Source organism: Pinus tabuliformis, chromosome 6 (assembly GCF_031772625.1).
Source record: "Pinus tabuliformis cultivar Carrire ecotype Pingquan chromosome 6, CPIR1, whole genome shotgun sequence".
NCBI classification, from domain to species: domain Eukaryota; kingdom Viridiplantae; phylum Streptophyta; class Pinopsida; order Pinales; family Pinaceae; genus Pinus; species Pinus tabuliformis.
Window position 1 is genome coordinate 576,383,222 of NC_142292.1, and position 72,089 is coordinate 576,455,310.

General features: G+C 34.9%; 4 protein-coding genes across 4 annotated transcripts; 1 reads left to right on the forward strand and 3 right to left on the reverse strand.

Annotated features, from left to right (window-relative positions):
• Positions 1-21,127: 21,127 nt before the first annotated feature.
• LOC149259828 (uncharacterized) lies at positions 21,128-22,266 on the reverse strand. The gene is made up of 3 exons (XM_089455339.1): positions 22,124-22,266; positions 21,748-22,007; positions 21,128-21,594 (listed from the first exon to the last, which is right to left on the reverse strand). Exons 1-3 carry the CDS (start codon positions 22,264-22,266, stop codon positions 21,128-21,130), a joined length of 870 nt encoding a protein of 289 aa, XP_089311465.1.
• Positions 22,267-40,826: 18,560 nt separating this feature from the next.
• Positions 40,827-41,795, forward strand: LOC149259829 (phenylcoumaran benzylic ether reductase IRL1-like). The gene is made up of 4 exons (XM_089455346.1): positions 40,827-41,006; positions 41,129-41,220; positions 41,373-41,529; positions 41,652-41,795. Exons 1-4 carry the CDS (start codon positions 40,827-40,829, stop codon positions 41,793-41,795), a joined length of 573 nt encoding a protein of 190 aa, XP_089311472.1.
• Positions 41,796-41,871: 76 nt separating this feature from the next.
• Positions 41,872-44,734, reverse strand: LOC149259830 (uncharacterized). Its single transcript, XM_089455350.1, has 5 exons — positions 44,592-44,734; positions 44,216-44,475; positions 43,513-44,062; positions 43,290-43,377; positions 41,872-42,021 (listed from the first exon to the last, which is right to left on the reverse strand). Exons 1-5 carry the CDS (start codon positions 44,732-44,734, stop codon positions 41,872-41,874), a joined length of 1,191 nt encoding a protein of 396 aa, XP_089311476.1.
• A 19,540-nt stretch (positions 44,735-64,274) lies between these two features.
• LOC149259831 (uncharacterized) lies at positions 64,275-66,997 on the reverse strand. The gene is made up of 4 exons (XM_089455353.1): positions 66,621-66,997; positions 65,918-66,467; positions 65,695-65,782; positions 64,275-64,424 (listed from the first exon to the last, which is right to left on the reverse strand). Exons 1-4 carry the CDS (start codon positions 66,784-66,786, stop codon positions 64,275-64,277), a joined length of 954 nt encoding a protein of 317 aa, XP_089311479.1. The 5' UTR covers positions 66,787-66,997.
• Positions 66,998-72,089: the final 5,092 nt, after the last annotated feature.

Below are 72,089 nucleotides of genomic sequence, written 5' to 3' on the forward strand. Positions count from 1 at the left end.
ACTTCCAACACTTCTCCTCTATATGGCCATGAATATTATAGTGGTTGCAGGGATATTTATACTATTGTGTTGTTTCTTTCATCCTTTTATCTTCCGCGCCCCAGCCCCCCCCCTCCCTCCCCCTTATGCTTCTTCTTCCCCTCATTAAAATCATGTTTTTTTCCCTTTACTTTGATCCAGTTGATTTCACTTTCTTCAAGCCTATGTTCTCCAAGTATTGTGCTTGTACAAAATCTCCGTCCACTGATCTTGGCTTGAAAAAAATCACTTGCTTCTGAAGATGGCTATATAGACCCCACAAATACTTGAGTACTAGTATAGTTGGGTTCTTTAGGGAGATACACAACATTATGGCCACCTTTCTCAACACTTTTGTATACTCCTACATGCTTTTCCCCTGCTTTTAGTGAAGTAGTGCCACCAGAGCCAATAGTCCTCTATATACCTGATAGGGTAAAATTGTGACTTTTTTAAGGTTTTAAATTCCTCTCACTTAGTCACTATAGGCTCTTCTATCAACCTCAATGTCTCCTTATGGATTTCCCACCAAGTTAGGGCATGACCCTTTAATTTCAGCTACACAAAAGAAATATTTTGTTCTTCCTCAATTTTATAAACACTAAAATAAAATTATAGATGCTGCAACAAGTGATTTAGCTTCAGAGTGTTGACTCACCTTCGTATGGCTTAATATCAACCTTCACTTCCATTTTGAACATATATCATGAATGGTTCATAACACTCGAATTGTGTTGATCTTTTCGGGTCCTTTCTTTGGTTACTTCTCTATTTATTTCCAATCTCTTGATATTCCCTTTTATCTATCCTCTGAATTACAACCCCCATCTTCTTCGAATAACCTAATCATATTACTTAAGTTCATCATGAGGATATTTACAATATGCATTATGTTTGTGACTTTTTCTTCTAACAATGTAAACCTCTCCTTGACAAAATCATAAAGTTTATTCACATATTTGTTGGCAATGATTAGGGTTTACAAATTTTAGCCCATCCAATCCAGATCCCCTACAAATCTCCACAATATACCTAAAGAAACCTACTCTAGTACTAATATGATTTGTAAATTTCCATGGGTATTCCACTTGAGAGTTTGTCACTGCAAACTTGATGAAAATATATTTAAAATTTTGAAATCTACACTATTACAATTTTATTTCCCTTTATAATCATGGATCTGTAGATTGTTATTAATAGGTATGCATGAAAATTAAAATTATGCAGAAAATAGAGAATATTTAAATAAAATCTTACAAGCACATTTGAAACAAGATATGACCTAGGAAACCCTTTCAGGAGAAAAACCTAGCTGGAAGGTGAGGCTGCTTTTCTCCCTTTCTTTCAATAGAAAATGGTTGTCAGTACAAAGAAGTATGGCATGTGGCATGTGGGTTACTACAGTACAAAATTCACTTTGTATGCTTTATCTGCTATGCTTTTCAGCTTTTTTTCTCATCTATGGAATAAATTCACTTGAAATAATGGAACCCCTTTTCCTCCCAGTGGCCTGGTTATAACATAGCCCGATAGCCTATTAGTGGTTAGGTTTGATAATGTCAACTCTTAACTAGAGTTACAATATAGATTCTTATAAACTATTTCCATCCTAATCATGTAGCCAACCCCTTTTTCAAGAATTATGGGGCCTGACATGGCATCCTCTCGAATTATGGTGGTGAATATAGGAAAATAACCTTCTAAGTGGCATAACTTTCGCATATAGACTCTAATTGATGTGATTCTTATGTCGTTGGAAACGTCCCTATATGTAGAGTAAGAAAAACAAATTGGCATTAAGGTGGCAAATTTTTACTCTCAAAAAACATTGTTTGATACCTCAAAGTGATCCCAAAAGGTTTTAGACCCCAATTTTCCAAGCTCGATCCTACTAGTAAAAATGGTCTTGCGAGATGATTCCTCCACTTTTTCCACTCTTAAAGCATCGAGATGGATAAAAAAAAAATAATGATCCTATATAGATCATTTGTAGTGAATATTATTGGACCTAATATTTCAATATCCAAGTTCATGGTTCAATTCTTTCATGGTTTTGCCTCAATCTCATTGTTTGCGATATCATCCCTTTATCTAGTTTTAGGAAATGGTCGATATCTCGATACCCATTAGGACTCAACATCCCATTTATTAGAATTTTTCATCTTCCTGTCATGGAAAAGGGAAGCATTAAATGTTTAAAATGTTTGATGGGACAAAATTATTGGACGGAGTTTCATTTGTGGTTAAAGTGAAATACAAAGAGTTGTCCAGTAATAAAACACTTGATGAGACCTAAAACTATTTGTAAAGTGCTCATGGTCATGGCCTTGGTCACATGCACAACAAAACAAGGTAATATTTGAGTGCATTGAATATTAGGGTTTGATCATTTTAGTTATAATGGAGAAATTCCACCTAACTGAGCTCTGATAGTCATTAGTACCTTTTGGGTTAAGCTAAGGTTTTATTGTAGTTATATGTTTTAATATTGTTAAGCCCTTGTACTAAGGGCTAATGAATTTTTGGATTGTGCATAGTTATGCATAGTTTACTATGGTATCATAGGAGAGTTGGGAAAGCACCAATCGTGATGCATAAAATTAAACATCAATCCATAGTCATAATTAAAGTGGGGTTCAATGGATCCTCCAAAAGCATATAAAAGTACAATTTGGGAAAGGGATCAATTTTTTTGTTTGGTCCACCATGTAAAGAAAGTGGGGTGTGTTGGCATGAAATTAGTATTCAAGAATATTAAAATTTCTCATTTGACTATTGTATATATTTGAAATCATTACAACAATCAAAGCTAATGGTAGAACTATGAAGAAGACACAAAGGCAAGAGATCAGAATTGGAGAAGTTGTCAGGTTCAACAAAAAGACATTAACAGATTATTAAAACTATTTAAGGAACTATGCAAGCATAGAGACTTTAGATATGAGGTAATGGATTTATTTTGTTTGATAATAAATATGAGTATATGCTAAAAAATGATGAGAAATAAGTTTATTTTTGTAAGATTGGAGATTTGGGAAAGGAAACTGAAAACATAGGATCTAGTGTAAAAGAGAGGACAATTCGACCCAATAAGTTAGTTAGGGAGAATTGTTAATGAAAATTTTGAAGAAAATTAAAGAAGACTGGTAGTAGAAGGAATCTTTCAGGAGTTGAAGTAAATAACTAGAAGTTCTTGGAACTATAGATATCATGAGATCTAATAGGTAACATGGTATTTAATTTGGGAAAATAATTTATTGATTATAGGTAGCAGCAAGTAAAAGGAAAATGTGGTGTATATTGTGTAAGAGAGAGAAAATATAATAATTTCCAACTGAGGTTGGGTAGAAATTGTTGAGATCACTCCATAATTGAAAATGTTGGTAGAGTTGTCCAAACAAATGAACATGTGAAACTCTTGAGAGAAAGAGTGTAGAGTGTCGAAGCCCAGAGGAGGAAAGAAATATTAAAAGGTTCAAAAGGGAGAAACATGATGTTACTAAAAGGCCAAGTTCATGGGACAAAATCTTGGTGAGGTATTTGTAGCAAGGTGAGACAGGCTTGCTATTGCAGAGACTTAGTGAAACTCGTAAGTGGAAAAGGAATGTTCACAAAGGAAGCATAAATATTACTATTGGTGGTCATGAAAAGGGCTCAAATAAAATCCATAACAAAGTAAAAGAAGATGCAAAAACAACTGGCAAAATAAAGAAGAAGATGAGTCAAGAAGAACTTAACAAAGAAATTGTTGAGTTAATTGAAAGGCTTAAGATAATCATGATGTTTCTACAACAGACTGAGGATGAAGACTGAGAATGAAGAAGAAGGTTGCATCACCTATCTAGAAATTATTTGCAAGAAACCTAAGGAATAAAATGAGGTACATGGCGAGTGCTTAGTTGAAGGAGGAGGAATTTAAAGAAACTCAGTGTGAAATGAGAATTCACAATTATGAACTAGAGAAAGGATCATTTCTTGGAGAGGATGATGGTGAAATGATCTATTAGGTTCTAATACCAATAGGAGTCATAATTTTGAATGACTAAGGTTAAGCCTTGTAATATTGTACATATCTTTGCTTTCTGCAAATGTTTTCCATATTAAAAATTAAAAAATGTAAAGAGGGTGTGTCCTAAAAGAAATATCAAAGGACAAAAAGAATAAGAGAAGGTCAAAAAATGAAACTATATGTACCCCAAAAACAAAAACTGACCATGAAAGTGTGCAACTCTAAATGCCACTACTATTTACTTTTATGCATAATAATGATTGTGTGTAGCTTTTTGTTCATGCCACAATCCATGGTAATGAAACCATTCATTCTTGGTTATTTCATGCTTTGAATTTTATGTTTATAGTTAGAGAATAAAATCTGACCAAACAATTTAATCTTGGCAGATCATTAGATAGGTAGAGAAATAGAAGGAGCTCATAAGTTTAATCTGAGCCCTTGGATGATATAAGGTTAGAATTAGATAGATTACTTTTCAAAAGACAAATGGATGGTAAGGGTTTGCTAGTCTAAATGCACCCAAATAAAATGAAGAAAAAATGGTAGAGTAAGTAATGGGTAAGTAGAAGAAAGCTTGCTGAAGTATAAAGTTGATTGGATCAAAACAGATGCATCATGCTTAGACACATATTTCAATACGTATGATCTATTACGGAAGCAAAAACAAAGGTTTGCAAGTTAATGTGATTAACTCCCCCTCATTCATTTTTCCCCTTACTTACTAATTTCCTATCCACAAGTATATTCTAGCACTTTAAATCCTTCAAGTCAAAGAGGCTCGAAGCATTTCTCTGACTTTTTGTGGGGCCGGACCTTATGGACATCAAGTGTTAGAATCCCCTTCATAAAAATCATCACCCCTAATTACCCTAATAAAACCGATTTTCCTAAGGATCAACATCATTTGCCTAGGAAAAGTAAAAACCCCCATCTAAATTCCATTTCACTCAAAAAACCCACAAAAGTATTTTATCCTAAGTATGAAATGTATGTGAACAAAATGCGAAAATTTTACATTATGCTAAAGGTATGCTCACTTCGCTCATTTCATATTAATTTTTAACTTAATTATATAAATCCCCCCATATACCTTTTCCCGTATATTAAATAAATCCCCTGAATAAATATCCCAACCCTTAGTTTAATTATAAACTATACCATTTACCCCATATCCCAACGAATAGATAAATCCCGTCATTAAACCCTGCCCAATTGATTAAATTCATCATTAAGTCTTAATTGATCCCAAAACGCCGAAGATTAAAGTCCTGCCCCCCCCCCCCCCCCCCCCCCCTTCTCTTATTACACGTGCACTTCCCTTGCCTGAATGCAGTCCGATCACCATCGCCCTCATCCGACGGTCCACAATCATATCAGTTGCACCTAACGACCGACCTTTACCCGCCTGATAAGGTGGTTTTCCCTAGCCCCCCAACTGCTACATGTCGATCGATGGAGTAGAACAAGTGACCCCTCCTCAATTCCGCCTAACCCTTTTAAGCGGTATGATGGCTTGGGAAACTGCCTCCCCGCTCAACCCGATAAACCGCCCATTGTTCATTAATAAATTACCCGCCAAAAAATGACTGCTTCTCCATAAAAAGGCCAAGAAGCCCTTTTTCACCTTTTTTTCTCATTTTCTTTGAGAACCTCTGCAAACCAGTGTGATTCCTGCAAATGCTAAATTCACAAATTGAACTCCAAATTCACTCCTAAAGAAGCTTCAACATTCAACCTTATGTCGCTGCCGTGAACTCCAAATTTGAAGATAATTCACCCAATTCCAGGTATTTCACCACGAATTACCACTCACCCTTTCAAATTTGAAAATTTTTAGCTTGTAAAGTGGTTTAATTAAGTAAAATTAATTAAAATTACTTCAAATTTGAAAGTTTGTTGCCCAAACCCTTCTCAAAACTGCCAGTTTCTGTCAAAACCTCTGAATACACCTGTGAAAGTCAAATTCAAATCCACAAGAATAGAATTATGGCTGCCCCTATTACCATGGATGTCAAACCTATCACAACTCCCCATATGGACCTAGACCACCTTCCCCTAGCAGACAAGGATTTTCAAATCAGAGATACAAGTGCATATAAGGTCCTACTCAGACTTCATTGTTTGAGTAGGGATAGATATTTGAACCATTCTGATGACATTGGTCCTTGGGAATCCAATTTGCCAAAATACTAGTTTCCCCAAGTACATGTTTTTTCAGAAATTGTCTATATTTACCATACCTATTACATTCCCAGCCAGAGAGCTATAATGTCCCCTGACCAGAAAGTTCTATTTACCATCACAGTTGAATCAGTCAATGAGATGTTACAAGTCCAACCAGGTCCAAACCTAACCCCACTCTCAATTGGAGATTTATTAGACCAATACTCCAAGTTGAGTCCATCAAAACGGGTCCAATTGTTCCAAAATTTCATTGTAGAAGAGAATCACATTCCCAAAGATGCCCGTCCATATGTTTCTGCCATTTCCTCTAAAAGGGGAAAGCATATTATCAGTATGATATCATGTGTTTTGGGTTGTACCACTGATGAATTTGTTGATGAGCTTATCCTGGCCTTCATGTATATTTTCACCCTAGGAAAGCCTCCTGCTACTATATACAATTATGCCCAGTTCATAGCTGAAAGGATGCATGAACAGTTTACTAGAATGCATAATGAGAGAGTGTTCAAGTACTCATCTATACTTTACCATATGTTTCTATATTACCAATCAAATAGATTTCCCTTTACCCTCCATAAGCTTGATACCAGAGGCCAACCCAAGTTTGTCATATTTTGGACTCCATTATTCCACAAGTATTCATCACCATAAACTTATACAGACTTCATTGATTCGTTTGTCCATCCAGTCATGACCATGCTGACAGGAAGTCCTCCACCCAGAATAAGCCAAGATATCAAAAGAGTCCTCTAGTTGTCCAAGCAAAGTAAAGTGGGAGATTGGTACCTTTACCAAAACCACACAGAAATAAGAATCTATGGGTGCCAGCTTGCCCCATACAAACTCCCCAAATACCTCCCCATGAGGTTATTTTCTATAGAGTATTATAGGAAAATAATGAACTCTGATGACGTAAACTTTGTGTCATCCAAGAAAAGAACATAGTTCAGAGTCAAAAACCAGTTAGGCCCTTTCATTTACAACTCTAGAGAAGCAGGGCATGGAGCAGATCTGATTCAACAACAGATGAAGTTTCAAAACAGTTTCATGTGGAGATATAACCCTCAAGGGTTCATGACCAGACTTAGACAAAAGGTCAAATTAGGGCCTTACATTAATCATCCCATACCAGAGATTGAAATCTATGCAAATAATTTTGAGTGGTTGGAAAACACTCTTGTAGACAAAGATAATACAAAGGTAGATGTTGAAAATACCTTGACTGATCGAGAGAGAGAGCTTGATGAAAACTCATTCCTGCAAGTACCACAACAATAAGAAACCATGAGTAACCCTGCTATTTTACAGGCCCCTTAGAATGAGGAAATGAATCCCAAGAGAAGTAGGGAGGGAGCCTCCACTTCAGGCTTGGACACATCCAATGTGCAGTATGAAAGCAGCTAGAGCAAAAGGCCAAGGCTCAATCCTGTTTCAGAACAGGAAGACATAAAAGGTTCAGTAGAGGTAACTAATATTGATTTTAGCATGAGCAGGAGCATAGTTCCATCTAGGGAAACATGGGAGCTAGCTACCTCACACACTCAAATGTTAGAAATGCAGCTAAGTGTAGAAGTCTCCTCATTCAGTAGGCCTGCTGATAAAGACAAAAACATTAAAGACAAGTATAAAGAAATCAAAATGAGAAATGAGAAACTGAAGGCACAGTCTTATGCTCAGTATCTCAAACTTACACCTACAAACCAAACTAGATTGATGTCAGCTTTTGACATCAAGGAGGGAGAGATGCAAATATCCTTTGTAAAACCAACTGTGCAACCACCAAGGACATCAACAGACTATAAAAAGATTGATTTTGAGGTATTGGCAATGGATATTCATCCCTTAGACCATATTGAATTCCAAAAATAGGCTGGAGAAATTATTTACTCCACCCTTACAGGTAAAGCCATAGCTGCCCATCTGTTGCAGAACTCATTGAACAATATCTCAGCCCAATATCAATTGGAGAAGGCCTCCTCACACGCCAAGGATACTAGAATTAGGTCTTTGGAAGACTTAATGATTGAATTGGGACATGATCCCAAAAACATCAAAGCCACTGAGCAACTAATTAAGAAAAAGAATTATGAAATTGCAGCACTTAAAAAGAAATTGAAGATACTTCAGCTGTAGCATCCCAAAACACAAGAAGTCTTGGAGAACCAATCCAGGCATGAAGAGTTGATGGACTTAGTCCTCAAACTCCATGATCAGTTAAGGGAAACAGAGAAGGAATTGGACACTTTAATTCAATCGAAGCAAAGTGATATTTTCACTACATTTGTAAATTCCATCCCAATAGTCTCAACTGTTATTTCTTCTACATTGGCAGCCTCATTTTCTCCCACAGCTCCTATGGCCACAACAGAACAAATTTCAACACAATCTACATCAGCAGCAGGTACATCAAGGGAAGAGGCAGCAAAAATTGGTTAGAGCTATGGAAGAAATGTCCATACATGCTACAGAAATGAATAAGTTGAAAGAAAAGGTGACAAGCTTGGAAATTGATTGCAAGCTTGCCAAAATCATGCACAAGGAAGAAGTGCAAAAGGCTACCAGAATGACTGAAAGAATAAAAGCCATGGAAAATGACCCAACACTCAAAGAACCTATTGGACAAGCTAAGGAACTGCTATGGGCCAATATAATTGAATCTGTCAATGATATTTGTCCATCTATTCAGGTAATTTTTTAGCAAATAGATATAATAAAGATGGATACAGATGCCATCCAAAATATAAAAGAGGAATTAGGAGAGATGCCCAAAGATGCCACCAGAATCATCTGATTCCTTAACAGTAAAAATAGATATGAGCTTTAGGAATTAGTAATTGAGGATAGAACTGAAACAATTTTGGAAGTAAGGAAGGTCCTTTCCAAGAAAAGCTTGATGTTAAACTTGGAGGACAAATGCCAGAATATGCAGGTAGCCATTGATATATTTACGACTAAGTTTTAATTTGAGAGAGAAAGGGTTACTGAGTCCCCTAGTCATAAATGACAAGCTCATGACACAACAGGATTGCAACAAAAAACTCAAAGAGCTAGCAAAAGACCAAGTGAGCACATCTTCAATGAGGGCATTACCAACAAGCAAAGTACTTTATCAGACATTTGAAAACTTGTTTTACCTCCAGCATGAGGTAAAACACTTGTTTGTCAATAAGCCTACTTTTTCCAAGTACACTGAGGCAGATGAAATATACAGAAGGATGTTGAAGATCCAATTACCTGATGTTGAGACATGGGAGAAATTGACTGATTTACTGTGAGAAATATGTAGTAAAAAGGTTAGTGTACAGTAAAAGTAAAACAACCAGGTGAAAAGATGAAGACAGGTCAACAGAGTCAAAGAGTATCAGATGAAAGCCAAAAGTAAATGAAGATTCCAACATGAAAGATCAAATAGCAAAGCAGCACAAAGGGCTAAAATCAAACCATAAAGGCCAGCAGTACCAAAATAAATGGGACAGCATGAAAGCAGTTCAATAGTTGTCCCTATCTTCTTGCAAGAAGATATTTTTATTTCCTAGATTAAATCTCAAATCAGTTTGAGATATTTTGTAATAATTTTTGTATAAATACTTCACCATTCGAAGTATGTAGGGTGGATTCTTAGACATATCTATAGAATTTTGATCAAAAGACTGTAAAGATATGGTATCATTGACTGAGCCAACAAGTTGGATTGATGAATAAATACAAGATATTTCACAGGATTCATGTGTTGAGCGAAGTGCAGACAAGTATTTTCATGTGTTATCGTTATCCTTCTTAAAGTTTTTCCACAATCTTTAATGTAGTTCTGAATCTAAATGCTATAACTGGAACAATATCTTAGAATTTGTTTAATTACACTCTGTTTTAACAGCTATGCATATGAATGTTTTCAACTGATATCTAAGTTAAGGAATTCTTAATTGCTCCTTAGTTTAGGTTGTTTCTTGCTGATCCAGATCAAAGGATTCTTAATTGCCCTTTGCTTTTGATTACCCTTTATTCCTCATTTATATCCCAGTATGATAACCCTTAATTACTCTCTCACTGTGATTAAAACCATTCCACCCCACTGTCCCAAAGACCTGCACTTTACTTTGCTAGCTTTCCCTTTGAACATTCCCTTTAGTGAGTTGATCCAGTTCTATTACCCTTCTGTTGACTCCATAGCACAATGGCCTAAATACATCATTCTATCCATCTGTTTCAAGGATCCCAGCACCCAAACTTGAATATAAATAAAAAAACCCCAGAACATTCATAACAAGCCTAAAATCCCAGCAAACAAAGCTAAATCATATAGAGAGATCCCTCTCTGAGCCTAGGTTGGCTAGAGCCTATGCTCCAAAGTTGGTTTGTGGTTACCTCGGTCAATTTCTTTCTTCTAATAACTTCTAGAGAAATTTCTGAGTGATAACATGCTCAAAAGATACTTAATGAGAGACTCATGGACTATTTAGAAATTAGTATTAGCATATGAAGATGATTTTAAAAACGTCCAAAGAGGCCATAGGGTCTTATGTTTTTGAAAGTAATTATTTTATTATGATTGTAGGTTATGAAGGTAATAAATATGGACATTCACTAGATTTCCCTAAAGGTTGAATAATATGGAAGTATGCTTGAAAAAGGTGTAGATGAAGAACATAATCAAAGTTATGTTATAAAAGAAGATGAAGAAAAACTATTAAAATATGTTACAAAAAAAAATGAAGATGAAGGACTGGCTCATGAAAACAACAATCTGAATGATGTAAGACAATATTGAGATGCAATGCCATCAAAATTTTAGGAAGAATTGGAATTGTTGGAAGAAATACTAAGAGAATCTAAGTTAGAACAAGTGATTACAACCAATGTTGAATAATGTTTAGTAGTATTTAACAAGAAAGAGATGTTCAAAAACATCTAAGGAGATAGAAGAGTCTTCTAGTTTTCAAATTAATTATATGATTATAGGTCCAAATGAGGATGATGAGAATGAAGTTCTAATTAGGGTGATAGAGCCTAAACTATATCTAAAATATGAAATTAGATTTCAAGGAAAACATCGCGGTGTAGAAAAGAGAATTTTCTTGAGGAAAAATGAAAGATTGAATATTAAAGAGATTAATGAAATGAGAGGAAAAAATTTAGAGTTAATGTTGGAAAATTTTGATGAAGAGAAGAAACTACTAGAAGAGTGGTTGGTAAATCCAAATAATAATGAGTGTTTCACAAAGATTGAAGATGGTAGGAATATAAGAGAAAATATTATTACAGAATCTAATGAAATGAATCTTTTGAAAAATATTCATGTGTAGGTACGAAGGAAGATGAAATATCTCATAGGAATAAAATTGTATTTAATTTAGAGTAAGAGGTTACATGAAAAGAACTAGAGGTTAAATGGAATACTAATGCACACGAAGACTCGATGGAAGACTCATGCATAGGAAGAAGTAGAAAAATATATGTCTTCATCGTTTTATGCATATGTAACATAAATAAATGGAAACAAGAGAGATATGTTAGTTTTCATCTTTTATTGATGATCGTTTTCAGAAGTCGAATAGGAAAAATATTTGTTGTAATGAAATTATTTAGTCTATAGATGCAAATAAAATAAAGAAATTGGAACATGGAAGTCAATCTTTCATAGAATAACCATAGAGGAGGTAGATAAATTCCTAAACATTTTTTTATAAGTGTCTGATGTAGAATGGAATATGGATTTTCAAACTCTTGTACATGAAGAAATGAAGCAATAAAATTGTAGCAACCCTATGCAAGGTAACTACTTGCAGTGACCAAAGACACATTTGGATTCTGAAATTCATAAATTATGGGAATTTATGAGAAGTATTCCCAAGTGGAGATATAATGGGAAGATGAAGACAATCCTTGGTAGAGTGTAGATGACTGAAAATAAATATGAAGACGAGGAAAATGGATAGCAATAAAGTAAAATATGGGATCCTAGAAAACTTAACATAGTAAAGTTGCAAAGCATAAAAATAAATGCACAACAACAATAACATAAAGTTTGGGATCCTAGAAGCTTCCAAGTAACAAAATTAAAAAAATAAAGCATACACGCAAGTGGAAAACAACAAAATCGTATTTGGGATCCATAAGGACCTTAATGGACATACACAATCAGGAGGTCATGCAATTTTTTATACCTTGGGAGTCTGATGTAGGAATGTAGTCTCTCAAAATCAACATTGTTGATTACAACTAAGGGGATCTTAGAATTTACCAAAGAGAATTTTTTTCCTTAATAAAAACTAGGATAAGTTAGGAAAATTATATTTCTCATGTCCTTATAAAAGAATATATATTTGTTATGGAGGTTTTACTAAGATAGCATTTTCTTTCCATATAATATTTCTATTTATAAATATTATTAAAGAGGTTACCTGATTATTTTGGTTTAAGTGTGATTTCCCCAAAAATGGAGGATTTGATTCAATCCATTGGGAAGAAAATTAGTTCTCTTTGAAATTGTATAGATGATTATGTAAAGACATACTTAGAGATAGAGAATAGACCACAAAAGATAAGAAAGTAAAAAAAATACCCAAGAGAGGTCTAAGAGATGGGGAAGAGCCAATTATTTGTCTAATCATGCAAAATTTGTACAAATTTTACTAATGAAGATAGTGTGAATATTTTGCATGATCTATTCACATATTTTTGTGGTTTTGAGTTAATATGTGGTCATGTTAATTGTTTGAACTAGGTTTGGGAAGCATTAATTGTGCAAACAAGTGATGCACAACTTTGAAGTTAGAGTTCCAACTTCATAACCTGACCTTTGGCTTTATTCATCTATCAGAGTTCATGCTAAGTCTATTTAAAAATATAATGAGTATTTAGCTAATCTATGAACTAGTCATGGTTCCATGAAACATTCTAATTTGGGGTTCACATGTTTCAAATTAAGGATACAGTCGATATAAAAAAAGGGAATCCATATTTGGATAATCCCATATAGGATACAAACTCATATAATGCATTTCTCACACAAACATCATCTTTTTGGATTGTCATTAGTTGATGGAAATAAGAATTATACATCAAATGTTGTCACCTATCAGATTGTTGAAACTCGGATTATGTGTTCCATTGTTTCCAAGTTGATGTCATTATGATTTGATAATGTATAAAATCCAACAAAAAGTTTTTAATTATCAAAGCGCTTAACGAAATCATTATCGTCATTTGTACTTAATATTATGAGGTTAGATATTCTGATACCTAGTGTCATTGTCCCATCCATTCATGGTTGCACCTTAGTATTGTTGTGTATGACCTAATCCTTTGTATCGAGTTTCAACCAATAGCCAATATCTCGATATTGATTAAGACCTCACATCTTGTTTGTTGAAATCTATCACTTTCCTGTGATAAAAAATGGGATGCATTAAATGTTATAAACATTTTTTATGGGAAAGTCATCAAATTAGGTTTTGTTTGTGTTTAAAGTGAAATACACATATTTTTTGAGTGATATGACACCTGATGTTACCCAACACCGTTTTCAAATTACTCTCAGTCATGACCTTTGTTACATGCACTACAAAATAACAGAATAACCTAGTGTGTTAGGTATTAGGTTTGATCATTTTTGTTATAATAGGGCAGCACTGATCGACCAAGGTTTGTTAGGCCTTATTTCATTTTGGGTTAAGCTGGGATTCATGTTTTAATATGGTTAAGCCCAGTGTTAAGCGTTGATGAATTTGGGGATTTTTCGTAGTTTTGCATTGTCGATTGTGCTTGCATACAAGAATTGGGAAAGCACTAATAACACCATATAAATTTGAACATCAATCCATATTCATGATTAAACAGGGATTAAAGGGATCCTCCAAAAGGATATAAAAGCACAATCTAGAGAAAGTGATCAAATTTTTTATTTGGGACACCATGTAATGAAAGTGGGATATGTTGACATCAATCCTCCTATTCAAAGGTTTAAAACTGAAGTATGCAAGCTTCTTATATAAGATGGAGTTACTATCATTGAATTTCCATTTATTATTTTGCATCTCATTGATGCATTGTAGGATCTGTAAATGTTTAAGTAAAACTTTACCCTTGATGGTATTTAGTTGCTAGTAAATATCTAGTTTCCACATATATATAGTTCTATAGTACATAAAGTTTCTTGTGTCAAGGACCGAACCTCCAATCTCCTCCTCCACCTTAGCATCTATGATTAATCTTATTTTTATCTTGGTCTTCCTTTAGCATCATGTATCTCTTACCTAATTTAAGGCAGGGTATAATGCACATATACAATTGTTGAGCATTTTATAGAGAGTTTATCCTAAGAGACAAAGGGAGGATGATGCACTCTTCTCCCTACAACCCATGAATCAAGTTGGGAAAACCATATTAGTAGGGGATAAGAATGAAAAGCACTAGGCCTGAAACCTAGTATGATGTAAGGATTACAATGTTTGCTAGGTGACTATGCATGAGATAAGGAAGAGTCAAGTTCGCTTAGGAAATCTAAGAAGTAAAAATAAAAAATAAAAAATCAAGACCACATGGATCCTAGGAAATGAAGGCCAAAAACCCCGCACACACCCAAGGCCCCTCCCCCCCCCCTCTCCCAATACCTAAACTCAATCATACTTCTATCCAATCTAGTCACCATGTAGATAGAAAAATATAGTAACCAAGGAGAAATTTTAAGCCAAGATTTTAAAGGGAAGGTATATTCGCTAAAAGAAAAAAGTCCATATATAACCAGAACTGCTTTTAAAATATAAATTAGACAACATAAATTCAAGGAGACAACTATAACACATAGACCCACTTTTTATGGAATATATAGAAAGAACAAACATACGACTTGGAGATTGATGGAGATTTTGTTGTCACCAAATATCACGAAACAAAATTAGTGCCACCGAGAACCACTATTGAATCTTCCACTGACCCTACTAGATAATCTTCCCATTTGTAGAAATGAGGTACCAAACTTAGTTCTAGCCAACGCCCAGACCTATTAAAGCTTAAAAAATAATCAACCAAGGAAAACCAAGATAGATTGAAAATGAAATAGAAATAAAAAATGAATAGTTCCTAATTCCAAATTTCCTTAAAAAATAAATATAGATATAGCCAACAGTCAAATTCATCAGGTGATGTTACCACTTCCTTGTAGTAAATTCCATTTCCTTTTATTTTCACCTCTTCTTTTACCATCAAAACACTTTTAACATATTTTCTCATGTCAATATTAGGGTGCATTGATGGATACGTCATTGTCTTAACCCACTACCATGTTCCTACTATCTCCCTTTTCCTTCCCTCAAATTCATGGGAACAACTTACTTACCATTTCCAACTAGGAGGTGGCATAGATCTCCACCACCTCTAATCTTCTGGTCACATCAATACCCCATGTAGTTACTCCATGATTGCTTGCCATGGGTAATATGCTCTGTTGGCTTGTTAGGGCCTGATCTAGGTTCAAAGTTTAATTAACCAAAAAAATCCCTATACTACTAGCCCTTTCGGCAACAGTCTGTGGGGCATGGACTGCGGTCTCACTCGAAGTAGTATGGGAGGGTGCTAGAACCGGGTTACTGCACCCTTGAGATGTTTGAGAGGTTCTACTGGTCCCACTGTTTGTCCCTACGTGCAAGTCACTTCACGCACTTCTCTTTACCTCATGTTGTCATACATTGCCTTCACACAGCCCTAACCAGGGGTTGTTGAGCTCTACACTGCTAGAGCCGTTCTCTGCACTATTGCCCGAGATCTTACTTATCTTCCTATACCAATTAACTACCTTCGTGTACTTGGATGTCTTACGTTATAATTAGTTATAAAAAACATTCACATAAGTTCGCACGGGAAATAAACAGTATACTTGCAAATTATACCATATCATATATTAAAATAGGAAAATATGCACAGAATTATGGTAAAATTCTCTTTATTGACTCTTCCAATGGTTACAGACTCAACCTGCCCTGCGCACTTAGTTGCAGGGGTCCGCGCACTCAGCTGCAGACTACTAGGCCTTTGCGCCCTCAGCTGTAGAGCCTTTCCCTATTCTACGACCCAAATACACACTTTACTGTTTTACTCAATCACTTTGACTTCTCATGCTCTTCTCCTATTCTCCATTAGTTATCTTATAAACTTAGAGCCTCACTCTATTTATACAATCCCATGGTCCGTGGACCATGGGTAGGTCTATTTGACCGACATCACATTACAAAAAATAGGGCATACAACCCTGTGACTATTATGATTTTGCGTTCCATGCCCGCAATTCGCAGAGCTTTTACAAAAGGATTTGGTCAAAACATTGTCTTTAATCACCAAAACATGCCTTGGGGGGATTCCATGCCCAACATGGTCCTACATTACAATGTATATTGAGAGGCTCTCCGATTCTATCATTCCACCAGTAATCTCAAGGGAGATTGCTAAATTTATTTTCATCATTCACCATCTTGTTAGCTAGCTTTTCACGTGTATGTCTTACATGCTCCATTATAGGTAGTTATACCATTAAAAGTTGGACTAGCACAACTGGCTTCTTCTAAAAAACCCTTTACCTCATTGGTATATGTGCCACAAAGTGTAGGAGATAAGGGACAACCTTTCTCTCCTTTTATCTAAAGGAGTCAATAATTTGGTCAGGCTCATTTACATGTCACATAAGGTCGACTAGAATTGCTACCACTATAATCTCTAGGTGAACCCATACATGCATGACACATGGACTACATGGTATAATCAAGGGGTATTTTAACCTAAAACCACATACTTCACAGAAAATTCATATCACACCCATAAACAATCAAGTTGTCCACTGAGGATAAGGGAAAACCTTAATTAAATCCTATATTACAATTAATTCCTTTCAACCAACCTTTACTGTAATTAAACTTGGAAATATTGATTTGTATAAACTTCTTTGATATCCTTATCTTTCCGTTTTTCAAGCAAGTGAACCCTAAATAGTTTGAATTTTTTCTACTCCATGAGTGAATTAATAATGAATTTTAAGGTAGGAATTCTAATCCCTTGGGAAAATGATATTGTTTTTCTTTACTTTTAAGAGTTGGAATTTTCTTCCAACTTTTCTTAAGATTTAATTTACATAGCCCAACCACTAATGAATTTTTTAGCAATCTTACACCCTTTATGTTATAAATTATATTTTAACATATTAATAGGTTAACGTACTCAATTATTTCATTTATAATAAATAATATATCATAATCAATATCAATATCAAACTTTATATTGTTTACATTTAATAATTACATAATAGTAATATCATTTATAGTTTATTATAATAATTGTAGGAAACAAATGCTTTTAACCATTAGGCCCACTTATTAATAAAATATAATAGAATATTGAAGTTTGAAAATTGATTTAGCTTGCATTTAGTATAACTTCAATTAAAGTTTAAATGTGAATGTTAATTTAATCTTCACTTGGTAATAAAGTAATTCATATAACTTTGATTCTTGCATTTAGTATGACTTCAACTGATTGTTTCCTATTTGGTAACCAATGATCTTTTCTATGGTGTTTGAAGTGATGAAGAAAAAAATGAACTTAGGTTACTTAAGAATACAAAATCACATTATTTAAAAATATGTAGAATCAAAGACTATCTATTTTATGGTCAATGATGAATAGAATGTTATTTTCCCATTTCCAACATCTAAAAATAGAAACGTCTAATAATATATTTTATAAAATTAATTTAAACATTATAAAAAATAAAATATTTCATTTTCCATATATATATAACATTTAATAGAAAAATATTTGAAATCAAAGACTAACCAATTGATAGCCATTGATGAATTGAATGTTATATACACTACTTTGTAGCAAGGATAAAGGGAACAGAGTAATAATACCCATCATAATGAAGTTTAGAAATTGATTTGGTTTGCATATTTGAACTAGGTGATACTCATTTAATCTTAACTCACTAACAAATTATTTAATATAATTTCTATTTTTTTATTGACGAGTTTAGCATTGTTAATTTAAGATTTGTAGACCCATTATATTAGTTATCCCGTGATATTGGATATGATAAAGTCAAATCTTATCCATAAAAATTCAAACTTATTAACTAACTTTATTAAATAAAGTTTGTTTATATATATATATATATATCATATTGAAAACCAATTTTTATTATCTAGTTTTATTATATAAATATTATTTATTATTAGAAATTGCATCAAATGTTGCAAAGGAAACGCCATAAATTCATAGCATATGAAAAAAGGTATAGATCAAGAGTGATGTGATATGTTATAGACCCTTATAAGCACATGCAACATAACACATTGTAATACACTTAAGCTGTAAGTCATAGCATATGAAAAAGGAGCATAGATGAAGAGTGATGTGATATGTTATAGACCCTTATAAACACATGCAACATAACACATTGTAATACACTTACTCTTTAAGTCGATAGCATATAAAAAAAAAAATATCATAGATGAAGAGTGATGTGATATGTTATAGACCCTTACAAACAAATGCAACATAACACATTGTAATACACTTATTCATTTATCAAAATTACATTATTTGAGATTGTTAATAATGTAAGTGTTTCACACTCAAGTAAAGGAAGGGTGTTATGTTAGACTGTTATTACTGTACTTGTTTTGTTTTTTATCACCTCGCTATCATTCACACTTTTACTCTGAAATTATTAGTAGGCTCAATTTATGCATAGATAAATGCAACCACAGTCTATACATAAGAGCCATAGAGATATCCATTATATTTCACTATAAATCCCTACTTTTTCTTACAAGAAAGTAGTTAGTGTATTACTCGTTTATGGTCCATGATATATGTAAAAATGCATTGACAAAGCTTTAGAATATGCAAATGAAATGGATGTTCTCATTTCCACTTTCTATGGTGCCAAAATTTCTAGTTAACAAAGGGGCTAGGTAGATGTTAATGTTCTAATTATGTTATGTTTCTATCAACATACTTGGAAAAACTAGGTGTGGCCATTTTAATGGGTATTCCCATTTTAATTATTCATGGCATCAAAATTCCTAACTAAGAAAGAGGTAAGGTTGATGGTAAGAGCCTAATTGTGTTGATGGAAACATCCTAATTGAAATGGATTTTGCATGGTGGTTTCTTAATCAGATTTAGGGTATTGGAGTGAGTTTGATCTAAATTTTTTAAATCAACCTTTTGATAACTACTCATTCATATTTTCCTTTCTCCTATTTTAGTTCATTTTGAAAGAATAATTGTACCAAATTTATTAATGAAAATAAATCCTCGTTTTTTATTTTATGCAATTTCTAACACTCAACTTCTTTCCATTTTTCAATCCAATCTTAAAACTATACCACTAATTAGAACCATTTTAATCGGTATAAAAATGCCACCTAGTGTAATAACTATAACTATAATATTAAATGAATAAATAAATTATTAACATAATATCATCCCAAATGTCAAATTTACCAGCATGACAAATCTAACTCTCAACTTCTTTCCACTTCTGAATCCAATCTTAAAACTATGCCACTAGTTAAAACCATTTTTTTATTGTAATAACTATAATATTAGATGAATTATTAATATGATATCAGCCTAAATGCCAAATTTAGCAGATGAAGGTAATGTTCTGCCCACGCGACAAATCTCATTCTGAGACTTGAACGTTGTGACTTGAACGACGATCGACTATGCCCGGATAAAACCGGCATTGTTCCAGAAATAAGACTTAGTGAGGCCCATTGTATCTCTATAATAATAAATGCTTGGGACTACAGTTGAAATATACTTTACTTAAAAAAAAATATTGGGCTACTAATTTCATGGATAAAACCTAATTCTTCTAACGGCTACTAATTTCATGGATAAAACCTAATTCTTCTAACGTTTTCTTTTAATTACCGGAGTATTAAAAATACAGAATGGATAAAACCGACATTGTTCCGGAAATAAGACTTAGTGAGGTCTATCGTAGTTATAATAAAAAATGATCAGGATTACACTTAAATATATTTTATTTGAAAAAAAGAAATATTGGCCTACTATTTTCATATATATAAAATTTAATTCTTTTAATGTTTTCTTTTAATTACCAGAATATTATAATCAGCATGATATTTTTTAATAATGTTAATGAATCAACTAACATTTGACAATAAAAATTAGTGATAACTCTCAATATTATTAATTTGACAATTCAAATATGATTTTAACAGCTGAATTACCATAAATTTTTCCACCATAAACAAAAATCCATCTTTATATCAAAATTAAATAAATAATTGGAAAACATACCCTACTGTATCAACAGATTCGGAAGTCCCATTCGATTACAATTTTCCATTCTCAATATTTGTCACGATGCACGCAAACTAGTCACTAGCAAGGGATACAACATGACCGAGTAAACGGCCAAATAAATTAAAATTGCCATTCCGCGTTAAACATGAAGCATGAAGTATTTTAGCCGCACCGAAAATTCTGTTCAGACAGTCTGATAATCATGACTGATAACATTCATTGGAATTTTGGATTTTGGCATTGGCTTATTGGTTCCGAAGACTGTAAAACCAATAGATTGTTGAAAAAGGAGACGTGCATTCCTCTCCTACCACGGCAGATCCCGACGTTCTTTGTGGAGGAAGTCCTCCTACAGTAGAAACTCTTTGCATGTATTCCACGTTTTGAAGTAATCCATTTCTGCACGACAGAACAAAAGTGAAATTGAGTCATTATCGCAGAAGTAGAACAAAAAATACTATGGTGTCATGACAGCAATAGAATAAAGAAAAGGACGATATCAAAATGTGAAAACAATAGGGTTCAACCACTTACTTGTTTCCACCGTGACTGGTAGCCTCCATTTCAGTCCAATCAATACTGTCAGAATCGACTGAAAGGCATGAAAAGTTCCCATGTGGGTTGTCCTCCATTTTGATCAGGTTTTGTAGAAAAATAGTGCCGACCCACAACCCCTTGGCCCGGAGAATTGTATAAATATGTTGATACATTGAAATTCTCCCAAGAAGACCCATTAAATCTGTAATACTGGATTCCTTCAGAGTATAAGCTGAGAAGAGGACTAAAATTCTTTGAAACACTTATTTCTGCAGGAATTCCCATTGGGAGGGATCGAACCTGCTGCCAGAATCGATATTGTGCAGCGTATGGAATTTTAACCTGCTTTCCAACCACATTGCATTGAGAAGATGGAGGAACTCCGCCCTTGGAATTCCTTCGTTGTATATAAGATACCCTGCTCGCAGTGCCATGCCCACTGTGCGAAACGGCTTTGAGTAGCAGATCAGCCACATCTTCATTATTAATTTTTTTCATAGAAAGTGTAGTGCCTGTGTCAAAGCAAACCAATTAAATTTTTTAAATCTTTTCTAGGGTTTCAAATAATATGACAATAAACGGTAAATATCATTATGCAAGTTTAAGGATTGAAAACAAATATTGAGACCTATGTTTCATGTAACCGAAACAAAGTATTGGCTTACCTGTTACAGTTGATTCAGGGATGGCCGAGATGGGTTCTCCTGCCTCCATGCTGAACGCAAAGGTGGGCTTCCCACCTTGAGCGAGAGGGTCAGACAGGAAATAATGATAACCCACTGAATTATTCCCATTAACACTAGTAACATCAGGAGGGTAGAGCGTCGCCATTGCCCCAATCGAAATATATTCGAGCCCTGTTACATCTGATATCTTTTGACATTCATAAATTTGGACTCCGTATGCATCCACCTTTCGCTTAAGCCTGAAAAAACAAACGTTGACTTATTATACAGATTGATAGAAAGTGCAACGCATTCTCAAAGACCATGTCTCAATAAACCTAAACAGATGGCATTAGTGTTGGAGAATTATTGGTACCAGTTCCCAAACGGAGGTTCAATTGAATTTTTTGTGAGAAACGTTGCTGCAGCAGCTTCTGCTTCTGGATTATTATGTAAAATACCAAACACGATCAATAATATCGTAAAAAGGAGGCAGCCGTTTATATTCAACAAAGCCATTCTAGACCAGTGACTATCTTTTCTAAAGTTGTCGATATAAAGCAGAGGAGATGGGGTTTTCATATTTATAACTTTTGATATGCAAGATAACTTTAACAAACTTTGAGCAGTTCATGTATCGAACAATTCAACACGTACTGACCTAAACGTGTAAGATAGAGACATTTATGTGCAACTTTTGTTCGGCATTACGCAATAATCAGGCTGCTGGCAACGTTAAGGCATATAATTGAAAAATAATGAACACATGTTATAATTGGCAGGGAGTTTCCTTGCCAACGTAGACTTCTTCAATCCACATAATTCGTCAACAAATTCTATTTTACAATAAATATAGATAAGTAGGTAGGTCCGTGACATTTAAGTGAGATATCAGAATGCGCAGATGACGGATGTGTTGAGGTGGTCAACGTACACAACTTGGCAAAGTCGTATACAAAAGACCGTGTCGTTTTTGAACTCGGGCATTGTGGAGGATGAAATTGTCCTAGACTCCCCGGGCTTAAGCATCCGGTACGATTCTCATAAATGCCTATAACAAGTTTTTATTCTCCGACGTTGTAAAACATGAAGGTTTCATGGGCAACTCTTATACGGTATTTCAGTTTGTCAACGAGATAGTGAATTGGTATTGTGAAAAGACATTTTGACTTTTTCTTTGCTTTTTAAAATTTAAAATTTTATTTTTTATAATATTTATTTTATAATATGTATAATTTTGAAGTAACGTTAATAATTATTGGAAATAGGGTAATGGTGTAAACACAAGAAATAGGGTAATGGTGTAAACACAAGAAAAGAAATAGGGTAATGGTGTAAACACAAGAAACATTTCGTTAAACGTAGACCTAGTAGTTGAAGTGGCCTGTTAAATCCATCACCACATTTTTTCCGTATTTTATAAAAATGGAGATTTTGAATTACTTTATTTTATTAAATGGGTAATTCTACATACCAAATTATATCTATTTTAATTTTGGATTGGCTTATTTGATGGAGTCAAAATGATTTTATTAATAATTATTAAGTCTGACTGTTACTAGTTAAGGATAGGTCCAATGCGACCCAAGATAAAACCTCACGGGGGTGGTTGAGCCCTGTGCTAGGGGTAGGAGACATGCTAAAAAATCCAGTGAGTTAAGGGTTGGTGTGGCCCATGGCAGGTGCATCCACGAGTGACTTTAATGGCTTATATACCCTTGGGTCACAGTTACTCAAGCCATAGGTCAAGCCTAGAGGATCACCCACAACTTGACAAACAAAAAAAATTATTATTATTATTATTTATTTTATATTATTTTTAAATTTTATTTCTATTTTTGACTTGGAATTATGTGGAGCATCTCAACACTTTATTTTTTTGTTAGATTAAATCCTCCATCGCTGCTTCATGATAAACCACAATAGATAGTTTGAAAGCTTTACAACAAAAATCATGTGATTAATGTGAAAAAGAACGTTCATCTCATTATTATGAATCACAAAAGTTAATTGAAACCTTTTGTTTATGATTAACATTCTACACATAAAAATGTTAATACATATCTCAATCAACACACATATAAATATATATAAAAAACATTTCCAAAAATAGTTATAACAAAATTCGTTATAAATAGAAACAATATATATATATATATATAAAATTAATTTTTGTTTTTAATATTCAAAATATTACATGTTAACTTCATATTAAAAAATGAATAAATTACAAATCTCCTCAAAAAAATCAGTAAATCTATTACTGGAATAAGATTTCCCAATTGATCGCTCACTCACACCAACACCAATTGTATGCCCTACCTTATCCACATTTATTTCCATTACAGTTTCCAGCACGTAAAGTTCTTGGATGATTGAATGCATTTATGGCGTTGTTTAACGAGGCTTTAATCAGCTAAGAAATTAATGGAGAATTTATGCTTGAATCAGCTAAGAAATTAAAGAAAAAAAAATTATTAATGGTGAGAGTTTTTGAAACATTTATTTTTCTATGGCATAAAGGGATTTAATTATACAAAAATTTTGGAATATCCAAAATCTTGAATCTTGATCCTTATAATTTTGATTTCTAAAAATACAATTCTGGTTTACATTACACATTATTATAACTGATGTATACTTGCTATCAGCAATGTATAATTGATTAGTTATTAATTGAAACAGATTATAATTAATCTGTTATTAATTATGTTTAATTTAATTAAATTTAAAACTTTTTTATAGTTTAATATTATTAATTAAATTTCATTAATTTTTCATAATATTTAAATTTTTTTACCACTCTTATTTTTATTTGTAACGAATATAATTAATAAAAAAAATAAGAACTATTATACAACCCACATAAAAGCACAAAGGGCTAAAATCAAACCATAAAGGCCAACAATACCAAAATAAATGGAACAGCATGAAAGCAGTTCAATAGCTGTCCCTATCTTCTTGGAAGAAGATATTTTTATTTCCTAGATTAAATCTCAAATTAGTTTGAGATATTTTGTAATAATTTCTGTATAAATACTTCACCATTCGAAGTATGTAGGGTGGATTCTTAGACATATCTATAGAATTTTGATCAAAATATTGTAAAGATATGGTATCATTGACTGAGCCAGCAAGCTGGATTGATGAATAAAGACAAGATATTTCACAGGATTCATGTGTTGAGCGAAGTGCAGACAAGTATTTTCATATGTTATCATTATCCTTCTTAAAGTTTTTCCACAATCTTTAATGTAGTTCTGAATCTAAATTCTATAATTGAAACAATATCTCAGAATTTGTTTAATTAGACTCTGTTTTAATAGCTATGCATATGAATGTTTTCAACTGATATCTAAGTTAAGGAATTCTTAATTGCTCCTTAGTTTAGGTTGTTTCTTGCTGATCCAGATCAAAGGATTCTTAATTTCCCTTTGCTTTTGATTACCCTTTATTCCTCATTTATATCCCAGTATGATAACCCTTAATTACTCTCTCACTGTGATTAAAACCATTCCACCCCACTGTCCCAAAGACCTGCACTTTACTTTGCTAGCTTTCCCTTTGAACATTCCCTTTAGTGAGTTGATCCAGTTCTATTACCCTTCTGTTGACTCCATAGCACAATGGCCTAAATACATCATTCTATCCATCTATTTCAAGGATCCCAGCACCCAAACTTGAATATAAATAAAAAAACCCCAGAACATTCATAACAAGCCTAAAATCCCAGCAAACAAAGCTAAATCATATAGAGAGATCCCTCTCTGAGCCTAGGTTGGCTAGAGCCTATGCTCCAAAGTTGGTTTGTGGTTACCTCGGTCAATTTCTTTCTTCTAATAACTTCTAGAGAAATTTCTGAGTGATAACATGCTCAAAAGATACTTAATGAGAGACTCATGGACTATTTAGAAATTAGTATTAGCATATGAAGATGATTTTAAAAACGTCCAAAGAGGCCATAGGGTGTTATGTTTTTGAAAGTAATTATTTTATTATGATTGTAGGTTATGAAGGTAATAAATATGGACATTCACTAGATTTCCCTAAAGGTTGAATAATATGGAAGTATGCTTGAAAAAGGTGTAGATGAAGAACATAATCAAAGTTATGTTATAAAAGAAGATGAAGAAAAACTATTAAAATATGTTACAAAAAAAAATGAAGATGAAGGAGTGGCTCGTGAAAACAACCATATGAAGGATGTAAGACAATATTGAGATGCAATGCCTTCAAAATTTTAGGAAGAATTGGAATTGCTGGAAGAAATACTAAGAGAATTTGAGTTAGAACAAGTGATTACAACCAATGTTGAATAATGTTTAGTAGTATTTAACAAGAAAGAGATGTTCAAAAACATCTAAGGAGATAGAAGAGTCTTCCAGTTTTCAAATTAATTATATGATTATAGGTCCAAATGAAGATGATGAGAATGAAGTTTTAATTAGGGTGATAGAGCCTAAACTATATCTGAAATATGAAATTAGACTTCAAGGACAACATCGCGGTGTAGAAAAGAGAATTTTCTTGAGGAAAAATGAAAGATTGAATATTAAAGAGATTAATGAAATGAGAGGAAAAAAATTCAAAGTTAATGTTGGAAAATTTTGATTAAGAGAAGAAACTAAGTTAGAAGAGTGGTTGGTAAATCCAAATAATAATGAGTGCTTCAAAAAGATTGAAGGTGGTAGGAATATAAGAGAAAGTATTCTTACAGAATCTAATGAAATGAATCTTTTGAAAAATATTCGTGTGTAGGTACGAAGGAAGATGAAATATCTCATAGGAATAAAATTGTATTTAATTTAGAGTAAGAGGTTACATGAAAAGAATTATAGGTTAAATGGAATACTAATGCACATGAAGACTCGATGGAAGACTCATGCATAGGAAGAAGTAGCAAAATATATGTCTTCATCATTTTATGCATATGTAACATAAAGAAATGGAAACAAGAGCGATATGTTAGTTTTCATCTTTTATTGATGATGGTTTTCAGAAGTCGAATAGGAAAAATATTTGTTGTAATGAAATTATTTAGTCTATAGATGCAAATAAAAGAAAGAAATTGGAACATGGAAGTCAATATTTCATAGAATAAACATAGAGGAGGCGGATAAATTCCTTCAACATTTTTTTAAAACTGTCTGATGTAGAATGGAATATGGATTTTCAAACTCTTGTACATGAAGAAATGAAGCAATAAAATTGTAGCAACCATATGCAGGGTAACTACTTGCAGCGACCAAAGACACATTTGGATTGTGAAATTCATAAATTATGGGAATTTATGAGAAGTATTCCCAAGTGGAGATATAATGGGAAGATGAAGACAATCCTTGGTTGAGTGTAGATGACTAAAAATAAATATGAAGACGAGGAAAATGGATAGCAAATAAAGTAAAATATGGGATCCAAGAAAACTTAACATAGTAAAGTTGCAAAGCATAAAAATAAATGCACAACAACAATAACATAAAGTTTGGGATCCTGGAAGCTTCCAAGTAACAACATTAAAAAAATAGAGCATACACGCAAGTGGAAAACCACAAAATCGAGTTTGGGATCCATAAGGACCTTAATGGACATACACAATCAAGAGGTCATGCAATTTTTTATACCTTGGGAGTTTGATGTAGGAGTGTAGTTTCTCAAAATCAACATTGTTGACCAGACCTAAGGGGATCTTAGAATTTACCAAAGAGAATTTTTTCCCTCAATAAAAATTAGGATACGTTAGGAAAATTATATTTCTCATGTCCTTATAAAAGAATATATATTTGTTATGGAGGTTTTACTAAGATAGCATTTTCTTTCCATATAATATTTCTATTTATAAATATTATTAAAGAGGTTACCTGATTATTTGGGTTTAAGTGTGATTTCCCCAAAAATGGAGGGTTTGATTCAATCCATTGGGAAGAAAATTAGTTCTCTTTGAAATTGTATAGATGATTATGTAAAGACATACTTAGAGATAGAGAATAGACCACAAAAGATAAGAAAGTAAACAAAATACCCAAGAGAGGTCTAAGAGATGGGGAAGAGCAAATTATTTGTCTAATCATGCAAAATTTGTACAAATTTTACTAATGAAGATAGTGTGAATATTCTGCATGATCTGTTCATAGATTTTTGTGGTTTTGAGTTAATATGTGGTGATGTTAATTGTTTGAACTAGGTTTGGGAAGCATTAATTGTGCAAACAAGTGATGCACAACTTTGAAGTTAGAGTTCCAACTTCATAACCTGACCTTTGGCCTTATTCATCTATCAGAGTTCATGCTAAGTCTATTTAAAAATATAATGAGTATTTAGCTAATCTATGAACTAGTCATGTTTCCATGAAACATTCTAATTTGGGGTTCACATGTTTCAAATTAAGGATACAATCGATATAAAAAAAGGGAATCCATATTTGGATAATCCCATATAGGATACAAACTCATATAATGCATTTCTCCCACAAACATCATCTTTTTGGAGTGTCATTAGTTGATGGAAATAAGAATTATCCATCAAATGTTGTCACCTATCAAATTGTTGAAACTCGGATTATGTGTTCCTTTGTTTCCAATTTGATGTCATTATGATTTGATAATGTATAAAATCCAACAAAAAGTTGTTAATTATCAAAGTGCTTAACGAAATCCTTATCGTCATCTGTATTTAATATTATTAGGTCAGATATTCTGATACCTAGTGTCATTGTCCCATCCATTCATGGTTGCACCTCAGTCTTGTTGTGTATGACCTAATCCTTTGTATCGAGTTTCAACCAATAGCCAATATCTCGATATTGATTAAGACCTCACATCTTGTTTGTTGAAATCTATCACTTTCCTGTGATAAAAAATGGGATGCATTAAATGTTATAAACAGTTTTTATGGGAAAATCATCAAATTAGGTTTTGTTTGTCGTTAAAGTGAAATACACATATTTTTTTGAGTTATATGACACTTGATGTTACCCATCACCATTTTCAAATTACTCTTAGTCATGACCTTTGTTACATGCACTACAAAATAACAGAATTACCTAGTGTGTTCGGTATTAGGTTTGATCACTTTTGTTATAATAGGGAAGCACTGATCGATCGAGGTTTGTTAGGCCTTATTTCATTTTGGGTTAAGCTGGGATTCATGTTTTAATATGGTTAAGCCCTAGTGTTAAGCGTTGATGAATTTGGGGATTTTTTGTAGTTTTGCATTGTCGATTGTGCTTGCATACAAGAATTGGGAAAGCACTAATAACACCATATAAATTTGAACATCAATCCATATTCATGATTAAACAGGGATTGAAGGGATCCTCCAAAAGGATATAAAAGAACAATCTAGAGAAAGTGATCAAATTTTTTATTTGGGACACCATGTAATAAAAGTGGGATATGTTGACATCAATCCTCCTATTCAAAGGTTTAAAACTGAAGTATGCAAGCTTCTTATCCAAGATGGAGTTACTATCATTCAATTTCCATTTATTATTTTGCATCTCATTAATGCATTGTAGGATCTGTAAATGTTTAAGTAAAACTTTACCCTTGATGGTATTTAGTTTCTAGTAAATATCTAGTTTCCACATATTTATAGTTCTATAGTACATAATGTTTCTTGTGTCAAGGAACCAACCTCCAATTTCCTCCTCCACCTTAGCATCTATGATGAATCTTATTTTTATCTTGGTCTTCCTTTAGCATCATGTATCTCTTACCTAATTTCAGGTGGGGTAGAATGCACATAGACAATTGTTGAGCATTTTATAGAGAGTTTATCCTAAGAGACAAAGGGAGGATGATGCACTCTTCTCCCTACAACCCATGAATCAAGTTGGGAAAACCATATTAGTAGGGGATAAAAATGAAAATCGCTAGGCCAGAAACCTAGTATGATGTAAGGATTACAATGTTTGCTAGGTGACTATGCATGAGATAAGGAAGAGTCAAGTTCGCTTAGGAAATCTAAGAAGTAAAAATAAAAAATAAAAAATCAAGACCACATGGATCCAAGGAAATGAAGGCCAAAAATACCACACACACCCAACCCCCCCAATAATACCTAAACTCAATCATAGTTTTATCCAATCTAATCACCATGCAGATAGAAAAATATAGTAACCAAGGGAAAAATTTAAGCCAAGATTTTAAAGGGAAGGTATATTCACTAAAAGAAAAAGGCCCATATATAACAAGAACCGCTTTTAAAATATAAACTAAACAGCATAAATTCAAGGAAACAACTATAACACATAGACCCACTTTTTATGGTATATATAGAAAGAACAAACATAAGACTTGGAGATTGATGGAGATTTTGTTGCCACCAAATATCTCGAAACAAAATTAGTGCCACCGAGAACCACTATTGAATCTTCCATTGACCCTACTAGATTGATCTAGGTGGATGTTGGTGGCCACCCACCTATCCCATTTGGACCCCCACAACTGTCTCTTTCAGTTTTTCAGTTTCCTTAATTATAGCATAGTTTACTATTTTTAGCAGTTTTTCGGATCCTAAACTTCCGGAGCCGTTTTGAGGCCCTAAACGACGTTTTTTGCGAAATCCACCTCCAGCGATTTTTTTGATTAAAATCGTCTCTTCCGTCGTAGTCCTCGGAGAGATCTTTCCAACGGGCTATCATGCGCGTCAAACGGAGATAATACGACCAATTCGCGACCCCGGGAAGTTGGTTGTCCAACTCTCCCCAAAACGGGGCCCACAATTTGGCGTTTCATCTTCTAGGGTTAGGTTTTGGAATGTGAAGGGTTTTCCATTGTTTCTCAATAATAAATAGGCCTTCGAGCCTCATTGTAAACACAGTTTGAAATAGTTCAGAGGCATGTAGCCGACACATCTCTTCTCAGAGATAAGCTACCATCGCCATAGCTGGGTTATTTCTATTTGTAAGCATATTTCAGTATTTTACAGTAATGAAATGAAGTATTATTTCCGCTGCATCTATGTTTTTATGGTTATCGCATCTCTGTATTTATGGTTATCTCTGTAATCTATTGCGTTCCTGCTTAAATCCGGATCAGTGGTATTAGAGCAGTCTGTTTTTTCTCTGTTTTTCTTTACATGTCCCCAACGAGGTCAGGATATAAGGAGTTAGGGCTTGAATTGGTCGAACCTTTGCAAGACCAGCCCCGCAAATCTCGACGACCTCCCATGGCGGATGAGAAGAAAGACGAGGGGGCAGGAGATCCTATCAGAATCTTGCTCGAAGAAGCCCTCGAGTTGCAAAGGAACGCGATGATGGATAGCTTTGCGCAGATCCTTCAGCGGCTACCTAGAGGTGATGCATCGGCTTCCAACAGCTACTCTGGAAATGCCACACCGTTTAAGGTACAAGTTAATTTTCAAATCCCCATCTTCGAGGGTCAAATAGACGCAGATGCCGTAGATAAATGGTTAAATCTGCTTGATGGGTACTTTTCTGTTCATGAATTTTCAAGTCGGGAAAAGATTGTTTTCGCTCTTCTCAAAGCAGCCTCCCACGTCAAGGACTGGTGGGAAACCTACTGCGAACAGAAGGATGAAAATACAGGCTCACTGTTTTCAGCCCCACCCACTTGGAATGACTTCCGGGATGCCATCAAGGAGCAGTACTACCCTGTCAAAAGCTATGAGGACAAATACATCAAATGGACCACACTGCGACAGGGACGAGACCAAGATGTGCCAGAGTTCACAAACATTTTTCATACCCTTCGCACACAATTGGGTATCAAAGATTCTGAGCTGCATCTGGTACTCAAATACCGCGGCTGCCTACACAGATACATCCAGGAAGAGATGGAGTTCTTGAACATCTCCTCACTCGGCACAGCATACCGATACGCTGTCAAAATTGAGCAAAAGTTCAAACAGAAGAAGCGAGACTTTGGATCTGCAAATCCAAAGCCCAAAGGACAAAGCCAAGGCGGGGTGACCCAAGACAACCCGTCGAAGCTGCAAGAAAAGAACAACACCACGAAGCTGAAGAAGGACACAGGAAAGTGGTGTGAGTTCCACAAGAGTCCCACTCATAACACAAGTGAGTGTCGGACCAAGCAGTCGCTGGTGGCTAAGTTGAAGGCTTCCGAATCAGATGCAAGTTCTGACTCTGAGTCAGAACCCGACAAGGGGAATGACAAAGGGAAGCAGATCATTGATGCGGATCCCAGCACCACTGTTGCTACTGCCAAGATCCAGAAAAATGAGCCCGAAGATCCAGAGGAGGGGGAACGTCTTTTCCACTCACAGATGTGGGTGAAGATTTTGCCGCTACAATTCATTGTCGACAGTGGCAACCAAAAGAACCTCATTTCAGCAGAGGTCGTGAAGCGGTTGGGCCTACCAACTACACCACACCCGCAGCCGTACAACATCGGTTGGCTTCATGAAGGACGAGATCTCAAAGTTCGCCAGCAGTACCACCTTCCCTACAGCATCAAACCCTTCACAGACAAGGTATTGTGTGATGTTACACCTCTGGATGTTTGTGATGTACTATTAGGCCAACCATACTTGTGGAGGCGACATGCTGTGTATGAGTCAAGGCCTCGCGCTGTCATCATTTCTTTGGATAATTCATTATACAAGATACCGGAGGTAGCCCCACCTACCGCCACCTCTCTGATCACTTCTAAGAAAGGCAGCAAGCTCATCTCACAGACTAGGAAATTTATTTTCTATCTGGTTCGCTCCCAAAGTAAGGGGAAGATCGTTGCTACATCCATGACCCCTGCGAAGGGTTCCTCCACATAGCAGCAGCAACAGAGGGATACAGTCGTGACAGAACACATGAACAACTTCTCCTTACCCGGAGGGGTACCACACAAGTTTCAGGTGGGCGAAAAAGTTTGGTTACATCTGCAGAGAGAACGCCTTACCAGAACCCATCAGAAACTCAGACCGCTTCGACATGGTCCTTACACCAGTAACAAGGCTGTGGGCAACAATGCTTTGAAGCACACCATTCCTCCATTCCTTCGCTTGCACCGATTGTTCAATGTGGACCATCGCCGACCATGCTTCCCACCATTTCTGGACACATCAGAGATTGCGGAACAGCTCACTAGAGACCCAGCTCAGCAGAAGCTTCCTCATCTCAGGGAGGAACTCAACGCAATGGGGACCATTGCTTCCTAAGGGGGGAGGAATGATCCAAGTGGATGTTGGTGGCCACCCACCTATCCCATTTGGACCCCCACAACTGTCTCTTTCAGTTTTTCAGTTTCCTTAATTATAGCACAGTTTACTATTTTTAGCAGTTTTTCGGGTCCTAAACTTCCGGAGCCGTTTTGAGGCCCTAAACGACGTTTTTTGGGAAATCCACCACCAGCGATTTTTTTGATAAAAATCGCTTTTTGTCGTAGTCCTCGGAGAGATCTTTCCAACGGGCTATCATGCGCGTCAAACGGAGATAATACGACCAATTCGCGACCCCGGGAAGTTGGCTGTCCAACTCACCCCAAAACGGGGCCCACAATTTGGCGTTTCATCTTCTAGGGTTAGGTTTTGGAATGTGAAGGGTTTTCCATTGTTTCTCAATAATAAATAGGCCTTCGAGCCTCATTGTAAACACAGTTTGAAACAGTTCAGTGGCATGTAGCCGACACATCTCTTCTCAGAGATAAGCTACCATCGCCCTAGCTGGGTTATTTCTATTTGTAAGCATATTTTAGTATTTTACAGTAATGAAATGAAGTATTATTTCCACTGCATCTATGTTTTTATGGTTATCGTATCTCTGTATTTATGGTTATCTCTGTAATCTATTGCGTTCCTGCTTAAATCCGGATCATAGATAATCTTCCCGTTTGTAGAAATGAGGTACCAAACTTAGTTCTAGCCAATGCCCAAACCTATTAAAGCTTAAAAAATAATCAACCAAGGAAAACCAAGATAGATTGAAAATGAAATAGAAACAAAAAATGAATAGTTCCTAGTTCCAAAATTCCTTCAAAAATAAATATACATATAGCCAAAAGTCAAATTAATCAGGTGACATTATCACTTCCTTGTAGTAAATTCCATTTCCTTTTATTTTCACCTCTTCTTCTACCATCAAAACACTTTTAACATATGTTCTCATGTCAATATTATAGTGCATATATGGATACGTCATTGTCTTTACCCACTACCATGTTCCTACTATGTCCCTTTTCCTTCCCTCAAATTCATGGGAACCACTTACTTACCATTTCCAACTAGGAGGTGGCATAGATCTCCACCACCTCTAATCTTCTGGTCACATCATTACCCCATGTAATTACTCCATGATTGCTTGCCATGGGTAATATGCTCTATTGGCTTGTTGGGGCCTGATCTAGGTTCAAAGTTTAATTAACCAAATAAATCCTTGTACTACTAGCCCTTTCGGCAACAGTCTGTGGGGCGTGGACTGAGGTCTCACTTGAAGTAGTATGGGAGGGTGCTAGAACCGGGTTTCTGCACCCTTGAGATGTCTGAGAGGTTCTACTAGTCCCACTGTTTGTCCCTGTGCACAAGTCACTTCATGCACTTCTCTGTTCGTCATGCCCTCATAAACTGCCTTCACACAGCCCTAACCAGGGGTTGTGGAGCTCCGCACTGCGAGAGCCGCACTCTGCACTATTGCCTGAGATCTTACTTATCTTCCTATACCAATTAACTACCTTCGTGTACTTGGATGTCTTAAGTTATAATTAGTTATGAAAAACATTCATATAAGTTTGTGCGGAAAATAAACAGTATACTTGCAAATTATACCATATCATATATTAAAACAGGAAAAGATGCACAGAAATATGGTAAAATTCTCTTTATTGATTCTTCCAATGATTACAGACTCAACCTGCCCTGCACACTCAGTTGCAGGGGTCTGCGCACTCAGCTGCAGACTACTAGGCCTTTGCGCCCTCAGCTGTAGAGCCTTTGCCTATTCTACGACCCAAAGACACACTTTACACGTTTACTCAATCACTTTGACTTCTCATGCTCTTCTTGTATTCTCCATTAGTTATCTTATACACTTAGAGCCTCACTCTATTTATACAATCCCATGGTCCGTGGACCATGGGTAGGTCTATCTGGCCGACATTACATTACAAAAAATAGGGTAGACAACCTTGTGACTCTATTATGATTTTGCGCTCCATGCTCGCAATTCGCAGAGCTTTTAAAAAAGGATTTGGTCAAAACTTTGGCTTTAAGCCCCAAAACATGCATTAGGGGGATTCCATGCCCAACATGGTCCTACATTACAATGTATATTGAGAGGCTCTCCAATTCTATCATTCCACGAGTAATCTCAAGGGCGATTGCTAAATTTATTTTCATCATTCACCATCTTGTTAGCTAGCTTTTCACGTGTATGTCTTACATGCTCCATTATATGTAGTTATACAATTAAAAGTTGGACTAGCACAACTTGCTTCTTCTAAAAAACCATTTACCTTGTTGGTATATGTGCCACAGAATGTAGGAGATAAGGGACAACCTTTCTCTCCTTTTATCTAAAGGAGTCAATAATTTGGTCAGGCTCATTTACATGTCACATAAGGCTGACTAGAACTGCTAGCACTATAATCTCTAGGTGAACCCATACACACCCGACACATGGACTACATGGTATATCAGGGTGGATTTTAACCTCAAACCACATACTTCACAGAAAATTCATATCACACCCATCAACAATCAAGTTGTCCCCTGAGGATAAGGGAAAACCTTACTTAAATCCTATATTACAATTAATTCCTTTCAACCAACCTTTACTGTTATTAAACTTGGAAATATTGATTTGTATAAACTTCTTTGATATCCTTATCTTTCGGTTTTTCAAGCAAGTGAACCCCAAATAGTTTGAATTTTTTCTACTCCATGAGTGAATTAATAAAGAATTTTAAGGTAGGAATTCTAATCCCTTGGGAAAATGATATTGTTTTTCTTTACTTTTAAGAGTTGGAATTTTCTTCCAACTTTTCTTAAGATTTAACTTACATAGCCCAACCACTAATGAATTTTTTAGCAATCTTACACCCTTTATGTTATAAATTATATTTTAACATATTAATAGGTTAACATACTCAATTATTTCATTTATAATAAATAATATATCATAATCAATATCAATATCAAACTTTATATTGTTTAGATTTAATAATTGCATCATAGTAATATCATTTATAGTTTATTATAATAATTGTAGGAAACAAATGCTTTTAACCATTAGGCCCACTTATTAAGAAAATATAATAGAATATTGAAGTTTGAAAATTGATTTAGCTTGCATTTAGTATAACTTCAATTAAAGTTTAAATGTGAATGTTAATTTAATCTTCACTTGGTAATAGAGTAATTCATATAACTTTGATTCTTGCATTTAGTATGACTTCAACTAATTGTTTCCTATTTGGTAACCCAGGATCTTTTCTATGGTGTTTGAAGTGATGAAGAAAAAATGAACTTAGGTTATTTAAGCGTACAAAATTACATTATCTAAAAATATGTAGAATCAAAGACTATCTATTTTATGGTCAATAATGAATAGAATGTTATTTTCCCATTTCCAACATCTAAAAATATAAATGTCTAACAACATATTTTATAAAATTAATTTAAACATTATAAAAAATAAATTATTTCATTTTCCATATATATATATCACATTTAAATGAAAAATATTTGAAGTCAAAGACTAACCAATTGATAGTCGTTGATGAATTGAATGTTATATACACTACTTTGTAGCAAGGATAAAGAGAACATAGTAATAATACCCATCATAATGAAGTTCAGAAATTGATTTGGTTTGCATATTTGAACTAGGTAATACTCGTTTAATCTTAACTCACTAACAAATTAATTAATATAATTTCGATTTGGTTATTGACGAGTTTATCATTGTTAATTTAAGATATGTAAACCCATTATATTAGTTATCCCGTGATATTGGATAGGATAAAGTCAAACCCTATCCATAAAAATTCAAACCTATTAACTAACTTATTTAATAAAGTTTTTTTAAATATTATATATATATATATATATATATATATATATATATATATATATATATATATATATATATATATATATTTACATCATATTGAAAACCAATTTTGATTATCTAATCTTATTATATAAATATTATTTATTATTAGCAATTGCATCAAATGTTGTAAAGGAAACGCCATAAGTTCATAGCATATGAAAAAAAAAGTATAGATCAAGAGTGATGTGATATGTTATAGACCCTTATAAACGCATGCAACATAACACATTGTAATACACTTAAGCAGTAAGTCATAGCATATGAAAAAAGAGCATAGATGAAGAGTGATATGATATGTTATAGACCCTTATAAACACATGCAACATAACACATTGTAATACACTTACTCTGTAAGTCGATAGCATATAAGAAAATATCATAGATGAAGAGTGATGTGATATGTTATAGACCCTTATAAACAAATGCAACATAACACATTGTAATACTTATTCAGTTATCAAAATTACATTATTTGAGATTGTTAATAATGTAAGTGTTTCACATTCAAGTAAAGGAAGGGTGTTGTGTTAGACTGTTATTATTGTACTTGTTTTGTTTTTGATCACATCTCTATCATTCACACTTTTACTCTGAAATTATTAGTAGGCTCAATTTATGCATAGATAAATGCAACCACAGTCTATACATAAGAACCATAGAGCTATCCATTATATTTCACTATAGATCCCTACTTTTTCTTACAAGAAAGTAGTTAGTGTATTACTCGTTTATGTTTCAAGATATATGTAAAAATGCATTGAAAAAGCTTGAGAATATGCAAAGGAAATGGATGTTCTCATTTCCACTTTCTATGGCGCCAAAATTTCTAGTTAAGAAAGGGGCTAGGTAGATGTTAATGTTCTAATTGTGTTATGTTTCTATCAACATACTTGGAAAAACTAGTTGTGGCCATTTTAATGGGTGTTCTCATTTTAACTATTCATGGCATCAAAATTTCTAACTAAGAAAGAGGTAAGGTTGATGGTAAGAGCCTAATTGTGTTGATGGAAACATCCTAATTGAATTGGATTTTGCATAGTGGTTTCTTAATCAGATTTAGGGTATTGGAGTGAGTTTGATCTAAATTTTTTAAATAAACCTTTTGATAAATAATCATTCATTGGGTATTGAAGTGAGTTTGATCTAAATTTTTTAAATCAACCTTTTGATAACTACTTATTCATACTTTTATTTCTCCTATTTTAGTTCATTTTGAAAGAATAATTGTACCAAATTTATTAATGAAAATAAATCCTCATTTTTAATCTTATGCAATTTTTAACTCTCAACTTCTTTCCATTTTTCAATCCAATCTTAAAACTATACCACTAATTAGAACCATTTTAATCAATATAAAAATGCCGCTTAATGTAATAACTATAATATTAAATGAATAAATAAAGTATTAACATAATATCATCGCAAATGTCAAATTTACTAGCATGACACATTTAACTCTCAACTTCTTTCCACTTCTGAATCCAATCTTAAAACTATGCCACTAGTTAAAACCATTTTAATCAATATAAAAATGCCACTTATTGTAATAGCTATAATATTAAATGAATTATTAATATGATATCAGCCTAAATGCCAAATTTAGCAGATGAAGGTAATGTTCTGCCCGCGGGACAAATCTCATTCTGAGGCTTGAACGATGTGACTTGAACGATGATCGATTGTGGCCGGATAAAACTGGCATTGTTCCAGAAACAAGTAAGGCTGTGAAGCAGCTAGTCCCTGCACGTAGTTCTATCTCACTTACTTAACGCAGTTGAATCCCAAAAATGATATCTAATATAATGCACTGCGTAAATCCCCCATACTTAGATTATGGGATTGCCGCTAGCTGTCTGTCCTACTGATCCAGAACCCAGATTTGAAGCTTAATCTTATTCAGTGGTAAGCAACAGATTTTCATAGTGCTTTCTTGGAATTTCTATCCAAGACAAATGTTACAGTAATGATAGCTAAGAAAAAGAACAGATCATGGTTTGCAAGATAAAAGGTCACGCCAGAGAAGGGCTTGTCTCCGGGAACCGATTCTCTCAGAGGGCGCTGTTCGAATCCTGTTGCTTCCTTGAAAACTGAACCATCGACAAAACATGAAGCTCTTCTTACTGAGCAGCAATACTTGTAAAATTGCCTTTGAATTCGTGTACTCCGCAAGCACCATGCCATATTGAAACTCAATGGGACTTGATCGTGTTCTTCAGACTGATGTAGAGGTTAGACACATGATTTTCCTTTGCTTTAGCAACTCCAACGAATTCTAGTTCAATATGCACAAGTACCTATCTGTAACTATTAATCGTGGGAATATGCAAATACAACATTAATCGAATCTCTCGCCACCAAAACTGCTAGACTGACTAGCAATTGACATCTAAGTATATAAGCATTGCTTTAACACCTTAATGCTACCATTCTAACTCATTTAGTTCAACAAATATGAACAATGCTTGTTATCTGGGTGAATATTTAAATAAAAGCACAATAACTAGTGAGAGAAGATCTGGACTTCAGGCAAGATTTGTAATAAATTTTCTGTGGATAATGAGGTAAAATTAGACAGCCACAGCAATATTGGGAGTTGCTTCAAAAGTTATCACTTTGTAACATCGTTCACAAAGTGTAGGATGGTCTACGAAGGAACCAACAACCTGCAAATAATTCCAACATCTTTCACACTTGGAACCATCTGCACGAGATACCCCAATCCATAAGTCACCCAATCCTGCTGCAGAATAGGTTCCAGTGAATGCAGCACCAATGCTAGATACGTGGGCCATTGAAGGTAAAACCTCAACCTATATCCCAAGCGACCGCATTAGAACAAAATAATGCTCAAGCAGAGATAAGTTTATGTAGAAATCAGATTAATAATGAACAAAAGGGTTACTTGCCTGAGAAGTTATGAAAATCTTATGCAACTTATCTGCATCATCCCCAGGCATAGACATCTGCTGGAATTTATTTCCAGCATAAACAATTTTATGATAATGCTGAACAGTGAAAGGTTATCTTCATGGCATGTGACTGAAATATAAAGAGAAACGAATAGAGATACTAAATGAGTAAACATTTTTATGATAACGTTGAAAGTTTGTGTTCATGGCATGCGACTGAAATATAAAGAGAAACAAATAGAGATACGAAATGAGATAAACATATTTTGATGATAATGTTGAAAATTATATTATGATAAAAAGACGTCATGGACCATGTGGGCCCTCCCATGAACGCCACATGCCTCACCTCCTCCATAACATAACATGGAGGGCGTAAACCATGCCACTTAACATCGTATCATGGTAATATGTATGCTAATATGTCAATACAGGAGACATCACGATAATCGAACAACCCAGGAACTAGAACATAACAGGAAGATACTTGTACAGAGAGACCTGTCATGGGAAACTGAAGGTTCTGCCGCTGCTGCTGCCGTTGAGTGATGCAATCACCGGAATCGGAACTCGCCTCCCCAGCAGGCAGTGGGTTAAGAGAATTTTCGCTATTGCAAACGACTGGTTGTTCGCATTCCGTCCTCAAAAAGGCAAGCTCAGCTGAAATCCCTTCATTGATTCTCTCAGAACATCAACCTCCCCCTGCAATTATATCAGATAAATGACATTGTTTGTCCTGTTATAAAAAACTTAAATTATGTTTCAATTAGCTGAAATCTAAGGGTAATTAGATTAGCGCTGTGATTACATTTTCTTCTTCTTTTTTCCACTTTTTGCATTCGCGTTGCTACAATTACTCAGTGGTGTGGAAACTTAGGCGACATGACGCCTTTACCATGAAGGATTGCATGGAAAACAACAGCTAGTCAGACAGAAGGTTGCAAAACACATCCGAGTTTCATTTCTTGCCACTGGATTGAGAGCTTGCCGGAGTAATTTATCTGACTCTGAATTGGAGAATTAATTGCTGTAATCTAAATTTCCTAAAATTTCTTTTCAAAACAAAATTGTTACAGACCACTCTGCCTATTAATAGCACACAACCTTGGCATTCTCACAAAAGTAAAATCCTTTGATCGGAAAACGATATGGCGAGCAGCAGGATTCTGATAATTGGTGCAACAGGTTCCATTGGTCGCTATATTGCGAAAGCCAGTATTGCTAGTGGCCATCCCACAATTGTTCTGGTCAGAGAATCCACGGCTTCTAATCCTGAGAAAGCCCAGCTCCTCGAGTCCTTCAAGGCCTCAGGAATATCTCTAGTCCAGGTAATCTCATTAATCTCTTAATTGTTTCCAAACCCACTGCTATTCTATCAAGTAATCATGTTATGATGACCAAAATTTAATCCTATGATCAGTTTCACATTAGAAAATTCAATTTGCTACAGGGATCTCTGGACGATTACCCAAGCCTACTGGAGGCAATTAAGTTGGTGGATGTAGTGATCTCCACAGTAGGTGCAGCGCAGGTAGCAGATCAGTATAGTATTATCAATGCTATCAAAGAGGTTGGCACTAAGGCTGCAAATTAAGTTCGCTGCAAATTAAAGCTGCAGAAAAATAATGGGTAAATATAAATATACAGGTTTAAAAAACTATTTATCTCACCTTGTTCATTGTTTCTCACTGCAGGATTCTGATAATTGGTGCAACAGGTTCCATTGGTCGGTATATTGCGAAAGCCAGTATTGCTAGTGGCCATCCCACATTTGTTCTGGTCAGAGAATCCACGGCTTCTAATCCTAAGAAAGCCCATCTCCTCGAGTCCTCAGGAATATCTCTAGTCCAGGTAATCTCATTAATCTCTTAATTGTTTCCAAACCCACTGCTATTCTATCAAGTAATCATGTTATGATGACCAAAATTTAATCCTATGATCAGTTTCACATTAGAAAATTCAATTTGCTACAGGGATCTCTGGACGATTACCCAAGCCTACTGGAGGCAATTAAGTTGGTGGATGTAGTGATCTCCACAGTAGGCGCAGCGCAGGTAGCAGATCAGTATAGTATTATCAATGCTATCAAAGAGACAGCAAGCTCTGCACATGAATAAAGCAGCATGGCGGTTTCGGCAGAAGAAAATGGTGAGCAGCGGAATACTAGAAGGCACAATGAGCCCCATTCGGACTCTATCGAACGCCATTGTAAACGAGGTAATCCGCTTCAGTGGAGGCAGCTGTAAGTTGCTTTAATGCAACAGCTGCAGTGCATGCAGCCTGCATGCTGAACACTTGCCGCCGGAGAATATGCCAAACCTGAACAGTGCGAATATGCCAAACCTGCAGTTTCAGCATTTGTACCTATCGAATTAATGTTAACATTAAAACAAACCCGTTGACGGTTAGCGAGAATGCAGCAGGCGTAAAACCAATTTAAGCTATGGTCGGGCCTCTTCCGCCTCGGGAAGAGGCCAAATAAGATGGCAAAAGTTAAGTTCGAAATAAAACTTTGGTTATCCGGCACAGCGCGTTTGAGAGCGTTTGAAAACTTTGTAATAAGCACAGTATAACACAACAATAAAACTTGAAACTAATGCTAACTCGGACCCGATCGATTACAATAGTCCTTGCCGAATGCCAGATGGCAGGGACTAATAAGACTTAGTGAGGCCCATTGTATCTCTATAATAATAAATGATTGGACTACAGTTGAAATATACTTTACTTAAAAAAAAGTATTGGGCTACTAATTTCATTAAGACTTAGTGAGGCCCATTGTATCTCTATAATAATAAATGATTGGGACTACAGTTGAAATATACTTTACTTAAAAAAAAGTATTGGGCTACTAATTTCATGGATAAAACCTAATTCTTCACGTTTTCTTTTAATTACCGGAGTATTGAAAATACAGAATGGATAAAACCGACATTGTTCCGGAAACAAGACTTAGTAAGGTCTATCGTAGGTATAATAAAAAATGATCAGGATTACACTTAAATATATTTTATTTGAAAAAAAAGAAATATTGGCCTACTATTTTCATATATATAAAATTTAATTCTTTTAACGTTTTCTTTTAATTACCAGAAGAATATTATAATCAGCGTGATTTTTTTAATAATGTTAATGAATCAACTTACATTTGAGAATAAAAATTAGTGATAACTCTCAATATTATTAATTTGACCATTCAAATATGATTTTAACAGCTGAATTACCATAAATTTTTCCACCATAAACAAAAATCCGTCTTTATATCAAAATTAAATAAATAATTGGAAAACAAACCCAACTGTATCAACAGATTCGGAAGTCCCATTCGATGACAATTTTCCGCTCTCAATATTTGTCACGATGCACGCAAACTACCCACTAGCAAGGGATACAACATGACCGAGTAAACGGCCAAATAAATTAAAATTGCCATTCCGCGTTAAACATGAAGCATGAAGTATTTTAGCCGCACCGAAAATTCTGTTCACACAGTCTGATAATCATGACTGATAACATTCATTGGAATTTTGGATTTTGGCATTGGCTTATTGGTTCCGAAGACTGTAAAACCAATAGATTGTTGAAAAAGGAGACGTGCATTCCTCTCCTACCACGGCAGATCCCGATGTTCTTCGCGGAGGAAGTCCTCCTACAGTAGAAACTCTTTGCATGTATTTCACGTTTTGAAGTAATCCATTTCTGCACGACAGAACAAAAGTGAAATTGAGTCATTATCGCAGAAGTAGAACAAAAAATACTATGGTGTCATGACAGCAATAGAATAAAGAAAAGGACGATATCAAAATGTGAAAACAATAGGGTTCAACCACTTACTTGTTTCCACCGTGACTGGTAGCCTCCATTTCAGTCCAATCAATACTGTCAGAATCCACTGTAACTGCACTCACAACCTTAACGGTCACTCGACTGAAAGGCATGAAAAGTTCCCATGTGGGTTGTCCTCCATTTTGATCAGGTTTTGTAGAAAAATAGTGCCGACCCACAACCCCTTGGCCCGGAGAATTGTATAAATATGTTGATACATTGAAATTATCCCAAGAAGACCCATTAAATCTGTAATACTGGATTCCTTCAGAGTATAAGCTGAGAAGAGGACTAAAATTCTTTGAAACACTTATTTCTGCAGGAATTCCCATTGGGAGGGATCGAACCTGCTGCCAGAATCGATATTGTGCAGCGTATGGAATTTTAACCTGCTTTCCAACCACATTGCATTGAGAAGATGGAGGAACTCCGCCCTTGGAATTCCTTCGTTGTATATAAGATACCCTGCTCGCAGTGCCATGCCCACTGTGCGAAACGGCTTTGAGTAGCAGCTCAGCCACATCTTCATTATTAATTTTTTTCATAGAAAGTGTAGTGCCTGTGTCAAAGCAAACCAATTAAATTTTTAAAATCTTTTCTAGGGTTTCAAATAATATGACAATAAACGGTAAATATCATTATGCAAGTTTAAGGATTGAAAACAAATATTTAGACCTATGTTTCATGTAACCGAAACAAAGTATTGCCTTACCTGTTACAGTTGATTCAGGGATGGCCGAGATGGGTTCTCCTGCCTCCATGCTGAACGCAAAGGTGGGCTTCCCACCTTGAGCGAGAGGGTCAGACAGGAAATAATCATAACCCACTGAATTATTCCCATTAACACTAGTAACATCAGGAGGGTAGAGCGTCGCCATTGCCCCAATCGAAATATATTCGAGCCCTGTTACATTTGATATCTTTTGACATTCATAAATTTGGATTCCATATGCATCCACCTTTCGCTTAAGCCTGAAAAAACAAACGTTGACTTATTATACAGATTGATAGAAAGTGCAACGCATTCTCAAAGACCATGTCTCAATAAACCTAAACAGATGGCATTAGTGTTGGAGAATTATTGGTACCAGTTCCCAAACGGAGGTTCAATTGAATTTTTTGTGAGAAACGTTGCTGCAGCAGCTTCTGCTTCTGGATTATTATGTAAAATACCAAACACGATCAATAATATCGTAAAAAGGAGGCAGCCGTTTATATTCAACAAAGCCATTCTAGACCAGTGACTATCTTTTCTAAAGTTGTCGATATAAAGCAGAGGAGATGGGGTTTTCATATTTATAACTTTTGATATGCAGGATAACTTTAACAAACTTTGCCCAGTTCATGTATCGAACAATTCAACACGTACTGACCTAAACGTGTAAGATAGAGACATTTATGTGCAACTTTTCGTTAAGGCATATAATTGAAAAATAATGAACACATGTTATAATTGGCAGGGAGTTTCCTTGCCAACGTAGACTTCTTCAATCCACATAATTCGTCAACGAAATTCTATTTTACAATAAATATAGATAAGTAGGTAGGTCCGTGACATTTAAGTGAGATATCAGAATGCGCAGATGACGGATGTGTTGAGGTGGTCAACGTACACAACTTGGCAAAGTCGTATACAAAAGACCGTGTCGTTTTTGAACTCGGGCATTGTGGAGGATGAAATTGTCCTAGACTCCCCGGGCTTAAGCATCCGGTACGATTCTCATAAATGCCTATAACAAGTTTTTATTCTCCGACGTTGTAAAACATGAAGGTTTCATGGGCAACTCTTATACGGTATTTCAGTTTTTCAACGAGATAGTGAATTGGTATTGTGAAAAGACATTTTGACTTTTTCTTTGCTTTTTAAAATTTAAAATTTTATTTTTTATAATATTTATTTTATAATATGTATAATTTTGAAGTAACGTTAATAATTATTGGAAATAGGGTAATGGTGTAAACACAAGAAATAGGGTAATGGTGTAAACACAAGAAAAGAAATAGGGTAATGGTGTAAACACAAGAAACATTTCGTTAAACGTAGACCTAGTAGTTGAAGTGGCCTGTTAAATCCATCACCACATTTTTTCCGTATTTTATAAAAATGGAGATTTTGAATTACTTTATTTTATTAAATGGGTAATTCTACATACCAAATTATATCTATTTTAATTTTGGATTGGCTTATTTGATGGAGTCAAAATGATTTTATTAATAATTATTAAGTCTGACTGTTACTAGTTAAGGATAGGTCCAATGCGACCCAAGATAAAACCTCACGGGGGTGGTTGAGCCCTGTGCTAGGGGTAGGAGACATGCTAAAAAATCCAGTGAGTTAAGGGTTGGTGTGGCCCATGGCAGGTGCATCCACGAGTGACTTTAATGGCTTATATACCCTTGGGTCACAGTTACTCAAGCCATAGGTCAAGCCTAGAGGATCACCCACAACTTGACAAACAAAAAAAATTATTATTATTATTATTTATTTTATATTATTTTTAAATTTTATTTCTATTTTTGACTTGGAATTATGTGGAGCATCTCAACACTTTATTTTTTTGTTAGATTAAATCCTCCATCGCTGCTTCATGATAAACCACAATAGATAGTTTGAAAGCTTTACAACAAAAATCATGTGATTAATGTGAAAAAGAACGTTCATCTCATTATTATGAATCACAAAAGTTAATTGAAACCTTTTGTTTATGATTAACATTCTACACATAAAAATGTTAATACATATCTCAATCAACACACATATAAATATATATAAAAAACATTTCCAAAAATAGTTATAACAAAATTCGTTATAAATAGAAACACTATATATATATATATATAAAATTAATTTTTGTTTTTAATATTCAAAATATTACATGTTAACTTCATATTAAAAAATGAATAAATTACAAATCTCCTCAAAAAAAATCTATTACTGGAATAAGATTTCCCAATTGATCGCTCACTCACACCAACACCAATTGTATGCCCTACCTTATCCACATATTTATTTCCATTACAGTTTCCAGCACGTAAAGTTCTTGGATGATTGAATGCATTTATGGCGTTGTTTAACGAGGCTTTAATCAGCTAAGAAATTAATGGAGAATTTATGCTTGAATCAGCTAAGAAATTAAAGAAAAAAAAATTATTAATGGTGAGAGTTTTTGAAACATTTATTTTTCTATGGCATAAAGGGATTTAATTATACAAAAATTTTGGAATATCCAAAATCTTGAATCTTGATCCTTATAATTTTGATTTCTAAAAATACAATTCTGGTTTACATTACACATTATTACAACTGATGTATACTTGCTATCAGCAATGTATAATTGATTAGTTATTAATTGAAACAGATTATAATTAATCTGTTATTAATTATGTTTAATTTAATTAAATTTAAAACTTTTTTATAGTTTAATATTATTAATTAAATTTCATTAATTTTTCATAATATTTAAATTTTTTTACCACTCTTATTTTTATTTGTAACGAATATAATTAATAAAAAAAATAAGAACTATTATACAACCCACATAAAAGCACAAAGGGCTAAAATCAAACCATAAAGGCCAACAATACCAAAATAAATGGAACAGCATGAAAGCAGTTCAATAGCTGTCCCTATCTTCTTGGAAGAAGATATTTTTATTTCCTAGATTAAATCTCAAATTAGTTTGAGATATTTTGTAATAATTTCTGTATAAATACTTCACCATTCGAAGTATGTAGGGTGGATTCTTAGACATATCTATAGAATTTTGATCAAAATATTGTAAAGATATGGTATCATTGACTGAGCCAGCAAGCTGGATTGATGAATAAAGACAAGATATTTCACAGGATTCATGTGTTGAGCGAAGTGCAGACAAGTATTTTCATATGTTATCATTATCCTTCTTAAAGTTTTTCCACAATCTTTAATGTAGTTCTGAATCTAAATTCTATAATTGAAACAATATCTCAGAATTTGTTTAATTAGACTCTGTTTTAATAGCTATGCATATGAATGTTTTCAACTGATATCTAAGTTAAGGAATTCTTAATTGCTCCTTAGTTTAGGTTGTTTCTTGCTGATCCAGATCAAAGGATTCTTAATTTCCCTTTGCTTTTGATTACCCTTTATTCCTCATTTATATCCCAGTATGATAACCCTTAATTACTCTCTCACTGTGATTAAAACCATTCCACCCCACTGTCCCAAAGACCTGCACTTTACTTTGCTAGCTTTCCCTTTGAACATTCCCTTTAGTGAGTTGATCCAGTTCTATTACCCTTCTGTTGACTCCATAGCACAATGGCCTAAATACATCATTCTATCCATCTATTTCAAGGATCCCAGCACCCAAACTTGAATATAAATAAAAAAACCCCAGAACATTCATAACAAGCCTAAAATCCCAGCAAACAAAGCTAAATCATATAGAGAGATCCCTCTCTGAGCCTAGGTTGGCTAGAGCCTATGCTCCAAAGTTGGTTTGTGGTTACCTCGGTCAATTTCTTTCTTCTAATAACTTCTAGAGAAATTTCTGAGTGATAACATGCTCAAAAGATACTTAATGAGAGACTCATGGACTATTTAGAAATTAGTATTAGCATATGAAGATGATTTTAAAAACGTCCAAAGAGGCCATAGGGTGTTATGTTTTTGAAAGTAATTATTTTATTATGATTGTAGGTTATGAAGGTAATAAATATGGACATTCACTAGATTTCCCTAAAGGTTGAATAATATGGAAGTATGCTTGAAAAAGGTGTAGATGAAGAACATAATCAAAGTTATGTTATAAAAGAAGATGAAGAAAAACTATTAAAATATGTTACAAAAAAAAATGAAGATGAAGGAGTGGCTCGTGAAAACAACCATATGAAGGATGTAAGACAATATTGAGATGCAATGCCTTCAAAATTTTAGGAAGAATTGGAATTGTTGGAAGAAATACTAAGAGAATTTGAGTTAGAACAAGTGATTACAACCAATGTTGAATAATGTTTAGTAGTATTTAACAAGAAAGAGATGTTCAAAAACATCTAAGGAGATAGAAGAGTCTTCCAGTTTTCAAATTAATTATATGATTATAGGTCCAAATGAAGATGATGAGAATGAAGTTTTAATTAGGGTGATAGAGCCTAAACTATATCTGAAATATGAAATTAGACTTCAAGGACAACATCGCGGTGTAGAAAAGAGAATTTTCTTGAGGAAAAATGAAAGATTGAATATTAAAGAGATTAATGAAATGAGAGGAAAAAATTCAAAGTTAATGTTGGAAAATTTTGATTAAGAGAAGAAACTACTAGAAGAGTGGTTGGTAAATCCAAATAATAATGAGTGCTTCACAAAGATGGAAGATGGTAGGAATATAAGAGAAAATATTCTTACAGAATCTAATGAAATGAATCTTTTGAAAAATATTCATGTGTAGGTACGAAGGAAGATGAAATATCTCATAGGAATAAAATTGTATTTAATTTAGAGTAAGAGGTTACATGAAAAGAACTAGAGGTTAAATGGAATACTAATGCACACGAAGACTCGATGGAAGACTCATGCATAGGAAGAAGTAGCAAAATATATGTCTTCATCATTTTATGCATATGTAACATAAAGAAATGGAAACAAGAGCGATATGTTAGTTTTCATCTTTTATTGATGATGGTTTTCAGAAGTCGAATAGGAAAAATATTTGTTGTAATGAAATTATTTAGTCTATAGATGCAAATAAAAGAAAGAAATTGGAACATGGAAGTCAATATTTCATAGAATAAACATAGAGGAGGCGGATAAATTCCTTCAACATTTTTTTAAAACTGTCTGATGTAGAATGGAATATGGATTTTCAAACTCTTGTACATGAAGAAATGAAGCAATAAAATTGTAGCAACCATATGCAGGGTAACTACTTGCAGCGACCAAAGACACATTTGGATTGTGAAATTCATAAATTATGGGAATTTATGAGAAGTATTCCCAAGTGGAGATATAATGGGAAGATGAAGACAATCCTTGGTTGAGTGTAGATGACTGAAAATAAATATGAAGACGAGGAAAATGGATAGCAAATAAAGTAAAATATGGGATCCAAGAAAACTTAACATAGTAAAGTTGCAAAGCATAAAAATAAATGCACAACAACAATAACATAAAGTTTGGGATCCTGGAAGCTTCCAAGTAACAACATTAAAAAAATAGAGCATACACGCAAGTGGAAAACCACAAAATCGAGTTTGGGATCTATAAGGACCTTAATGGACATACACAATCAAGAGGTCATGCAATTTTTTATACCTTGGGAGTTTGATGTAGGAGTGTAGTCTCTCAAAATCAACATTGTTGACCAGACCTAAGGGGATCTTAGAATTTACCAAAGAGAATTTTTTCCCTCAATAAAAATTAGGATACGTTAGGAAAATTATATTTCTCATGTCCTTATAAAAGAATATATATTTGTTATGGAGGTTTTACTAAGATAGCATTTTCTTTCCATATAATATTTCTATTTATAAATATTATTAAAGAGGTTACCTGATTATTTGGGTTTAAGTGTGATTTCCCCAAAAATGGAGGGTTTGATTCAATCCATTGGGAAGAAAATTAGTTCTCTTTGAAATTGTATAGATGATTATGTAAAGACATACTTAGAGATAGAGAATAGACCACAAAAGATAAGAAAGTAAACAAAATACCCAAGAGAGGTCTAAGAGATGGGGAAGAGCCAATTATTTGTCTAATCATGCAAAATTTGTACAAATTTTACTAATGAAGATAGTGTGAATATTCTGCATGATCTGTTCATAGATTTTTGTGGTTTTGAGTTAATATGTGGTGATGTTAATTGTTTGAACTAGGTTTGGGAAGCATTAATTGTGCAAACAAGTGATGCACAACTTTGAAGTTAGAGTTCCAACTTCATAACCTGACCTTTGGCCTTATTCATCTATCAGAGTTCATGCTAAGTCTATTTAAAAATATAATGAGTATTTAGCTAATCTATGAACTAGTCATGTTTCCATGAAACATTCTAATTTGGGGTTCACATGTTTCAAATTAAGGATACAATCGATATAAAAAAAGGGAATCCATATTTGGATAATCCCATATAGGATACAAACTCATATAATGCATTTCTCCCACAAACATCATCTTTTTGGAGTGTCATTAGTTGATGGAAATAAGAATTATCCATCAAATGTTGTCACCTATCAAATTGTTGAAACTCGGATTATGTGTTCCTTTGTTTCCAATTTGATGTCATTATGATTTGATAATGTATAAAATCCAACAAAAAGTTGTTAATTATCAAAGTGCTTAACGAAATCCTTATCGTCATCTGTATTTAATATTATTAGGTCAGATATTCTGATACCTAGTGTCATTGTCCCATCCATTCATGGTTGCACCTCAGTCTTGTTGTGTATGACCTAATCCTTTGTATCGAGTTTCAACCAATAGCCAATATCTCGATATTGATTAAGACCTCACATCTTGTTTGTTGAAATCTATCACTTTCCTGTGATAAAAAATGGGATGCATTAAATGTTATAAACAGTTTTTATGGGAAAATCATCAAATTAGGTTTTGTTTGTCGTTAAAGTGAAATACACATATTTTTTTGAGTTATATGACACTTGATGTTACCCATCACCATTTTCAAATTACTCTTAGTCATGACCTTTGTTACATGCACTACAAAATAACAGAATTACCTAGTGTGTTCGGTATTAGGTTTGATCACTTTTGTTATAATAGGGAAGCACTGATCGATCGAGGTTTGTTAGGCCTTATTTCATTTTGGGTTAAGCTGGGATTCATGTTTTAATATGGTTAAGCCCTAGTGTTAAGCGTTGATGAATTTGGGGATTTTTTGTAGTTTTGCATTGTCGATTGTGCTTGCATACAAGAATTGGGAAAGCACTAATAACACCATATAAATTTGAACATCAATCCATATTCATGATTAAACAGGGATTGAAGGGATCCTCCAAAAGGATATAAAAGAACAATCTAGAGAAAGTGATCAAATTTTTTATTTGGGACACCATGTAATAAAAGTGGGATATGTTGACATCAATCCTCCTATTCAAAGGTTTAAAACTGAAGTATGCAAGCTTCTTATCCAAGATGGAGTTACTATCATTCAATTTCCATTTATTATTTTGCATCTCATTAATGCATTGTAGGATCTGTAAATGTTTAAGTAAAACTTTACCCTTGATGGTATTTAGTTTCTAGTAAATATCTAGTTTCCACATATTTATAGTTCTATAGTACATAATGTTTCTTGTGTCAAGGAACCAACCTCCAATTTCCTCCTCCACCTTAGCATCTATGATGAATCTTATTTTTATCTTGGTCTTCCTTTAGCATCATGTATCTCTTACCTAATTTCAGGTGGGGTAGAATGCACATAGACAATTGTTGAGCATTTTATAGAGAGTTTATCCTAAGAGACAAAGGGAGGATGATGCACTCTTCTCCCTACAACCCATGAATCAAGTTGGGAAAACCATATTAGTAGGGGATAAAAATGAAAATCGCTAGGCCAGAAACCTAGTATGATGTAAGGATTACAATGTTTGCTAGGTGACTATGCATGAGATAAGGAAGAGTCAAGTTCGCTTAGGAAATCTAAGAAGTAAAAATAAAAAATAAAAAATCAAGACCACATGGATCCAAGGAAATGAAGGCCAAAAATACCACACACACCCAACCCCCCCAATAATACCTAAACTCAATCATAGTTTTATCCAATCTAATCACCATGCAGATAGAAAAATATAGTAACCAAGGGAAAAATTTAAGCCAAGATTTTAAAGGGAAGGTATATTCACTAAAAGAAAAAGGCCCATATATAACAAGAACCGCTTTTAAAATATAAACTAAACAGCATAAATTCAAGGAAACAACTATAACACATAGACCCACTTTTTATGGTATATATAGAAAGAACAAACATAAGACTTGGAGATTGATGGAGATTTTGTTGCCACCAAATATCTCGAAACAAAATTAGTGCCACCGAGAACCACTATTGAATCTTCCATTGACCCTACTAGATTGATCTAGGTGGATGTTGGTGGCCACCCACCTATCCCATTTGGACCCCCACAACTGTCTCTTTCAGTTTTTCAGTTTCCTTAATTATAGCATAGTTTACTATTTTTAGCAGTTTTTCGGATCCTAAACTTCTGGAGCCGTTTTGAGGCCCTAAACGACGTTTTTTGCGAAATCCACCTCCAGCGATTTTTTTGATTAAAATCGTCTCTTCCGTCGTAGTCCTCGGAGAGATCTTTCCAACGGGCTATCATGCGCGTCAAACGGAGATAATACGACCAATTCGCGACCCCGGGAAGTTGGTTGTCCAACTCTCCCCAAAACGGGGCCCACAATTTGGCGTTTCATCTTCTAGGGTTAGGTTTTGGAATGTGAAGGGTTTTCCATTGTTTCTCAATAATAAATAGGCCTTCGAGCCTCATTGTAAACACAGTTTGAAATAGTTCAGAGGCATGTAGCCGACACATCTCTTCTCAGAGATAAGCTACCATCGCCATAGCTGGGTTATTTCTATTTGTAAGCATATTTCAGTATTTTACAGTAATGAAATGAAGTATTATTTCCGCTGCATCTATGTTTTTATGGTTATCGCATCTCTGTATTTATGGTTATCTCTGTAATCTATTGCGTTCCTGCTTAAATCTGGATCAGTGGTATTAGAGCAGTCTGTTTTTTCTCTGTTTTTCTTTACATGTCCCCAACGAGGTCAGGATATAAGGAGTTAGGGCTTGAATTGGTCGAACCTTTGCAAGACCAGCCCCGCAAATCTCGACGACCTCCCATGGCGGATGAGAAGAAAGACGAGGGGGCAGGAGATCCTATCAGAATCTTGCTCGAAGAAGCCCTCGAGTGGCAAAGGAACGCGATGATGGATAGCTTTGCGCAGATCCTTCAGCGGCTACCTAGAGGTGATGCATCGGCTTCCAACAGCTACTCTGGAAATGCCACACCGTTTAAGGTACAAGTTAATTTTCAAATCCCCATCTTCGAGGGTCAAATAGACGCAGATGCCGTAGATAAATGGTTAAATCTGCTTGATGGGTACTTTTCTGTTCATGAATTTTCAAGTCGGGAAAAGATTGTTTTCGCTCTTCTCAAAGCAGCCTCCCACGTCAAGGACTGGTGGGAAACCTACTGCGAACAGAAGGATGAAAATACAGGCTCACTGTTTTCAGCCCCACCCACTTGGAATGACTTCCGGGATGCCATCAAGGAGCAGTACTACCCTGTCAAAAGCTATGAGGACAAATACATCAAATGGACCACACTGCAACAGGGACGAGACCAAGATGTGCCAGAGTTCACAAACATTTTTCATACCCTTCGCACACAATTGGGTATCAAAGATTCTGAGCTGCATCTGGTACTCAAATACCGCGGCTGCCTACACAGATACATCCAGGAAGAGATGGAGTTCTTGAACATCTCCTCACTCGGCACAGCATACCGATACGCTGTCAAAATTGAGCAAAAGTTCAAACAGAAGAAGCGAGACTTTGGATCTGCAAATCCAAAGCCCAAAGGACAAAGCCAAGGCGGGGTGACCCAAGACAACCCGTCGAAGCTGCAAGAAAAGAACAACACCACGAAGCTGAAGAAGGACACAGGAAAGTGGTGTGAGTTCCACAAGAGTCCCACTCATAACACAAGTGAGTGTCGGACCAAGCAGTCGCTGGTGGCTAAGTTGAAGGCTTCCGAATCAGATGCAGGTTCTGACTCTGAGTCAGAACCCGACAAGGGGAATGACAAAGGGAAGCAGATCATTGATGCGGATCCCAGCGCCACTGTTGCTACTGCCAAGATCCAGAAAAATGAGCCCGAAGATCCAGAGGAGGGGGAACGTCTTTTCCACTCACAGATGTGGGTGAAGATTTTGCCGCTACAATTCATTGTCGACAGTGGCAGCCAAAAGAACCTCATTTCAGCAGAGGTCGTGAAGCGGTTGGGCCTACCAACTACACCACACCCGCAGCCGTACAACATCGGTTGGCTTCATGAAGGACGAGATCTCAAAGTTCGCCAGCAGTACCGCCTTCCCTACAGCATCAAACCCTTCACAGACAAGGTATTGTGTGATGTTACACCTCTGGATGTTTGTGATGTACTATTAGGCCAACCATACTTGTGGAGGCGACATGCTGTGTATGAGTCAAGGCCTCGCGCTGTCATCATTTCTTTGGATAATTCATTATACAAGATACCGGAGGTAGCCCCACCTACCGCCACCTCTCTGATCACTTCTAAGAAAGGCAGCAAGCTCATCTCACAGACTAGGAAATTTATTTTCTATCTGGTTCGCTCCCAAAGTAAGGGGAAGATCGTTGCTACATCCATGACCCCTGCGAAGGGTTCCTCCACACAGCAGCAGCAACAGAGGGATACAGTCGTGACAGAACACAGGAACAACTTCTCCTTACCCGGAGGGGTACCACACAAGTTTCAGGTGGGCGAAAAAGTTTGGTTACATCTGCAGAGAGAACGCCTTACCAGAACCCATCAGAAACTCAGACCGCTTCGACATGGTCCTTACACCAGTAACAAGGCTGTGGGCAACAATGCTTTGAAGCACACCATTCCTCCATTCCTTCGCTTGCACCGATTGTTCAATGTGGACCATCGCCGACCATGCTTCCCACCATTTCTGGACACATCAAAGATTGCGGAACAGCTCACTAGAGACCCAGCTCAGCAGAAGCTTCCTCATCTCAGGGAGGAACTCAACGCAATGGGGACCATTGCTTCCTAAGGGGGGAGGAATGATCCAAGTGGATGTTGGTGGCCACCCACCTATCCCATTTGGACCCCCACAACTGTCTCTTTCAGTTTTTCAGTTTCCTTAATTATAGCACAGTTTACTATTTTTAGCAGTTTTTCGGATCCTAAACTTCCGGAGCCGTTTTGAGGCCCTAAACGACGTTTTTTGGGAAATCCACCGCCAGCGATTTTTTTGATAAAAATCGCTTTTTGTCGTAGTCCTCGGAGAGATCTTTCCAACGGGCTATCATGCGCGTCAAACGGAGATAATACGACCAATTCGCGACCCCGGGAAGTTGGCTGTCCAACTCACCCCAAAACGGGGCCCACAATTTGGCGTTTCATCTTCTAGGGTTAGGTTTTGGAATGTGAAGGGTTTTCCATTGTTTCTCAATAATAAATAGGCCTTCGAGCCTCATTGTAAACACAGTTTGAAACAGTTCAGTGGCATGTAGCCGACACATCTCTTCTCAGAGATAAGCTACCATCGCCCTAGCTGGGTTATTTCTATTTGTAAGCATATTTTAGTATTTTACAGTAATGAAATGAAGTATTATTTCCACTGCATCTATGTTTTTATGGTTATCGCATCTCTGTATTTATGGTTATCTCTGTAATCTATTGCGTTCCTGCTTAAATCCGGATCATAGATAATCTTCCCGTTTGTAGAAATGAGGTACCAAACTTAGTTCTAGCCAATGCCCAAACCTATTAAAGCTTAAAAAATAATCAACCAAGGAAAACCAAGATAGATTGAAAATGAAATAGAAACAAAAAATGAATAGTTCCTAGTTCCAAAATTCCTTCAAAAATAAATATACATATAGCCAAAAGTCAAATTAATCAGGTGACATTATCACTTCCTTGTAGTAAATTTCATTTCCTTTTATTTTCACCTCTTCTTCTACCATCAAAACACTTTTAACATATGTTCTCATGTCAATATTATAGTGCATATATGGATACGTCATTGTCTTTACCCACTACCATGTTCCTACTATGTCCCTTTTCCTTCCCTCAAATTCATGGGAACCACTTACTTACCATTTCCAACTAGGAGGTGGCATAGATCTCCACCACCTCTAATCTTCTGGTCACATCATTACCCCATGTAATTACTCCATGATTGCTTGCCATGGGTAATATGCTCTATTGGCTTGTTGGGGCCTGATCTAGGTTCAAAGTTTAATTAACCAAATAAATCCTTGTACTACTAGCCCTTTCGGCAACAGTCTGTGGGGCGTGGACTGAGGTCTCACTTGAAGTAGTATGGGAGGGTGCTAGAACCGGGTTTCTGCACCCTTGAGATGTCTGAGAGGTTCTACTAGTCCCACTGTTTTTCCCTGTGCACAAGTCACTTCATGCACTTCTCTGTTCGTCATGCCCTCATAAACTGCCTTCACACAGCCCTAACCAGGGGTTGTGGAGCTCCGCACTGCGAGAGCCGCACTCTGCACTATTGCCTGAGATCTTACTTATCTTCCTATACCAATTAACTACCTTCGTGTACTTGGATGTCTTAAGTTATAATTAGTTATAAAAAACATTCATATAAGTTTGCGCGGAAAATAAACAGTATACTTGCAAATTATACCATATCATATATTAAAATAGGAAAAGATGCACAAAAATATGGTAAAATTCTCTTTATTGATTCTTCCAATGATTACAGACTCAACCTGCCCTGCACACTCAGTTGCAGGGGTCTGCGCACTCAGCTGCAGACTACTAGGCCTTTGCGCCCTCAGCTGTAGAGCCTTTGCCTATTCTACGACCCAAAGACACACTTTACACGTTTACTCAATCACTTTGACTTCTCATGCTCTTCTTGTATTCTCCATTAGTTATCTTATACACTTAGAGCCTCACTCTATTTATACAATCCCATGGTCCGTGGACCATGGGTAGGTCTATCTGGCCGACATTACATTACAAAAAATAGGATAGACAACCTTGTGACTCTATTATGATTTTGCGCTCCATGCTCGCAATTCGCAGAGCTTTTAAAAAAGGATTTGGTCAAAACTTTGGCTTTAAGCCCCAAAACATGCATTAGGGGGATTCCATGCCCAACATGGTCCTACATTACAATGTATATTGAGAGGCTCTCCAATTCTATCATTCCACGAGTAATCTCAAGGGCGATTGCTAAATTTATTTTCATCATTCACCATCTTGTTAGCTAGCTTTTCACGTGTATGTCTTACATGCTCCATTATATGTAGTTATACAATTAAAAGTTGGACTAGCACAACTTGCTTCTTCTAAAAAACCATTTACCTTGTTGGTATATGTGCCACAGAATGTAGGAGATAAGGGACAACCTTTCTCTCCTTTTATCTAAAGGAGTCAATAATTTGGTCAGGCTCATTTACATGTCACATAAGGCTGACTAGAACTGCTAGCACTATAATCTCTAGGTGAACCCATACACACCCGACACATGGACTACATGGTATATCAGGGTGGATTTTAACCTCAAACCACATACTTCACAGAAAATTCATATCACACCCATCAACAATCAAGTTGTCCCCTGAGGATAAGGGAAAACCTTACTTAAATCCTATATTACAATTAATTCCTTTCAACCAACCTTTACTGTTATTAAACTTGGAAATATTGATTTGTATAAACTTCTTTGATATCCTTATCTTTCGGTTTTTCAAGCAAGTGAACCCCAAATAGTTTGAATTTTTTCTACTCCATGAGTGAATTAATAAAGAATTTTAAGGTAGGAATTCTAATCCCTTGGGAAAATGATATTGTTTTTCTTTACTTTTAAGAGTTGGAATTTTCTTCCAACTTTTCTTAAGATTTAACTTACATAGCCCAACCACTAATGAATTTTTTAGCAATCTTACACCCTTTATGTTATAAATTATATTTTAACATATTAATAGGTTAACATACTCAATTATTTCATTTATAATAAATAATATATCATAATCAATATCAATATCAAACTTTATATTGTTTAGATTTAATAATTGCATCATAGTAATATCATTTATAGTTTATTATAATAATTGTAGGAAACAAATGCTTTTAACCATTAGGCCCACTTATTAAGAAAATATAATAGAATATTGAAGTTTGAAAATTGATTTAGCTTGCATTTAGTATAACTTCAATTAAAGTTTAAATGTGAATGTTAATTTAATCTTCACTTGGTAATAGAGTAATTCATATAACTTTGATTCTTGCATTTAGTATGACTTCAACTAATTGTTTCCTATTTGGTAACCCAGGATCTTTTCTATGGTGTTTGAAGTGATGAAGAAAAAATGAACTTAGGTTATTTAAGAGTACAAAATTACATTATCTAAAAATATGTAGAATCAAAGACTATCTATTTTATGGTCAATAATGAATAGAATGTTATTTTCCCATTTCCAACATCTAAAAATATAAATGTCTAACAACATATTTTATAAAATTAATTTAAACATTATAAAAAATAAATTATTTCATTTTCCATATATATATATCACATTTAAATGAAAAATATTTGAAGTCAAAGACTAACCAATTGATAGTCGTTGATGAATTGAATGTTATATACACTACTTTGTAGCAAGGATAAAGAGAACATAGTAATAATACCCATCATAATGAAGTTCAGAAATTGATTTGGTTTGCATATTTGAACTAGGTAATACTCGTTTAATCTTAACTCACTAACAAATTAATTAATATAATTTCGATTTGGTTATTGACGAGTTTATCATTGTTAATTTAAGATATGTAAACCCATTATATTAGTTATCCCGTGATATTGGATAGGATAAAGTCAAACCTTATCCATAAAAATTCAAACCTATTAACTAACTTATTTAATAAAGTTTTTTTAAATATTATATATATATATATATATATATATATATATATATATACATCATATTGAAAACCAATTTTGATTATCTAATCTTATTATATAAATATTATTTATTATTAGCAATTGCATCAAATGTTGTAAAGGAAACGCCATAAGTTCATAGCATATGAAAAAAAAAGTATAGATCAAGAGTGATGTGATATGTTATAGACCCTTATAAACGCATGCAACATAACACATTGTAATACACTTAAGCAGTAAGTCATAGCATATGAAAAAAGAGCATAGATGAAGAGTGATATGATATGTTATAGACCCTTATAAACACATGCAACATAACACATTGTAATACACTTACTCTGTAAGTCGATAGCATATAAGAAAATATCATAGATGAAGAGTGATGTGATATGTTATAGACCCTTATAAACAAATGCAACATAACACATTGTAATACTTATTCAGTTATCAAAATTAGATATTTGAGATTGTGAATAATGTACTTGTTACACATTCAAGTAAAGGAAGGGTGTTGTGTTAGACTGTTATTATTGTACTTGTTTTGTTTTTGATCACCTCTCTATCATTCACACTTTTACTCTCAAATTATTAGTAGGCTCAATTTATGCATAGATAAATGCAACCACAGTCTATACATAAGAACCATAGAGCTATCCATTATATTTCACTATAGATCCCTACTTTTTCTTACAAGAAAGTAGTTAGTGTATTACTCATTTATGTTTCAAGATATATGTAAAAATGCATTGAAAAAGCTTGAGAATATGCAAAGGAAATGGATGTTCTCATTTCCACTTTCTATGGCGCCAAAATTTCTAGTTAAGAAAGGGGCTAGGTAGATGTTAATGTTCTAATTGTGTTATGTTTCTATCAACATACTTGGAAAAACTAGGTGTGGCCATTTTAATGGGTGTTCTCATTTTAACTATTCATGGCATCAAAATTTCTAACTAAGAAAGAGGTAAGGTTGATGGTAAGAGCCTAATTGTGTTGATGGAAACATCCTAATTGAATTGGATTTTGCATGGTGGTTTCTTAATCAGATTTAGGGTATTGGAGTGAGTTTGATCTAAATTTTTTAAATAAACCTTTTGATAAATAATCATTCATTGGGTATTGAAGTGAGTTTGATCTAAATTTTTTAAATCAACCTTTTGATAACTACTTATTCATACTTTTATTTCTCCTATTTTAGTTCATTTTGAAAGAATAATTGTACCAAATTTATTAATGAAAATAAATCCTCATTTTTAATCTTATGCAATTTTTAACTCTCAACTTCTTTCCATTTTTCAATCCAATCTTAAAACTATACCACTAATTAGAACCATTTTAATCAATATAAAAATGCCGCTTAATGTAATAACTATAATATTAAATGAATAAATAAAGTATTAACATAATATCATCGCAAATGTCAAATTTACTAGCATGACACATTTAATTCTCAACTTCTTTCCACTTCTGAATCCAATCTTAAAACTATGCCACTAGTTAAAACCATTTTAATCAATATAAAAATGCCACTTATTGTAATAGCTATAATATTAAATGAATTATTAATATGATATCAGCCTAAATGCCAAATTTAGCAGATGAAGGTAATGTTCTGCCCGCGGGACAAATCTCATTCTGAGGCTTGAACGATGTGACTTGAACGATGATCGATTGTGGCCGGATAAAACTGGCATTGTTCCAGAAACAAGTAAGGCTGTGAAGCAGCTAGTCCCTGCACGTAGTTCTATCTCACTTACTTAACGCAGTTGAATCCCAAAAATGATATCTAATATAATGCACTGCGTAAATCCCCCATACTTAGATTATGGGATTGCCGCCAGCTGTCTGTCCTACTGATCCAGAACCCAGATTTGAAGCTTAATCTTATTCAGTGGTAAGCAACAGATTTTCATAGTGCTTTCTTGGAATTTCTATCCAAGACAAATGTTACAGTAATGATAGCTAAGAAAAAGAACAGATCATGGTTTGCAAGATAAAAGGTCACGCCAGAGAAGGGCTTGTCTCTGGGAACCGATTCTCTCAGAGGGCGCTGTTCGAATCCTGTTGCTTCCTTGAAAACTGAACCATCGACAAAACATGAAGCTCTTCTTATTGAGCAGCAATACTTGTAAAATTGCCTTTGAATTCGTGTACTTCGCAAGCACCATGCCATATTGAAACTCAATGGGACTTGATCGTGTTCTTCAGACTGATGTAGAGGTTAGACACATGATTTTCCTTTGCTTTAGCAACTCCAACGAATTCTAGTTCAATATGCACAAGTACCTATCTGTAACTATTAATCGTGGGAATATGCAAATACAACATTAATCGAATCTCTCGCCACCAAAACTGCTAGACTGACTAGCAATTGACATCTAAGTATATAAGCATTGCTTTAACACCTTAATGCTACCATTCTAACTCATTTAGTTCAACAAATATGAACAATGCTTGTTATCCGGGTGAATATTTAAATAAAAGCACAATAACTAGTGAGAGAAGATCTGGACTTCAGGCAAGATTTGTAATAAATTTTCTGTGGATAATGAGGTAAAATTAGACAGCCACAGCAATATTGGGAGTTGCTTCAAAAGTTATCACTTTGTAACATCGTTCACAAAGTGTAGGATGGTCTACGAAGGAACCAACAACCTGCAAATAATTCCAACATCTTTCACACTTGGAACCATCTGCACGAGATACCCCAATCCATAAGTCACCCAATCCTGCTGCAGAATAGGTTCCAGTGAATGCAGCACCAGTGCTAGATACGTGGTCCATTGAAGGTAAAACCTCAACCTATATCCCAAGCGACCGCATTAGAACAAAATAATGCTCAAGCAGAGATAAGTTTATGTAGAAATCAGATTAATAATGAACAAAAGGGTTACTTGCCTGAGAAGTTATGAAAATCTTATGCAACTTATCTGCATCATCCCCAGGCATAGACATCTGCTGGAATTTATTTCCAGCATAAACAATTTTATGATAATGCTGAACAGTGAAAGGTTATCTTCATGGCATGTGATTGAAATATAAAGAGAAACGAATAGAGATGCTAAATGAGTAAACATTTTTATGATAACGTTGAAAGTTTGTGTTCATGGCATGCGACTGAAATATAAAGAGAAACAAATAGAGATACGAAATGAGATAAACATATTTTGATGATAACGTTGAAAATTATATTATGATAAAAAGACGTCATGGACCATGTGGGCCCTCCCATGAACGCCACATGCCTCACCTCCTCCATAACATAACATGGAGGGCGTAAACCATGCCACTTAACATCGTATCATGGTAATATGTATGCTAATATGTCAATACAGGAGACATCACGATAATCGAACAACCCAGGAACTAGAACATAACAGGAAGATACTTGTACAGAGAGACCTGTCATGGGAAACTGAAGGTTCTTCCGCTGCTGCTGCCGTTGAGTGATGCAATCACCGGAATTGGAACTCGCCTCCCCAACAGGCAATGGGTTAAGAGAATTTTCGCTATTGCAAACGACTGGTTGTTCGCATTCCGTCCTCAAAAAGGCAAGCTCAGCTGAAATCCCTTCATTGATTCTCTCAGAACATCAACCTCCCCCTGCAATTATATCAGATAAATGACATTGTTTGTCCTGTTATAAAAAACTTAAATTATGTTTCAATTAGCTGAAATCTAAGGGTAATTAGATTAGCGCTGTGATTACATTTTCTTCTTCTTTTTTCCACTTTTTGCATTCGCGTTGCTACAATTACTCAGTGGTGTGGAAACTTAGGCGACATGACGCCTTTACCATGAAGGATTGCATGGAAAACAACAGCTAGTCAGACAGAAGGTTGCAAAACACATCCGAGTTTCATTTCTTGCCACTGGATTGAGAGCTTGCCGGAGTAATTTATCTGACTCTGAATTGGAGAATTAATTGCTGTAATCTAAATTTCCTAAAATTTCTTTTCAAAACAAAATTGTTACAGACCACTCTGCCTATTAATAGCACACAACCTTGGCATTCTCACAAAAGTAAAATCCTTTGATCGGAAAACGATATGGCGAGCAACAGGATTCTGATAATTGGTGCAACAGCTTCCATTGGTCGCTATATTGCGAAAGCCAGTATTGCTAGTGGCCATCCCACAATTGTTCTGGTCAGAGAATCCACGGCTTCTAATCCTGAGAAAGCCCAGCTCCTCGAGTCCTTCAAGGCCTCAGGAATATCTCTAGTCCAGGTAATCTCATTAATCTCTTAATTGTTTCCAAACCCACTGCTATTCTATCAAGTAATCATGTTATGATGACCAAAATTTAATCCTATGATCAGTTTCACATTAGAAAATTCAATTTGCTACAGGGATCTCTGGACGATTACCCAAGCCTACTGGAGGCAATTAAGTTGGTGGATGTAGTGATCTCCACAGTAGGCGCAGCGCAGGTAGCAGATCAGTATAGTATTATCAATGCTATCAAAGAGGTTGGCACTAAGGCTGCAAATTAAGTTCGCTGCAAATTAAAGCTGCAGAAAAATAATGGGTAAATATAAATATACAAGTTTAAAAAACTATTTATCTCACCTTGTTCATTGTTTCTCACTGCAGGATTCTGATAATTGGTGCAACAGGTTCCATTGGTCGCTATATTGCGAAAGCCAGTATTGCTAGTGGCCATCCCACATTTGTTCTGGTCAGAGAATCCACGGCTTCTAATCCTGAGAAAGCCCAGCTCCTCGAGTCCTGCAAGGCCTCAGGAATATCTCTAGTCCAGGTAATCTCATTAATCTCTTAATTGTTTCCAAACCCACTGCTATTCTATCAAGTAATCATGTTATGATGACCAAAATTTAATCCTATGATCAGTTTCACATTAGAAAATTCAATTTGCTACAGGGATCTCTGGACGATTACCCAAGCCTACTGGAGGCAATTAAGTTGGTGGATGTAGTGATCTCCACAGTAGGCGCAGCGCAGGTAGCAGATCAGTATAGTATTATCAATGCTATCAAAGAGACAACAAGCTCTGCACATGAATAAAGCAACATGGCGGTTTCGGCAGAAGAAAATGGTGAGCAGCGGAATACTAGAAGGCACAATGAGCCCCATTCGGACTCTATCGAACGCCATTGTAAACGAGGTAATCCGCTTCAGTGGAGGCAGCTGTAAGTTGCTTTAATGCAACAGCTGCAGTGCATGCAGCCTGCATGCTAAACACTTGCCGCCGGAGAATATGCCAAACCTGAACAATGCGAATATGCCAAACCTGCAGTTTCAGCATTTGTACCTATCGAATTAATGTTAACATTAAAACAAACCTGTTGACGGTTAGCGAGAATGCAGCAGGCGTAAAACCAATTTAAGCTATGGTCGGGCCTCTTCCGCCTCGGGAAGAGGCCAAATAAGATGGCAAAAGTTAAGTTCGAAATAAAACTTTGGTTATCTGGCACAGCGCGTTTGAGAGCGTTTGAAAACTTTGTAATAAGCACAGTATAACACAACAATAAAACTTGAAACTAATGCTAACTCGGACCCGATCGATTACAATAGTCCCTGCCGAATGCCAGATGGCAGGGACTAATAAGACTTAGTGAGGCCCATTGTATCTCTATAATAATAAATGATTGGACTACAGTTGAAATATACTTTACTTAAAAAAAAGTATTGGGCTACTAATTTCATTAAGACTTAGTGAGGCCCATTGTATCTCTATAATAATAAATGATTGGGACTACAGTTGAAATATACTTTACTTAAAAAAAAGTATTGGGCTACTAATTTCATGGATAAAACCTAATTCTTCTGACGTTTTCTTTTAATTACCGGAGTATTGAAAATACAGAATGGATAAAACCGACATTGTTCCGGAAACAAGACTTAGTAAGGTCTATCGTAGGTATAATAAAAAATGATCAGGATTACACTTAAATATATTTTATTTGAAAAAAAAGAAATATTGGCCTACTATTTTCATATATATAAAATTTAATTCTTTTAACGTTTTCTTTTAATTACCAGAAGAATATTATAATCAGCGTGATTTTTTTAATAATGTTAATGAATCAACTTACATTTGAGAATAAAAATTAGTGATAACTCTCAATATTATTAATTTGACCATTCAAATATGATTTTAACAGCTGAATTACCATAAATTTTTCCACCATAAACAAAAATCCGTCTTTATATCAAAATTAAATAAATAATTGGAAAACAAACCCAACTGTATCAACAGATTCGGAAGTCCCATTCGATGACAATTTTCCGCTCTCAATATTTGTCACGATGCACGCAAACTACCGACTAGCAAGGGATACAACATGACCGAGTAAACGGCCAAATAAATTAAAATTGCCATTCCGCGTTAAACATGAAGCATGAAGTATTTTAGCCGCACCGAAAATTCTGTTCACACAGTCTGATAATCATGACTGATAACATTCATTGGAATTTTGGATTTTGGCATTGGCTTATTGGTTCCGAAGACTGTAAAACCAATAGATTGTTGAAAAAGGAGACGTGCATTCCTCTCCTACCACGGCAGATCCCGATGTTCTTTGCGGAGGAAGTCCTCCTACAGTAGAAACTCTTTGCATGTATTTCACGTTTTGAAGTAATCCATTTCTGCACGACAGAACAAAAGTGAAATTGAGTCATTATCGCAGAAGTAGAACAAAAAATACTATGGTGTCATGACAGCAATAGAATAAAGAAAAGGACGATATCAAAATGTGAAAACAATAGGGTTCAACCACTTACTTGTTTCCACCGTGACTGGTAGCCTCCATTTCAGTCCAATCAATACTGTCAGAATCCACTGTAACTGCACTCACAACCTTAACGGTCACTCGACTGAAAGGCATGAAAAGTTCCCATGTGGGTTGTCCTCCATTTTGATCAGGTTTTGTAGAAAAATAGTGCCGACCCACAACCCCTTGGCCCGGAGAATTGTATAAATATGTTGATACATTGAAATTATCCCAAGAAGACCCATTAAATCTGTAATACTGGATTCCTTCAGAGTATAAGCTGAGAAGAGGACTAAAATTCTTTGAAACACTTATTTCTGCAGGAATTCCCATTGGGAGGGATCGAACCTGCTGCCAGAATCGATATTGTGCAGCGTATGGAATTTTAACCTGCTTTCCAACCACATTGCATTGAGAAGATGGAGGAACTCCGCCCTTGGAATTCCTTCGTTGTATATAAGATACCCTGCTCGCAGTGCCATGCCCACTGTGCGAAACGGCTTTGAGTAGCAGCTCAGCCACATCTTCATTATTAATTTTTTTCATAGAAAGTGTAGTGCCTGTGTCAAAGCAAACCAATTAAATTTTTAAAATCCTTTCTAGGGTTTCAAATAATATGACAATAAACGGTAAATATCATTATGCAAGTTTAAGGATTGAAAACAAATATTTAGACCTATGTTTCATGTAACCGAAACAAAGTATTGCCTTACCTGTTACAGTTGATTCAGGGATGGCCGAGATGGGTTCTCCTGCCTCCATGCTGAACGCAAAGGTGGGCTTCCCACCTTGAGCGAGAGGGTCAGACAGGAAATAATGATAACCCACTGAATTATTCCCATTAACACTAGTAACATCAGGAGGGTAGAGCGTCGCCATTGCCCCAATCGAAATATATTCGAGCCCTGTTACATTTGATATCTTTTGACATTCATAAATTTGGATTCCATATGCATCCACCTTTCGCTTAAGCCTGAAAAAACAAACGTTGACTTATTATACAGATTGATAGAAAGTGCAACGCATTCTCAAAGACCATGTCTCAATAAACCTAAACAGATGGCATTAGTGTTGGAGAATTATTGGTACCAGTTCCCAAACGGAGGTTCAATTGAATTTTTTGTGAGAAACGTTGCTGCAGCAGCTTCTGCTTCTGCATTATTATGTAAAATACCAAACACGATCAATAATATCGTAAAAAGGAGGCAGCGGTTTATATTCAACAAAGCCATTCTAGACCAGTGACTATCTTTTCTAAAGTTGTCGATATAAAGCAGAGGAGATGGGGTTTTCATATTTATAACTTTTGATATGCAAGATAACTTTAACAAACTTTGACCAGTTCATGTATCGAACAATTCAACACGTACTGAACTAAACGTGTAAGATAGAGACATTTATGTGCAGCTTTTGTTAGGTATTACGCAATAATCAGGCTGCTGGCAACGTTAAGGCATATGACTGAAAAATAATGAACACATGTTATAATTGGCAGGGACTTTCCTTGCCAACGTAGACTTCTTCAATCCACATAATTCGTCAACGAAATTCTATTTTACAATAAATATAGATAAGTCGGCAGGTCCGTGAAATTTAAATGAGATATCAGAATCCGCGGACGACGGATGTGTGGAGGTGGTCAACGTACACAACTTGGCAAAGTCATATACAAAAGACCGTGTCGTTTTTGAACTCGGGAATTGTGGAGGATGAAATTGTCATAGACTCCCAAGGCTTAAGCATCCGGTAGAATTCTCATAAATGCCTATAACAAGTTTTTATTTTCCGACGTTGTAAAACATGAAGATTTCATGGGCAACTCTTATACGGTATTTCAGTTTGTGAACCAGATAGTGAATTGGTATTGTGAAAAGACATTTTGACTTTTTCTTTGCCTTTTAAAATTTAAAATTTTATTTTTTATAGTATTTATTTTATGATATGTATAATTTTGAAGTAACGTTAATAATTATTGGACATTCTCCACTAAGAAAAGAAATAGGGTAATGGTGTAAAAACAAGAGACATTTCGTTAAAGGTAGACCTAGTAGTTGAAGTGGCTTGTTAAATCCATCACCACATTTTTTCCATATTTTATAAAAATGGAGATTTTGAAGTACTTTATTTTATTAAAGGGGTAATTCTAGATACCAAATTATATCTATTTTAATTTTGGATTGGCTTATTTGATGGAGTCTAAATGATTTTATTAGTAATTATTAAGTCCTACTACTACTAGTTAAGGATAGGTCTAATGCAACCCAGCATAAAAGCTCACGGGGTGGTTGTGCCCTGTGCTAGGGGAGGAGACATGCTAAAAAAATCCAGTGAGCTAAGGGCTGGTATGGCCCATGGCAGGTGCATCCACAGGTGACTTTGATGGCTTATATACCCTTGGGTCACGGTTACTCAAGCCGTAGGTCAAGCCTAGAGGATCACCCACAACTTGAGAAACAAAAAAAATATTATTATTATTATTTATTTTATATTATTTTTAAATTTTATTTCTATTTTGACTTGGAATTATGTGGAGCATCTCAACACTTTATTTTTTTGTTAGATCAAATCCTCCATCCCTGCGTTAATGATAAACCACAATAAAGCGTTTGAAAGCTTTACAACGAAAATCATGTGATTAATGTGAAAAAAAGCGATCTCATTATTATGAATCACAAAAGTTAATTGAAACCTTTTGTTTATGATTAACATTCTACACATAAAAATGTTAATACATATCTGAATCAACACATACATATAAATATATATAAAAGACATTTCAAAAAATAGTTATAACAAAAATCGTTATAAATAGAAACAAAATATATATATATATATATATATATATTATTTTTGTTTTTAATATTCAAAATATTACATGTTAACTTCATATTAAAAAATGAATGAATTACAAATCTCCTTAAAAAATCTATTACTGGAATAGGATTCCCTCTTTCTTTTTATATATATATATATATATATATATATATATATATATATATATATATATATATATAGATATATATATATATCCCCTATGGGGTGTTAACATGGATTTAATGGGGCCCTTGAAGGTTGCACTTGGCATGCCATAGTTTCATCATGCATTTATAGAGGTAAGTCACATCCTCCCTTTGAATGCATGCACATGCAAGTAACAGATGGCAAAGTGTGTATATTTAATGGAGTAGATGGGCGTGATACTAGATGATGAAGAAAGAAGAGGCGCCGAGGAACAATCCTAGACCTCTTGGTTCTCCTTTTCAACAACAATTGAGTGTGTAATCCTCTTTGACCTATGGTTGGGGTATAGTTTGGAAAGACCCGAAGGTGGATATGCTCATTTCTGCAAGCCTACTCGGGGGGCGGGTGTCAGAATTCTTGGTTAGTTGTTCATGTGCTTGGTTGCTAGAGTTTTGCTTTGAAGGAGGGTCATGATTGGTGCTCAACCTTTTATGTAGAGTGAATTTTCAGGATTTATATCAATCTATCCTAGTCTATTTCTTCTGGTTGTCATTTCTGTTTGCTTTGACATCATAGGATTAAAAGCTCTAGGTTTCATGAGCTCTTGGGTGGTAGTCTTAGTTCAGGGTCTAGTATCAATTTTCTTTTGAATTTCGGTCAGTGGTTTGAGTGCAATTCACAAGCCTGGTTTTAGGAACCCTGCATGAATAAATCTTATGGTACAATTGTTGGATTTGGTGTGGTCCTTGGGGGGATAAGCTCTCATGTATTAGAATGGGTCAGTGGTTGTGTTGATGTAGGTTATGTACCGCATTAGTCCCTGCTTCATCATTTTTGGGTTCAATAGTTAACGGGTAAAAGTTAATGGAGGAGGTAATTGCTCCTATCTTAATTTTTGGGCCATATGTTGAGTCAAGGTTAAGTGCTTGGATTTGTTGCGACGAATTAGCCTATTCATTTCATGGTTGTGTTTGTTTTGGGTCTAGTCTAGTATTTTGTTCTTTTGTAGGTAGAGGTTATCATCGAAATTCTTGGGATTTTAATCTTGATTCAACCATGCTGCTGAGATAGAGCGGGAGGAGTGGATGGGGGGTGGTAGCCATGCCAAACAAGGGAAAAATGGTGCTTGTCATTTTCCCCATAATTCAACTGCCACCTTTTTCAATGTGTTTTTCTAGAAAAACGTAGAGAAACATGAAAGCTTGAGCCATAGGCGGGGGTTGAAATACAATCCCTCTCATATTCAGTTCTCATGGAGGATATGTCGACTTGGGTCTCTGAACCTAGACTTACCAAGGGCAAGAAGAAACAATACCTCAACTATGTGTCTCTTCATTACTAAAGGTATACCCTTCTAGGCCTAGTCGTGAGGGATAAACAAGTGGAAAAGCAAAATAGTTTCACATTCCTAGAAGATGTCAAGAGAATGACTAGGAACTAGTGGTTTTGTTTAGATAGAATTGATTCTCTTCTGGCTCATGTAGAAATCAACATTGTGTGTGAATCTGAGGGAGGGGACCTAATCGATTGTCTTGGCTCTAGTGTGAGGGCTCCAACAAACATCACTTCTTCTGACAATGATTAGAGAACACAATGAGGTGAGGTGTGATTTGACATTTCATTGTTTTGGTTCATGTATCGTTTGGTTGGTCGTGCAACATTTATTTTAACTTCTTGATTGCGTGGTGGTGTGCAAGATTTCTCTTGACCCACGTTGTTTGTTATGTGGAAGTTTCCTTGGTTAATGTGCAGTTTGTCTGTTAGTTGGTTACAACACTTAAACCTTCAATGAGGACCTTGTTCTAGATATTTTGTAATTAGGGTTTGATATCTATGTATGGTGTCATGAATTTTGGGTTGTCCCTTTGCAACTTAACCCCAACTTCTTTGTATTCTCTTAAAACATCATCTTCCTCTATACAAATAGTTTCAATCTTGTATACTCCATGATAGAGTTAATAAAAAAAATTAACATAAGGATTCTAATCCCTTGGGAAAATGATATTGTTTTTCTTTACTTTTAAGAGTTGGAATTTTCCTCCAACTTTTCTTAAGATTTAACTTACATAGACCAACCACTAATGACTATTTTAGCAATCTTACACCTGTTATGTTATAAAATAATATTATATTTTAACATATTAATAGGTTAATATACTCAATTATTTCATTTATAATAAATAATATATCATAATCAATATCAATATCAAACTTTATATTGTATAGATTTAATTATTACATTTATAGTTTATTAAAATAATTCTAGGAAGCAAATGCTTTTAATCATTAGGCCCATTCATTAATTAAATCTCATAAAATATTGGAGTTTGAAAATTGATTTCGCTTGCATTTAGTACGACTTCAACTAAAGTTTAAATATTAATATTCATTTAATCTTCAATTGGTAATGGAGTAATTCATATAACTTTGATTTGCTCATTAATAGGTTCAACATTAACCGTTTCCTATTTGGTAACCCAGGGTATTTTCTATGGTGTTTGAAGTGATGAAGACAAAATTTCATAATAAGAATGAACTTAGATTATTTAAGAATAAAAAATCTCGTTATCTAAAAATATGTAAAACGAAATACTATCTATTTTATGGCTGATGATGAATAGAGTGTTATTTTCCCATTTCAAACCTCTAAAAATATAAACTTCTATTAACATATTTATAAAATTAATTTAAATATTATAAAAAATAAATTGTTTCATTTTCTCTGTGTATAACATTTAATAGAAAAATATTTGAAGTCAAAGACTAAGTAATTGATGGTCATTGATGAATTGAATGCTATATTGACTACTTGGTTGCAAGGATAGAGAGAACATAGTAATAATACCCATTATAATGAAGTTTAGAAATTGATTTGGTTTGTATATTTTAACAAGGTAATTGTTGGGAGTGGGATCCCCCAAGGGTAGTTTTATGGCTAAACCCCATGTTTTAGTCAAGTTTTTTTAATATTATTGTAAAGACTTCGCATTTTGTGGTGATGGAGCGCGAAGGTGTTATATGTCACAAAGGGTATTCCGCCCTTAGTTTTGTAAAGTAAAGTCAACTGTAAGAGATCTGCCCACAATCCACAGACCATGGGATTATATAAAAAGAGCTAAGCTCTAAGTAGTTAGGAGGATAACACAAGGAAGAGAGTCATAGCTTTAGAGAAAGAAGTCTAAGTCTTGGGTTGTAGTGTAGGTAGAGGCTCTGCAGCTGAG

Bases quoted from the DNA above. Each gene is read 5' to 3' on its own strand.
- LOC149259828 (XM_089455339.1), bottom strand. From the start codon at position 22,266: ATGGCTTTGTTGAATATAAACGGCTGCCTCCTTTTTACGATATTATTG. The intron at 22,008-22,123 runs GTACCAATAATT...TTGTTTTTTCAG, and splicing joins GAACCTCCGTTTGGGAACTG to GCTTAAGCGAAAGGTGGATG. The intron at 21,595-21,747 runs GTAAGCCAATAC...GCTTTGACACAG, and splicing joins CCCTGAATCAACTGTAACAG to GCACTACACTTTCTATGAAA.
- LOC149259830 (XM_089455350.1), bottom strand. From the start codon at position 44,734: ATGGCTTTGTTGAATATAAACGGCTGCCTCCTTTTTACGATATTATTG. The intron at 44,063-44,215 runs GTAAGGCAATAC...GCTTTGACACAG, and splicing joins CCCTGAATCAACTGTAACAG to GCACTACACTTTCTATGAAA. The intron at 42,022-43,289 runs GTAGGAGAGGAA...CTGAAACTGCAG, and splicing joins GAACATCGGGATCTGCCGTG to GTTTGGCATATTCGCACTGT.
- LOC149259829 (XM_089455346.1), top strand. From the start codon at position 40,827: ATGGCGAGCAGCAGGATTCTGATAATTGGTGCAACAGGTTCCATTGGT. The intron at 41,221-41,372 runs GTATAGTATTAT...TTCTCACTGCAG, and splicing joins GCAGCGCAGGTAGCAGATCA to GATTCTGATAATTGGTGCAA. The intron at 41,530-41,651 runs GTAATCTCATTA...AATTTGCTACAG, and splicing joins CAGGAATATCTCTAGTCCAG to GGATCTCTGGACGATTACCC.
- LOC149259831 (XM_089455353.1), bottom strand. From the start codon at position 66,786: ATGGCGACGCTCTACCCTCCTGATGTTACTAGTGTTAATGGGAATAAT. The intron at 66,468-66,620 runs GTAAGGCAATAC...GCTTTGACACAG, and splicing joins CCCTGAATCAACTGTAACAG to GCACTACACTTTCTATGAAA. The intron at 64,425-65,694 runs GTAGGAGAGGAA...CTGAAACTGCAG, and splicing joins GAACATCGGGATCTGCCGTG to GTTTGGCATATTCGCATTGT.